A 72,089-nucleotide genomic window follows, 5' to 3' on the forward strand; every position below is an offset into this window, starting at 1 on the left:
AGTATGTCTCCAAGTGCTACTATATTAAAGAGGGCCTAACAAGTAACATAGATTAATTTCAAATCTTTTATTGCAACAATATTTTGGAAAGATTAGTAAGTTAGACAATGATAATGAGATAAGGTGCAATATTGTGTCCTTCATTCAATCGACACTATGGCCATTGTAATGTATATCTGCTTGAAATGAAATAGGTATACATACATGTATCTGTATACAATACACATATAAAACTTATGAAGAGGTGTCGAGCATATCAATTAGTCTACTTTGTGTAGAAATAGTATTGTGCATGGATGATATATATGATTTTCTATGTGCACAGTAGTCCTTGCACTTAAAGTGATAGTGACAATACACCTTGTGAATATTAGTGGTGGACCGATTAAAAACATCCAAAGTTTAGTTATAATTCACAAGGCCTCCAAATTGTTATGAAAGGCTTGTGTGTCACTTTGAATTGTATGGGGCATAGGTTCAAATCTATATTTTAAATGGCATTGCAATGTCTATTTCCACTTTGTCCAATGAGTTGAAATGAGTTGAGCTTGTGTGCTTCTAGCATCAGAATCTACCATTGCAAGAGACGATTTGTTTTATTAGCTCTAAGTGAAGTCTTCATGTGCTCCATAGCATTGAGTTTTGCGAGTACTTATGTTAAGAGATCAATATGCATTTCCTTAGGTGTTCTACAAGTAGCCCTCTTACCCTATTGTGCACTTGCTTTGATGTTATGTAATGAAATGAGAATTGAGAAAATAGCTCAAGAGAAATAAAGTACTATACAGTAACTTTAGATGTGACTAGATTGTTACAAGCCCATGCCTGTTTAGAAACATCCCCACTATAATCACAAAAGTTTTGGTTGAAGTTATTACATGCAAACTATTCGAGTTGATGACTTATTACAAGAGACTTTTTTTAGGCTATATAGTTTGGCTAACAATGCTAAAAACCATTGACTTTTGAAGACAACTTTTTACCACTTTGGAGCTCCTATGGGGGCTACAAGGGATTTGTTACATCTTGCTTCCCAATTGGCTTAAGAGTCAACAATTGATATACTTGAAACTAGCTTCCATGCATCTAGTCATTGGGCTTGTGAAGACCCAAGATGTAGGCCTCTCTTAGCTCTCAAGCATCACTTGTGAACTTGAAATACCTAATGAATTGTTGCTAGATGGATCTAGAAAAGTAGCCATCCTACAAGAGTTATCAAAGTTTTTCTTCTTCCTTGCATGGCAACACATGACATTCAACCCCCTCTTTTTGAGTTTTTCTCTTGTGAGTAGAGCCCCCATTAAGACTTGCCAAAAAAGGCACAAATCTTGAGTGGTACGGAGACGTTCCAATTGTTTTAGATAGATTGCTCTATCTTGGGTACATTTGTAGATCTTCCCCAGGTTCTTTTGAGTTGGCTACTAGTCATGCCTCGAGGATTTTCCTTATCAATGCACTATGCAAATTTGAAGTTACATTTTTCTTCTTTTGAGTTGGCTACTAGTCATGCCTCGAGGATTTTCCTTATCAATGCACTATGCAAATTTGAAGTAACATTTTTCTTCTTACATTACCAAAATGGAAAATGAGGGCTAGTGTTCTTATCACTCGAGACAAGCTTGTAGCCCCTTAGGTTTTGAGCTACCACATCCCAACCTATTTGGCTCGGGATAGGTTTTTATCCTCCTTCGCATCTTCAAAATTGAGCAACGTGCCTTCATCATTCACCTAATGTGAGGCCTTGTAGCATTTGTGTTTGCTAATGAAGACTCCTCCTTTACTTATGAATTTTGCTAAGGGTGGGGAGAAGGCCCAAGACCGTGAGACATTGTCATCCATTTCTATTTCCTTGATCCCTATTTGCGATGGAATATCATTCAACAACTCCACCTAGGAAGTCACAATATTTGAGATGATGTTGTGACCCTTGAGGCTATTAATTACTTGAGTGGTTGACCAAATTGATGGTGGTGAGATTCCAAGAATTGTTGAGCTTCTTGAGTGGAGTTCAAGTAACCCAATCAACATGTGGGCCCATGGGGTTTCTTGTTGCTAGCATCTTGGAGCAATTTGGCTCTAGGAATCTTGCTCTCTTTATGAATGTCCAACAAATTGAGACCTGTAGGTTGCAATTCCTTTTTTTAAATACATGTATAATGGCGCTAAGTATTTGGACATGTTAGGTTTTCCCTAGAAGAACCTCCAGATTAAGGAATCTTAAAGATTTAGGGATTTGCCATTCCATTGAGTGAGATGTAAGTAAAATGGCAATATTGGGAATATGAAGGGCTTCAAAATTTTGAGCTTAACATGGATGGTGGACCAGGTCATGTAGTTCTGATAGCTTGGCCTTTTGGGTAGCTTCTCACTTTAACATTCTATTCCACGCCAATTGGGAACCCTAAATACCTTTAAACTTCAACATTGAGGTCTGGGAACTTGGAAGCATCTAGGTGCGAAGCGCCTTATATATTTATTACAAGGCGAGGGAGCCAATATGTGGTAGCTTCCCACAATGCTGCATAATGACCTAGGGATCCTTGCGCCACAGACGACCAATACATAGCTGGTATTAATCTAGGTGCGAAGCGCCTTATATTTGTTACAACTTACACGGCGAGCAAGCCGCTATCTGGTAGCTTCCCACGATGCTGCATAATGACCTAGGGATCTTTGCGCCAGACGACCACTACATAGTTGGTATTCATTGTAACGGTAACGCCGTAAGTTTCGTAGAAGAGGGAAAAGGGTTCGAGTTTCAAGGGCCGCCAACCGGGTACCAAGGCAAGAATCAATGGGCTTATCGGACGAGCAACAGGGAGGGGAGGAGGAGGAGGAGGAGGAAGACGAGGCAGCAATGGAGAAGGAGATGGATGTGAAGAAGGAGGACGAGGAGGAGGTGGAAGAGAAAGTTGGAGTTGGAGTCTTGGATGAAGCAGACATTTTGGACCCTAACCCGGATATCCGTGCATTGTTCTGCCACTACAATCAGCTCTACTTCGAGGACAAGCTCCAAGCCTGCACCGTTGATTGGAGCACCAGCCGAATGACCTTGTAAGGAAATGCGCTTCTTCTTCTAAATGATCACACAACCTTCTTCTAAGGGTGCTTTGTTTGCCACAGATCTTGGCTTCATAAGAGTTTTATGGAGGACGAAGCTGATCGTGATGATGCTTACCATTGTTGTTAAGATGTTTGAGCCCCTTTGTGAACGTTTTGCCAAATATATTTGATTCAATTCTAGCCTCTAGGTATGCTTAGCAAAGTATGCCATCAAAACATTGGGAGCTTGACCACACTCAAACTCCCCTGCCTTTGCCTCAATACTAGGTCCTTAGCACACTATACCATCCTAACATTAGGAGCTTGTCCACACTGTAGTGTTCTATCTTTGTTGTGATTTGGTTTCCATATACAAATGGGATTGCTCTCCTGCAGGCCTACAGTGCTAGATACCTGCTGCTTTGCTGTGATCGTGAACAGCACCAATTCGTCCTCTCCATCAACCTGTTCATCGGATCTCAGTCCTCTGATTGCGTGGTCTGCTGCAGTGAACCTGTTGCAGTATTCTAAGTACAAGCCTCTCAATTGCCCCCAATCCTGCCTCTGATTGTGTCCCCAACCTCTTGAAATGTGAGCCTTTTATAGGCAGGCTAGGAATTTGCGGACTGTCAGGTCCGACTAGGATGGTTAACAGCATGGGCAGCTTGACATTTCCCTTCTCGACCAATGACGCCACTGTGCGCCTATTCACTATTTTTGCACCTGACCACCCCCGCCCCCCCCCCCCCCCCCCCCCCCCCCCCCCTCTTCCCGTTATGGCTGCCCTTTTTGGCCCACCATTGTACATGCTGTATTCAGTTGTGACCGGTAAATACCAAGTCTAGCACAATTAAACTATAGGCTAGTTTCAAGTTTTGTTAGAGCCCGTTTGTACTTGAGTTTCACTTCCAACCCAAATTAGGCTTGAGCTTGAGTGTTTGTCTATTTCAATTATGAGTGAAACTAGCAATTTTCCAGCTTGAGTGTAAAATAAGAGCTGCCATAATGTGGAAGAAAAAGTAGGCAGATCACACTAAGGCAGACTTGCAAAAATAATTAGCACAAAGAAAAGTGCTTGACTAATCAAGATAGAGAAGATGCTACACAGGCTCTTCCATAGGCTCCGCAAGTGTGAGGTGACTTACTTGAGCCAAGGCAACATTAGCGTTGAAGTGTCTTATGGGTACAGGTGCCCTATATAGGATGTGTGTGTATTGTCCTAGATGGACTTTGGCGGCCCTTTTCTTGGCAACATGGTTCTTTATTTGGTGCATTTTGATGGCTGATTGGCATATGCTGGCTGACTTGCTCCTCTTTTTAATGCTATTCATATGGCCTCTCTTCCACGCTCTCATTTACTGAGTTGCTGGATATGTGTAAAAACATGGATCTAGAACATGGCTTGAGACGGAAGCTATGGAGGTTGGAAGAGAGAGCGAGTTCATGAAGACAATGCCATGGCTGACTGTTACACAAGTGAATTAGATTCCAAGATGGAAGCTTGGACTCATAAACATAGTGGACATCGAGAGGCTGTAACAGGGGCCTCACAAAGTGTACAGAGGCTGTAGTACAGGGCTACATGAGGAGTTTACAAGTTTATGTCCAAAGCATTAAGGCTAGGCAATACAAGGCTAAAAAAGTCTATCCAAATAAAAGGACTGATGAGGTTTGTCCTTCTCTTGGTGGTCTTCTTCTTTTTCTTCTTTTGCTCCATGTTCTTCTTTTTCTTTAACAACAATTAGATAGGTCTTTTGGGACCTCTTTTTGGCGTGACAGAACTTCTCGGTGTGTCTGATCCTTTTGCAAAAGGCACAGAAAAGTTGGTACTTGTTGCCAACATATACATCAATGGAGAGCCCGCAATGCCACCACCAATGTTGAGTTGATGCAAGGATTGCTTCTTGAGTTTCACTCTCAGTTATAGCACTTTCCACTTACGTCAGAGCGTTGGAGTCATCTTCTTGACTGCTATGTGACCTGAGATCGTACTCGGCGCATAAATCTGGACTTTGAGCTTCAAGAGTTCTCTATTAAGGAAGGGGATGATATGAAAGTCAAGCTGACTGAATATAGGCAGTTGCTTGTTGAGTTTGCTACTATTGGCTCTCCAAAGTCAGACGATGATCAGGTTACGTTTTTCTTGAATAAGTTGCCTGCAAAATCATCGCCTCTGTAGTCTTGGTAGGCCATTGGGCAATCGCCGTGTACCCTTTGTCCATTGCCCTGGTTGCTTTGGGGTGGGATGCTTTGGGGTAAGTAGAAATCAAAGTGGCTGGCTTAACCTTTTGGCTCAGTTTTGGGCTTGAGAGGGGGTGTTGAGCTAAAACATGCTTTCTAGCTGATTAGCATTCTTAAATAGTCCCAAAACACACTTAATTAATGAAAAACCCTAAAACAGGGAGCTGTTCGAGAGAGTTTCAGTGGTCTCCCAAAAACCCTAATTTTTGGGACACCCTTCAACATCTATAAATAGACAGGCTGCCTCCATTCAGCCTTATCCCTCCCGTGTAGGTTTCTCACCTTTGTGTGTAGATCTCAGCCATCAGTCTCCCACCACGTGGTGGTCCACCTTCGCGACTACTGCCATCACCTTGTTCTACTACGGCGTTTTATTGTTGTGTTGTACTAGGGTGTTTTGCTGCGGCGTTCTATTGCTGCATTTTATTGCCGCGTTTTATTGCGACGTTCTATTGCGGCATTCTACTGCTATGTTTTGTTGCTTCGTCCCTATCATCAGGCATCATCCTTTGTAGTCGTCTCAATCTCCTCACACTTTGGTGATCAGCGTTTGGTGTTTCTCTTGTTCGGTATTTAAGAATTCCATGGAGTTCAAGTTAATTAGTTGGTACATGGTAGGTGATAAGTAGTGGTCAGCTAGTGAAACTCTTGGTCATCATGTAGAGAGGCATTGATGGTGTGGCATCTTGGGTAACTTAGATGTACTGTGTTGGGTTTACTAGGTGCTTTTATAGCTTTGCCTATAGTCGTTCTCATCATCTAAGAATGGCAATTCAATGGTTGCCAATACATGCATACAATCATGCTCATCCTCAAGGCAAGGAATATACTTAGTCAAGGGTTTATGGTCGCACTTTCATTGTAAGTCACCCTTTAGCATTGCAGAGATAGCATCAAGGTCAACTGGTGAGGTTTTCCAAGTATCCATCTCTACTCAAACAACTTTTGTCCTACTGCTCAAGAATATCAGACCATTACTCCAATTCTTTATCACTCAGGCACTTCTCATCCATGGCCTTTCTAACAGAATACCGTAGTAGTTCACTTCCTTCATAACTATGAAGTTAATTGAGAATTGGATGCTCTGCCCTTGAGTATGTGTACACTCTTACATTCATTTGCAATATTCATTCACTTTAGAGTTGTGTTCTTCTCTCCCTTCTTTTGTTTGTGTTTGAGTTTCTGTGTTTGAGTTTTGAGTTTTGTGCTTAGGGTTTGAGTTTTGTCTTCTGTGTCTGTGTTTGTCTCTTTGTGTTTCTGTCGTGGTCGTACATTCTGTGTTTCCTCAGTGCAAACCCTAGCAGTTTTCTTCACAACCCATATTTGACATAGCAAATGCATGTTTTAATTCAGCTTTGAAATTTGCAATTTTTGCTTTTGAAGGTCGAGTGAGTAGCATGTCATCTACATAAAGAATGATAAATAGCAAGTTCTCCCCTTCATTCTTAATGTATAGAGTGGGAACAGTTGGATTGGTTTTGAAACCTTTGCTGGCCAAATATGCATCAATTTCAGAGTACCATGCACGAGAAGCCTGTCTGAGACCATAAAGAGCTTTGTTTAGCTTGCATACCATGTGCTCTTTTCCTTTAACCACAAACCTTGGAGGTTGTGACACAAACATCCTCGTGCAAATCCCCATTCGAGAATGCTATCTTAATGTCCAACTGATGTACCTTCAAATCATAATTTGCAACCATAGCAATTACACATCTCATTGTATTCATACGGGATGTAGGAGCAAAAGTCTCTTCATAATCCATGCCCTTCTTCTGTGCATAGCCTTTTACTACCAACCATGCTTTGTACTTGTTAATGGTACCATCAACCTTGAATTTTAAAAACCCATTTTGTGCCAATAGACTTCTTGCCAAGTGGTAAATGCACAAGATCCCATGTAGAGTTAGTGGCAATAGAGACTCATCTTGCATGGCTTGCATCTAATGTACATCTTGCTGAGCTTCGTCCAAGGAAGTAGGCTCATCATCATCCAACAGTGAGCTCACAAATACATGCTCATCACAATCGTCTACTTCTGTAAAATCAGTCAAATGGGCTTCCCTTGCATCATGTGCTGCATGTCTAGCAGCCCTTTTGGTGCGCTCAAGGAAAGGAACATTCATTTTACTCTCCTAGAGAGTTCGTAACAGCCATTTCAGGACTGTTTTTGCAGCCCTTTCGTGCTGTACTGCATCTTCCATTGCATGTGGTAAACTATAATCAATATCTTGCTATTCATACACACGTAGTGCAGCAACAGCTTGCTGTATTATGTCTGTCGGGCCATTTACAACGGGCAAGGACTCCAAAGAAAGTGGCAAGAGACCCTCAAAGACATCACCAATGTCATGGGTGGCTGGCATTTGAAAGTGATCATGTGAAAATACAGCATTTTCATCAAATATGACATTCCTATTGACAAAAACTTTCTTTGTGCATGGGTCATACAAGCGATAGCCCTTGCTTTCCGAAGTATAGCTAGTAAATATGTATTTTAGAGCCTTGTCATCAAGCTTCCCACGAAGCTCTTTCGGAACATATGCATAGTCTATGCAACCAAATACCGGAAAGTAGTCAACCTTGGGCTTCTTGCCATTCCAAGCTTAACAAGGTGATCTCGTCTTTAGTGCCTTAGTAGGTGCACGATTCAACACATGATTTGCACACTGAAGGCCTTCTAGCCAAAATTTATGAGCTAGTCCCTTGCTTTTGAGCATACGAGTCATCTCCATAAGAGTGCCATTCTTCCTTTTAGCAATACCATTTTGTTGAGAAGTCATTCTAACAGTGGCTTGATACGTAATGCCATGATTAAGCAAATATGTCTTAAAAGCACGAGACATAAATGAAAGGTAGAAGATAGTTTTAAGATAGACCTAGCTCTAACACAACTAGAGTAATTGTCTCTAACTCTAAGAGTGGTGACACAACTTATAACTTTAGTTGTATTCACACCAAGAACTGAAAAAGAACTAAAGACTAAAACATTGGGCACTGCCCATAGAATTGGCAAATTCTAACAATGTATATATTTTCAAATGATATTTATGTATGTTGTTCCCTCCCCCATTCCACCCCTCGTCCTCGTTTCTTGCTTGTAGTCGTCTCCCGTTCTTGACCTTGTCCTTGTCCCCGTTTTCATTCCTGTCCTCGTCCTTGTTTCTCTTTCCCATTTCATTTTACTATGTTGGATGCCTACTCTCAAGAACTCAAAGATTTATTGCATAAGATGAATGTCTTGGATTGCTTGATGGTCATTTCCATGTAATTGAGGATCGTTTATTCTATTGGATCACATAAAATAATTTACATGTGATTTCAGCAATGGAGTTTAGTCAATGTTTTTTAGATCCAATTGTTACTACTTGTTGAGCCGTGCTTGGCACCATCAGCCATTGCCAGCTATTAGACTACCTCCTCCTGCTTGGGTTTGATCCTCATCAATGAAGTGATAGTTGGCAGTGTATCTCCACTCCTTTAGGCGGCCTTTTGGAGCTTGCGTTTGATTCTCATCAGTGAGGTGACAGTTGGCAGTGCACCTCCACTCCTTTAGGTGACCTTCTGGAGCTTGTGCTTGGTCCTCCCTTTTGCAGGTGATAGTTGGTTGTGATCCTTCTCCTCCACTAGTGCATTTGCAGCTCTCTAGTGTTGCCACCTTTCTCAAGCATCATCCTTTGTAGTTGCCTCAGTCTTCTCACGCTCTGGTGATCAGTGTTTGCTGTTTCCCATACTCTGTCACTTCGACTGGTGGTGACAACACTTGGGATCCATCTCTGGTGGATGTCACTCTCCGACACTCCATTGCTCTGTTCATGGGTATTCTGTACACTCTCACATTCATTTATAGCATTCATTCACTTCAGAGTTTTTTCTCTATGTAGTTGTCTCTATGTTTGAGTTTTAAGTTTTGCCTGGTGTTTTGCATTAAGGGTTTGAGTTTCACTTGTCATTGTCAATGAGTCTTTGTGTTTCAGTTATGGTCATACATGCCATGTTTCCTCAATGTAAACCCTAGCTTGTGGAGGCTATCAAAGCCGGTGCTCTTCTAAAGAGTATTCTATGGTGATTGTGGAGGCTAGTCTTTTTGCGGGACTCACACACGACTCAATTCTAACTCATAATGTCTCAGGCACCTTCTTCTAGGGATCCTATGTGTCAAAAGTGGATGTAGTGATGGAAGTGTAGAAAACTGCTATAGTAGATTGTTGAACACGAGACTAAGGAAAGAGAAACATTGCAAAAGAAAAGAATACTACAAAGAGAACTCAGAAGCAAAGAGATTCTTGGGAAATGGAATCCATATACCAAGATATGAGACAATACAGATCCAATATGAGTCATTGGTTGTCAAGGCACTAACATTGGCTCTCTCTCCACCAAAATTTGAGGAGGTGAATGATACAATGTGGAGAAGGGAGTGGCCATAATATATAGACCAAATCTAAGTCATAAATGATGTTAGGTTGACCAACAATAAATGCCTCAAACACCATAAAAATGACAAATATTCTTCTAGGGATCCTATGTGTCAAAAGTGGATGTAGTGATGGAAGCGTAGAAAACTGCTATAGTAGATTGTTGAACACGAGACTAAGGAAAGAGAAATATTGCAAAAGAAAAGAATACTACAAAGAGAACTCAGAAGCAAAGAGATTCTTGGGAAATGGAATCCCTATACCAAGATATGAGACAATACAGATCCAATATGAGTCATTGGTTGTCAAGGCACTAACACTGGCTTTCTCTCTCCACCAAAATTTGAGGAGATGAATGATACAATGTGGAGAAGGGAGTGGCCATAATATATAGACCAAATCTAAGTCATAAATGATGTTAGGTTGGCCAACAATAAATGCCTCAAATACTATAAAAATGACAAATATAAAATGCATGAAATATCTAGAATGTGCATAGCCCTCTCTAACATGCATAGTCTCATATATGAATTGATATATCCACTAACACCTTCTCGGAGATCATGGGTGATGTGTTATAATATAATGATGCAATGATAAGAACCCATCAAAGAACCATTGATAGCCAAGTAGTGAGTAACTAGATTGTTGAGAAAATACTCCTTTAGTTTACACACTTTATTTAGGGTTTTGCATTGAAAGTTCCAAAAAAGTCCGGTGTCCATATTTTGGCTACTTTTTCAATGGGTGTCCACATAGTGATGTGGCACCCTAGATAGCTTATGCCTATAAATAGGTAGTCACTTTGTTCATTCGAACCTCTCTTCTTAGTCATTCTTGACCACCTTCTTCAATCACCACTACCACTTTCCTTCTCACTGGCCCCTTCCAGTGCCCTCACACCCCTTTAAGAGGATATCGTGGTTCGAGGCTTGTGATTCCCTTCACCCTTCCTCTTTTGCTTTAGGCTCCTTGTTCTGGATTTAGGCCTTGCGTTTGGAGCATCTTCCACCTAGTGTCACCATCATTTGCTTGGCATCAATATCCTTTTCCATTGGACTCCTTCACTTCTGTTTTTTAGTGTGGAGATCTTCTTCTTACCTGGCGTCATCGTCTCCAGCTTGGCATCAACATCTTAGCCTTTGGCGATAGTCTACATCACCAAGCGCTAGTGATTTCATCGCTCATCTATCATAGGATTGTTTGGATCCTTCTTTTTGTAGCTTGGCTTCTCCTCCATCATCTGGCGTCACTCGTCCATTATAGGGGCTGTTGGGACTTGCGTTTTTACAACATGGCTCCTCCTTCATCACCTGGTATCATTCGTTTGTCATAGGGGCTGTTGGGACTTGCATTTTTGTAGCATGGCTTCTCCTCCATCACTTGGCATCACTTGTATGTCACAAAGGTTGTTGGGACTTGCGTTTTTGCAATCTGGCTCATCCTTCATTATCTGGCGTCATCATTATCCACTTGGCGTCAACATTTGGATTGCTCTCCCTTCGTTTGACAAGTTCGACATTCTAGGATTTGCGTTTTGTTGCCGAGGTCACTCTTTGGCATCAGAGGAGTGCGGATCGCTCCCTTGATAGCTGGTGATTATCTTCCACGTCTCTGACGGCATTAGAGGACTGTGGTCCACTCCCTCAACAACTGCCCTTCACCTTCCAGTGATTACTTTGATAGCTCATTGCTAGAGGATTGTGTTTTGTTCCCTTCTCTGTGTAGATTCCCATAGGTGTTGCCGCATGATTCATACAAGACAATGTAGTTATCTTTTGAGCTTTAGCTCCACTATATCAACTTTTCTTCTCATAGCATGATTTACTGCATCATCACCTTGTTCTTCTCGTGTCTTTGAGTTTCTCTTCTCTCTTAATGTTAACATGGTATCAGAATATACCTGCTATTCTTGACACAGCCCACCGCTAAGATGCCTCGTAGAGAATCTGATATCAATGTTGATTGTGCTAGCTGTTGAAAAAAAAGGAAAATCATAGCAGCTCTCAATACCTGCCAACAATGTCTCGCAATAGTATACAAGACTATCCTGTCAGAAATGCCTCTGAATATATGTGAACATGGATTCTCCAAACGGCCAAAGTGTGCCCTCATGTGAGCACAAGACTAGGAGCCAATGTTGCTGTCTGTCAAATAACCAGCTCATCATGAACTTGAATGTCAATCCCATCTTTGAGATTTGAACTTGTTAGACTTTGGTCAATGCATTAGGGAAATTTCTCTCTGGAACTTTTGAGTTTTAAGTTTTGCATTTAAGGTTTGAGTTTTTCTTGTTATTGTTTGAGGTATTTCAGAAGTGGTTATATATGTCGTGTTTTCTTAGTGCAAACCCTAGTATATCTTCATACTACTTATATTTGTTTTCTTGAAAAATTTCAATTGTTTGATTATCAATGTAATTCACTTTTTAAAACAATAATCTTAATATAATTTTAAATGTAAGTGAGTATTTGGATTCTATATTACATGAGTATGCTGATGTTTTTCCGTTTGAGCTACCTAGCAGACTTTCGCCGTCTCCCGAAACCTTAGACCACAAGATTGAAACCTTGCTTGATAGCCATTCCGTTGTCTCTCGGCAACCTCATAGGTTATGCTCAAAAGGGAGAGACAAGATAGCCAGGCAACTTTAGGACTATTTGACTAAGGGTTATATTGAGCCAAGTAAATCCTTAGGGGGTGTCCCTGTTTTTCTTGTAAAAAAAAAGGATGACATGATATGCTTTTGTGTCGATTACAAAGGTCTCAATAAGGCGATGATCAAGAATAAATATCTGTTGTTGTGGATGGATGACCTTATAGATCGACTTTGTGGTGTGCGTTATTTCATTAGAATCCATCTAAAATTTGGATACCATTAAATATGAATAGCTTCAGAGGATGTCCCGAAAACTGGGTTTGGAACACGGTATGGACATTATCAGTTTTTGGTCCTATCTTTTGGATGGACCAGTGTTCCCACAACTTCCAATAGATGATGAACGATCTATTTTGTTTGTAGCTCGAAAAGTAAATAGTCATATTTCTCTGCGACATTCTTATTTATAGTAAATCGTTGGAGGAGGATGCCAAATACTTGCATATCGTCTTACATCTCTTAAGATAAGTGCTTGACCAATGCTATAACTTTCCAATAGATGATGAGTAATCTATTTTGTTTGTAGCTAGAAAAGTAAATAGTCATTTTTCTTTGTGACATTCTTGTTTATTGTAAATCGTTGGAAAAGGATGTCAAATACTTATATATCGTCTTACGTCTCTTAAGATAAGTGCAATTGTTTGCTAAATTGTCCAAGTGCGAATTCTTTCGCATGGAGTTGCTATACCTTGGTCACATCATCTCGATTGATGGTATGTGGATTGATCCTGAAAAGCTACTAGTAGTGCTTGATTGGTCTATTCTGGGGACCATAAGGCAAGTAAAATATTTTTTAGGTTTTATTGGATTTTTTGGAAAATTCATTTAGAACTATGCTCATATTGTTGAATCCTTAATATGTTTGCTTAAGGGTATTCGAAGCAAAAAAAAAAACACGTTAGTTCACTTGGCGAGCCTATCTTTTGGATTTACCAACACTCCTGCAACTTTCCAATAGATGACGAATGATCTATTTCGTCTATATCTAGAAAAGTGAATAGTTGTTTTCCTTGACGACATCCTTATTTATTGTAAATTGTTGGAGGAGCATGTCAAACACTTCCGTATCGTTTTACATTTCTTAAGACGAGAGCAATTGTTTGCTAAATTGTCCAAGTGCGAATTCTTTTGCATGGAGTTATTATACCTTGGTCACATAATCTCGATTGATGGCATTTAGATTAATCCCAAAAAGATACAAGTAGTGCTTGATTGGCCTATTTGGGGGACCATAAGGCAAGTAAAATCTTTTTTAGCTTTATTGGAATTTTTGGAAAATTCATTAAGGACTATGCTTATATTGTTGAATCCTTAACATGTTGCTTAAGGATATCCAAAGTAAAAAGAAGCACGTTAGTCCGCTCGTTGTTTGGACCAGTGAGCTCAATTAATGTTTTCAAACATTGAAACTACTTGTTACCACTACATCGATGTTTCAGATTATCGATCCGAATAAACCTTTTGAGGTTCATATGGATATGAGCTATTATGTTTTAGGTGTTGTCCTTTATCAGGATGATTGGCCTATTGCATTCGAGAACCGCAAGCTCGCCAATGCCCAAATATGTTATACCATCCAAGAGAAGAAATTGGTGTTGGTCGTCCATGTGCTTAAAGTATGGGGTCATTATTTGTACGACGCTTGATTTATTATTTGGATGGACTACCTACTCATTGAAATCTATGTAATTAGCTTGATCTCCATGGTTACAAAGCAAGATGGGTGGAGCTTTTGCAAGAATTTAACTTCGAAATTCATTATAGGAAGGGCGCAACTAATATGGTTGCGGATGCTCTTAGTTGAGTTGAAGTTAATGCCTTGTTGTTCTCCTAAGTTTCGACAGATTTCTTTCTCTGAGTGTCACCAAAGTAATCTTTACTTTGGTAAGATCTGGAAACTAGTTCATGAGGGACCTAGTAGCCTAAGAAGCTTAGGCAATTCGGATGTCGAAGATTGGCTACTGAGAGGAAGATGTCGGAAAAGTATTCCATTTGGAATGGATTGCCTTTTAAATAAGGCAAATGATGTATGCCTAATGATTAAGATATTGCAAGAAAGTTCTATACGAGTGTCATGATCCGCCAAGCATTGGACACCTTGGCATACATCAAACTTTGGCCTTGGTTATCCATTATTTCTATTGGCTGCATATTAAGACTATGGTTGAGTCTTATTTGTGCAGTGCTTGTTGCAATGTTAGCTTAACAAAGTTGAACGATACAAACAGGTAGGGATGTTGCATCCTTTACAAATCCTTCATAAGAAATAGAGTAGTATTTCTATGGATTTTGTGGTGGGATTGCCCTATATGAATCGAGGTCAAGATGCAATTTGGTTGCTGTTGGCCGATTGACGAAAATGGCTCGATTCATTTCTAGAGAGAGAACTATGAAAAGCCATGAGTTGGTTGGTCTCTTTGTCGAACAACTTTATAGACTTTATTGTTTGCTCGATGAAATAGTTAGTGATCGGGATCCTAAGTTTACTAGCCATTTCTAGCAAATGGTCTTGGTCTTTCAAAATTTGGAAGCCTGATTGTCCTTGTCATTTTTTGGAACATCCAAAAATTGATGGGCAGACCGAAGGGACAAATCAAACCATGGAGGAAATGCTTTGTGCATATGTCTCCCCCAGACAATCTAATTGGGAGTATTATCTTCCTTAGATTGAGTTTGCTTATAATAGCGCTAAGCATTTAGCTACTAGATATAGCCCACCATTTATGCTTATGTATGCTTATGAGTCGAAATCACTGATTGCCACAAAGCTCAAGGGGGTGAAAATGTGGTCCTTTCTAGATTACGGAGAAGATTAGTAGCGTATCCTACGAGTTGAATTTTTACCTTTGGAAATCCAAGTTACCTTTTGTTCCATGTGAGTTGTTTAAAACAATGACTAGGACAAGGCGAATAGATTGTCCCAATTGAGGAAGTCCAATTGGGAAGTCTCGTAACTCGAGGATATTGCTTGTTATGTTCCACTTGAACGCAAATTGGTTCTTGACCTTAGGACTGACTTGAGTACTTGGTCAAGTGGAAAAACTACTTGGAGGTCGAGACTACTTGGGAGTTGGTACGTTCATTGAAGAGTTGTTTTCCTCACTTTATTCCTGAGGATATTGTTGAGGATAGCAATCAATCACAAGGGGGGAAATGTTATGTCCCTAGATATCTAGATGGGTGCTAGTAGTATTGGTCACGGTGGTTGTGCTAATGCATTTGCTTTTATGCTCCTCTCATTGATGGAACTTTGGTTGTGCTATGATTTTAAGGATTGTTTGCCTTGCTTCTACTCGAGGATGTGTGTTTTGCAAGTTATTCCAGCCTTGTATTCTCATTGGATCTTAGGGGATTCTATGCTACATATAGGTTATATGCCATAGTGGACATCTATTTTGTGGTGACGAGATGACCATCTTGATGCTTGTTTTCATGTTTTGACTTGCTAAGGTAGTGGCATTTGTGGTTCCACATGATCTTCTCGTTACTGATTGTTCTTGCACATGTTCTCTTTACTGATTGTTCTTGCACATGGCTATGTGGCTGTGGATAAGCCATGTGATATCTTCCACATTGTTACAAACAATGCCTACACTTGCTTTAGTTGAGAGAAGGCATGCATATGCTGCATATAAAGTGATAGTGAGCATTGGCGATGATCACAAAGAATGTTGTTGAATGTTCATGTTTGTTAGTTGTGATTCTCAAACCTTTCATATGTGTTTTACACGAGGGAACCATCAAGCATGTTGGAGCTCATTAGAGGGGTCCACACATGTTATACCAGGAGCTAAGGACAATTCATGTGACTTTGGTGTGTGACAAGTTGACAAGTTCCTCTGTATCTTTGCACATTAGTTGTACATCACTTTATTGACACTTGGATTCATGGTGCAACTTACGGACAAGTTAATATCTTGATGCATGGTTAGCCAAAGAGTCCCATTTTTAACTGAACCATAAGGCAGATTGGAATCGACTAATACTTTGTTGGGGAGCAGAACCCCATTCTGGTTAGAGATCTAGATCTAGAGTGCTGTATTGTAAGCCAAGGAATTCCATTTTTAACTGAAGCAGAATGCATATCGGAGTGGACCAAACATTCTTTAGAGCATCCGGCAACTGGAGGTGGGAATAAGTTTTACAGCAAAGGGTGGTGGTATTCACCATGGCAGAGGAGGAGGGATTGGATCAACTTCTTTTCTTGGTTGATTTTGGCAAGTTGAAGAGGGGATATCGAGGAGTCATCTCCATTTCTAGTGCCAAGATAGTGAAGATCCCTTTTCACTCAGTGTTTTTAACTTATTTTTGTGTGTGATTTGTATCTTCGTGCTTTCTGAAAATGGCTTCCTTAGATAGAGCATCTGTAAGCATCTTCCCAGATTTCAGAGACAAAACTCAGTTTCTTGTAGCTTACAGGTTGTCTCTGCAGGTTCTTGGAGGGATCAAGTTAATATCTTGATGCATGGTTAGCCAAGGAGTCCCATTTTTAACTGAACCGTAAGGCAGATTGGAATCGACTAATACTTTGTTGGGGAGCAGAACCCCATTCTGGTTAGAGATCTAGATCTAGAGTGCTGTATTGTAAGCCAAGGAACTCCATTTTTAACTGAAGCAGAATGCATATTGGAGTGGACCAAACATTCTTTAAAGCATCTGGCAACTGGAGGTGGGAATAAGTTTTACAGCAAAGGGTGGTGGTATTCACCATGGCAGAGGAGGAGGGATTGGATCAACTTCTTTTCTTGGTTGATTTTGGCAAGTTGAAGAGGGGATATTGAGGAGTCATCTCCATTTTATTGTCTGGACACATGATTGAAGGCCTTGAAATATACAGAAATTGTTTATGCATCGTGCCACACACACAACTTTGACATTGCATAGATATTCTAGTGCCAAGATAGTGAAGATCCCTTTTCACTCTGTGTTTTTAACTTATTTTTGTGTGTGATTTGATTCTTTTTGCTTTCTGAAAATGGCTTCCTTAGATAGAGCATCTGTACGCATCTTCCCAGATTTCAGAGACGAAACTCAGTTTCTCGTAGCTTATAGGTTGTCTCTGCAGGTTCTTGGAGGGTGTATTATCCATTCAACAGTGTTCATACAGATTTCATGGTTCCTTTTCAGCATAAGTGTATGGTGCTCTTAATTTCTTATAGAAAGAAGATATGTTCAATCCTTGGAATAAACTTATCGCTACTGGTAAGCCACGTTGTAAAGACGATTTTGAGCTCAATGGTCACATCACTTGATCCATCTGGCTGTTGGCACAATTTAATCCATTTTAAATGCATGTACCAAGGGCTGTTTGAATATAGCTTCTGTAAGCTCCCAAGACCAATGCTTTTTCATGTATGATCAGATGCGCTGGAATTTGTAAGTTCAATCCAATGGGCGGTTGTGCCATTCGCCTTTCAGAACCATTACTGAAATACCGCTCTACTGCTGAATTAAAGGAGACACTGCTCCACGAAATGATACATGCTTACCTTTGGTTGACCAATAAAAACAAGGATCATGAGTAATGTGCCTTTCACTTTATTGCTTTTGGATTTTTAAAGCCTTACCATTTTTAGCAAGTACAGGATAATTTTAAAGCTTGTTTGTATGGTCTTTTTCATGGATGGAATTGTTATTACAGTGATCATGGTCCATGTTTTCAAAAGCTGATGAATGGCATCAATTGCAGCACTGTTCTGGATTATCAGGTCAAAAGTGAATTGCAGCAATGTGCTTGGGATTGCTTTTTGGGATTACAACTTAGCAATAGCTAGACATTCTTGACCTATCAATGAGTTGGCTGTTATCTGAAGCAGAGAATTGCTGTGTAGAGGCCAGAGGGAGGTTATCATATTGGAATTTATCACAATTTCAAGTCAGAAGTAGAAAATTACCGCCGACACCATTGGAAGGTTTGTGATTAGTAGGCCGAATCCACTGTACTAAACAGGTCAATTTGAATGAGATCCCTTCAACTCATTGACCTTGTATTTTCAGTGCATACGTTGTGGCGATTTCATAAGGAGGTCAGTAAACAGGCCTCCTTCACGATCTGATTGTTTTTGGAAGCCTAATGGAAATGGTCCTTGTCAGCTTGATCATTGCCATTGGCACAGGTATATCAAAGTTAATTGCTGCTAAATTTCTCATTTATTCAAAATTCTGAATCTGTCCTCTTTGCAGCCATGAGAAGATTTGTGGGGGAGAATACGAGAAGGTTGCAGAGCCTGAAGGATATATAGACCGGCGGAGAAAACTTGGGCTCCCTGGTAAGCATTTTAGTGATTTTGGATGTCATGACATTGTCAAACCCTTTAACTTCCATTGAACTCCACACATTCAGTCAGTAGAGTTTTCAATTGGCAGGGAAGCAGGGTGCAAAATCCATTAGGCAGCCATTGGGGAATCAAGTAAGTAAAGTGACTGGAAAAAAGAGCGATAGTCTGAACAAAGCTGATCAAGAAGAGTCAAACGTTCAGACTTCTAAACCAACTGCACTGGATAAGTTCGTTAAGAAGGGGTTCCATAGCATCGAAGAGACAGTGCATGCAATGCAAGGTAATAGTTCAGATAGCTCGAGTGAAGAAATCAGAGGAAGAAAGAGGAAAAAGAGAACAAATGGGGACATGAGTGAAAGAGTATTAGTTGAAGAGTCATGTGGCAATCAACTGGGTGATGACTGTACAGTGATTATAGGCTGGAAAGGTTGGTGTGGCTTTGAAGGTAGGGAAGATGAAGAAAGTGTAAAAGCTTTAAATAACAAAAGGAGCAAAAGAAGGATGCTTGAGAAGGTGATTCAAATTCAAAGTGCTTGTAAAGTTGAGTTTCATTTAGACTTGTCAAACAAGGCTGTTGCTGAGCAGGGAGGTTACATAACAGAATTAGCATGCACTAAGGGCAACAGCATGATGAGCATTTCTAAAGAATCATTGAAAGATGCCAGAGGGCTACAAGATGAAGAAGATACAGAAAGACAAATTTTTGTACCTCACCCAAGAGAGACTACAGTTCTTGTTGACCCAGGGGGCCTGGAAATGAAGACAGCGGATCCAAGTGTTGTCTGCTGTTGTTTAGAAACATTCACCATTGCACCCACTCAAGATGCTTATCATGCTTCCATGCTAGTGCGGTGCCCTACAATAGAAAGTGGAGCTCATGACAAGGAAATAAAAGATGTAAGAATGGGCAGCAGTCCAGTTGATGCTGCCCAACCTGATTATGAAATGCCTGATGAGCAAATACAGGATTTGTCAGAGGTAGATATGCATGATGATGTTACAGGAGACAATAAGGCATTTGGGGTGAACAGGATGTTACACAGGCGGGCTAATAAACAACCTCGAGAAAGAGGAACTCAATCAGATGCCCCTGCAGTTGAAGGTGATGAGCTTATTCTTGTCTTGATACACCCTCTTATTATCTTGTCTAGCTTTTGATGTGTGGGCACATGTTTTAGGACATTATTCACATTGGCATTGAAATTAGGTTGAGATCATGTTTCAGCTTGTCTGTGGAAGTGAATGCTAGAAAAGGTACGAAAAAAAAGCCACACATAAAGGAAATTGAGCTGTTAAGTCCGATTAGGGAACTGTACTGATGTCGATAGGGCTTCAGCCCAAAGGGAATGGATTACCCTTGGTGGCCAAGCATAGATCAGGCCGTCTCCGACATAATCTTGTTTTGTCGCTCAACTACACCTTCTTTGATGGTGTATTTTGTTGGCAAACTCCATGCGAATGCCATGCTCCCTATAAAACCTGTCAAACTCATGAGAAGTGAATTCTCCTCCAAGATTAGCTCAAACTCCTTGAATCTTGAAAGCAGACTGATTTTCCACAAAGGTCTTCCACTCACAAAATCAGTAATAAGCCTCGAATTTGAGCTCCAAGAAATAGGTCCAAACATATCTTGAGAAATCATCAACAGGAGCATAAGGTATTTGGCCTTGCCCAATGATGTTGTACGCATGGGGCCACACAAATCTGTTTGGACAAGCTCCAAAGATTTAGAAGCTCTACAAGCAGACACCTTGGCCATAGGTGCCCAAGGCTATTTGCCCCTGGAATAGCTAGGACATAGAGATGGAACCTTAGAAGGGAAATCTGGTAGTTCCTGTACCATACTTCCTCTACCATACAGAGCATGCCATATAAGCCCAAGCTCTAAAGAAGAACAGTCAGCAAGGGCAGTGATCTTGTAAAGCCCACCCCCTCCTAAGAATTGGACCACAAAATGATGTGTGTAGAAGCATTCTCCAGTGTGACTGCCTCTTGTCACCATGCAGGTACCTAACCGAGGCCATGAATGGAAAGAAGACTGAAGCCCAAGTCTGACAATGGGCCTCAAACCTGCGTGTCTTGGGGGACCGGGAATGAGGTGAACTGGAAGAAGAGTTGGAGACACCAATGACAGCTCCAAGTGTGTCGTACACAGAATGGATCTGGAAATGCAGCAATGGCAGACTGAATCTGTCTTGAGATGTTAGAGTGAAGGCAACAGCAGCATAATCAGCCTAGACAGTTGAAAACGTAGGTCTGGCTGAGAGAATGATGACATCAGATGACCAGTGCAGCAGATGATGATTGAACGACAATAGGGCAGCCTGTCTAGCAGCAAAACACAGGGACAGCAGGTGTTAAACAACCTTCAGAGCAAAACCCAGGGCTGGAACAGTAGGGACTGCTGTAGGAGTGTTGACAGATGCTGGGCGGCCTGGAAGAACAGCAAACACAGGTGTCTCTGATATTTTCAGGTTTTTGGAGATGGATTACTACCTGTTTGATGCTTTTGACGATTGCGAAGAGGAGCTTCCACACCAGTCAAACCGTCATGAAGAGTGATGCGAAGGTTGACATTCAAAACCTTGTTCTCGCTCTATTAGGTCAAGAAGATTCAAAGCCCCCTTCACTTCCCCTACCTTCTCTCCATATTTCATGCAAGCCTCATACCTTCGCCCTTTGCCATGATGCCACCCCCTATTCAAGTGCTTGCACTTCCTTCCCTTCCAAAAGAAGATCGACTTGATGGATTGAAGTACTCCCTTTGGTCATGTAAGGTGGAGTGCATCCTCGACACCTTTGAGCTTTGGGATTTTGTTACAACCCTTGTTCCCCATCCATTGGAGGATTCCCGCATTGGTTTACTCCATGGGATCGGCTCAGCTCTAGAGCCTTGCCATTCCTTTTCTTGAGCATACAGGATTTTGTCCTTGTTGATGTATGCAAACTTCAGACCGAATCGGAATTGTGGACAAGGTTAGCTTTCCTCTATTATCAAAAGATCTTTGCCTACTGCATTACCGCATCACTCTAGAAAAGGAACCTCAAATGCTCTCAATTGATGATTTCCCCTCTATACGGAAGCACATCAACCAAATGGAGAAGTTGTGCAAATTGGGATGAGCTTGCATCCCTCGATCGTATGATATCTTTAGAGGATATGGCGATGATTCTTCTTACTCATCTCCCAAGTATGATGTTTTCTACACCAGTCTATTGACCCCTAGGGTTTGAGAGACTCTTCTGTGGGAGGAGTTAGCACTGCTTGTTTTGGAGCATGAAGAGCGCCTGAAGGAGATTGGAGCCAATGGATCCGGCTCTACAAAAGCTTTTATTGCAGGTTTGGGAGGGGCAACAAGAAGGACAAGAAGGCGAAGATGAGGAAGAAGAGGCAAGTTCACAATTCTGAGACTTCTTTAGGCTTTGGCATGGATTTAGAGAAACCCAAATGCCCATACTGTGGAAGGGCACTCATCCCAAGGAAAAGTGTTGGAAGAAATACTCTCACCTTCCTTCGAGAGCAAAAGATGGCACTAAATCGTCCTAGCCTTTCTCTTCCTCTACACACTTGTTACCCATAAGTTCGTTTTCGTTTTATATCCATGAGATGGAGGAGCCTTCTTTAATGGCCGTCTCATGTTCTGAGGGGCCTTGACTCATTGATAGCTGCACTTTGAGTCATGATAGCTCAAGGAGATTTGCTAAAGGATCTTCATTCATTTGAGCGTCTAGTCAATGTTGGTGGCATTTGTTCGATATCTATTTGTCACGAGGACGTGACATTTTGAGATGTGTTAATCTTGTTGATAACATTTGATTAAGTTATTAATCAAATGTACAAGGTTGTTTAAGCACATGTGATGCACATCATACATGGCATATATTCCATAGTAACAGGCCAAGGACCTTGAGGATGTAGTGGGTGTCAAAGGCAAAAGTTGTAATAAGTTATGCCGACTAGGTTCTATTGGTCAGCTGGTATTAGATTGGACCCTAGGGCAGTGGTTTGGCTAATAAGTATTGGTGGTGACTCTAGGGACTAGCATTAATTAATTAATTAATGCCAGTGTAAGGGTCAATAAAGGTTGGGGACCACTCCAAGTTGCAAATGGCCTAGCCAATTTAATTTTGGATGGGTACATTTAATTTTGGGTAGGGTTAGAAGGTCTGAAACTAATTTTCAGGATTATTTAATTTTGAAAATTAATTAAATGGGTTGATAATATTGAAAAATGGGTTTAGAAGGCAGCCACTTGGCAAAAAATGCCCATGCAAACTAAAAAAACGCTTTTGGGGGTTGGGTCTTAGTCATTCAGTCAGTTTACAGCTTGGGGAGAGAGAGAGAGAGAGAGAGAGAGAGAGAGAGAGAGAGAGAGAGAGAGAGAGAGAGAGAGAGAGAGAGAGTTGTTGGTCCATTTTGTGATTAGAGAACAATAATTTACTGTAGAACACAACCACTTGGGGGCTTCACCTTCAAGAAGAGGCTGGCAACAACATTGTTGATTAGGTGACATTTTGGAGGTGTCTGGCAGTAGGTGACTACATTAAATACAGGTAGCATTGCTGATTAGGTGACAGCATTTTGGAGGTGTTTGGCAGTAGGTGACTACATTAAATGCAGGTTGGAGCAGGTAGCAAGTAGAACTTAGGATTTTCTCACAAAGAAAATCAGATGTGCTCCACTTTTGACTCGCACTCCCATTGTGAGTTGGGGCCTATTTTGTGACTAGGCACATTAAAATAGGCCCCAACTCACACATGGAAGCAGAATTAAACTTTTTCAACAATCTCGTGGCAAAAATTTGGGGTTTTTTCCAAATTTGATGTTGTTCATGCACAACAATGACATTTGACCCAAAAATTGCAAACATTGTGCACATTGGCCTCATCTTGACTTTCTCTCACCTTTCCAACCCATTCTCAAGAGATTTCAACATTTCTCAGCCATTTTGAGTAGATCTTAGTCAAATTTGGTGGACAGGTCAAACCTCCTTAGGGATGCCATTATTTAGGGACCTGTTTGGAGAGTGGTTGCAAATGTGAACCACGATTTTAAGTGTCTCTCCCCAAAATTCATGAGGGAGATGAGCAATGGACAACATGCACCGCACTCTTTCACATAAAGTCTTATTGTATCTTTCAGCCATCCCATTTGAAGAAGGGCTATAAGGAGTTGAAAGCTCTCTCTTAATTCCATGCAAGTCACAAAAAGACTTAAAACTCGGTAGATGTGAACTCACCCCCATTATCAATTCTCAAGCATTTCAACTTTTTACCTGATAGAGTGGTCATAAATGCATGAAAAGTTTTAAAATCAGCAAACACTTCACTTTTCTTTTTCAACAGATAAATCTAAATCTTCGTGGAACAATCATCAATAAAAGAGAAAATATGCAACACCACCCAATGATTTCACAGGCATACTACATACATCAGAATGCACTAAGTCCAAGGGACTTACGAGAGACACCACAATAAAAGAAATTTTTCATTTGCTTTTCAAATTGACACTCGTTACAAAAGTCAAGTTTAGAGCCTTTTCCATCAATCCTCTTCAAAGAGGTAAGGACATCAAGTCCTTTTTGGCTTATATGGCCTAATTTGCAAATGACAACCAATTTCAGCAATTGCAAGAAACTTGCCATTCAAAGCTTTACAGTGCAAACAATACAAAGCATGGTTATTTCCAAGGTATACTTTTTCATAACTACTAGCATTGAACATAGTGAAACACTCCAAGCAAGGAGTTACATAGAAAGAGGCACCAGAGTCTACAATCCAAGTCTGAGCGACACCACTATCAAGTGACAAAAGTGCATCAATCACATCAGCCTTAGTAATCTGCATATCTTGCATGTGACATACAAGGGCATCATAATCAATTGCACATAATACATCAGCCTCTGTATCTGAGAGCTCCTCTATGACTACATTGGAGGCCACATTGACCTTTTCCTTGCCGTTGGTTGCCTTAGATACATTTGTCTTATCCTCTTTCATATTTTTGTCTCTTGCATTTTTCTTTCTCTCTCGTTCCTTCTTGTTGTATATGCAATCAGGCTTCTTGTGGCCCTTTCAACCACACCAATAGCAAGTAATATCACTCTTTCCTTTGCTTTCTTCACAATCCTTTAAGAACAATATGCCCTACATACAGTCTTTCCATAGGCCAAAGCCGTGACCGTCAAACCGTTTGATTTCCATCAAACTCTTAATGTCAAAATTGGAAAAAGTTGCAACCATTTTTATCACAAACACCAGAGTAAATGCACTGAACTGTAAGAGCACAAGCTGAACCAACAAATACATTGTTGTTCTTGCCCAACCAAAAATAAATCTCTGCTATTTTACATAAACCAGCCACCACATGGGTAAATACTGCAGAAATTTATCAAACTCTGCATAAGATCCCAAAATTCCAATAGTGCATAAATGTCAACCAATCTGACTCAACCGAGCAAAATTCCACCAATATATGAAAAGCCCCAATTTTGTCGGATCCAATGTCAGGAAATTTTACTCGAATGAGCAAATTATTCTGGCCAATTTGGCAAAATCCCCAATTTAATTGAGGTCAACACGCACAATGTCTACAATTTCTAACACGAATGTCATTGCCAAGCACAGACAGAATCAAATCTAGAAAAAGTCCCAAATTTATGGGCTACATTTGCATAGATCTAGAACTTGCGCTTCCACGTGTGAACCCCTGTTAGAGAGAGGGATAGAAGAGATTTGAAATTTTATGTTTAAAAAAAAAAAAGATCGAGAGGGGGGGGGGGGGGGGGTCCCGTTGACCATGTCCCGTCGCATGACGTGAAAGGCGCCTGTCACGCCTGGTTGTCGCTTGTCGGCAGATGGTCCCCATCGTCATGCTAGGAACTCTCCACGTCTATTGGTCGGCAGTTCACCATGATGGTTCCCACTGCGTGCATTGTTTGTCCGCTCTCCCCTAGACACGAACTCCAACTGCGTGCATGCCTTGAACGCTGGTTCCTTGCCTGGTCGCATCTCGTTGCAGCCGTCTAGTCCCTTGCTGCCCACGTGTGCTCGCTAGGACTTGACGCTGGTCACCCCTGTCGCCACCGCTCAGCACTTCCTCATTGGTCACTCGCTAACTTGTTGCAAGCTGCTTGTGTGTCGCCTAAGCTGAGAGCTGAAGACTCTCTTCAACATGACCTATTCGCGAGCTGCTTACACTATCAGCTGTCCTTGGTATCGGGAAACGTGTAGAACCTTGAGCTTTGATACCAATTGTTGAGTGTACAACAACGAGAGAGAGAGAGAGAGAGAGAGAGAGAGAGAGAGAGGAGAGAGTATGATACAATTTGGGTGTACCAACAATGTGTTGGTACACAAAGAATAAAATGTATTTATACTTAGGGCAGGTAAGGGTGCATTCACATGTACAACTAAATAATACATGTGTACAATACACGGAGGTGAATAAAGGGCCTTTATCCCAATAGGCCTTTAGGGCATAAAGAGGCTGATGACCAGCAAAGTGAAGAGGAATTTGATGTCTGGTTTAAGAATTGGATGAGGACAATAGCAAATCTCTTTGCTGAATTGGTAAAGGGTCCTCGGTTTACCCTATTTTTGAATGCTTCGAAGAAGGACAAGGGCAGGAAGAAAAATAAATCTTCTACACCTTTTAGACAGTAGGGTGCACCAAAGGTAATGTCAAAGTTTTCATTTGAAGCTTCGAAAGATGCTAATGAAGCAAAACAATTGGTACCTATGGAGCAAGGAATGGAAATGCAAGGCCATCATGGAAATGCTAATCCAATGGATTTTCAACAGCCGAGAATGTATGCTATGATGGCGTAGCCAAGATACTTTGGTGGAAGTATGATTTTTCATGCTATCATTGGATAGGGACCGTGGACCGTATACGAAAATAAATGGCACAAATCCCTATGGTATGTAGCGACCAATGCAAGGCCCAATGTATTGGAGTATGGTTAGAAATATGCAAAACCCTATGTATGGCAGCATTGGCATGTTTGGTAATGTATCTGGACCCTCGACTGCTTATGGGCTCAAGGAATGAGAGCTGGTCATGCAAATGCTTCGTTTGGTGTTGGTTTTCATGTAAATTTAGTAAATGCATCCTTTTTGCAGCAGCCAGTGTATGGCAACTTGACACTCAAAGGGGTAGCAAATGGCTATGATAAGGCTGGAAAAGTAGTGAAGTTTGAGTCCTTTAGTAGTGCACAAGATAGGTTGAAAGCTTTGACTTTCATTCAGTAGTTTGATGTAGCCTATTCAAGGGGGAACTTCATCAAGTCCTCGAAGATTCGAAAGGCAGCCACTTTCTTAAAAGGAAATGCATTGCAATGGTGGTCCATTCTTTCGATGCAAGGTAGAGTACTATCAACGTGGATACAATTCAAGCAAATGTTTGCATCGAATTTGTTGACAAGTACAAAGTTTTGGGATATGCATTGCTGCTTATTACTTCTTATCGCATTGTATTCCCTTCATGAGCAAGTGGAAAAATATGTTCAGGAAATAACTTCACCAAGTTCTTGAAGATTTGAAAGACAACCATTCTCTTGAAAGGGAATGCATTGTAGTGGTCGTTCACTCTTTTGATACAAGGTAGAGTACCGTCAATGTGGATACAATTCAAGCAAATGTTTGCATCAAATTTGTTGACAAGTACTAAGTTTTGGGATGCATTGCTGCCTGTTACTTCTTATCGCCTTGTATCCTTCATGAGCAAGTAGACAAATATGTTTGTGAGCTGTCCAAAAGAATCAAGGATTTTTGCATTAAATCCACTGTGTCTAGCATGTCTCAACTCATAGGGATTGTTGCTACAACTGATGCTTTGCTACGTGGAAAGGATTTAGGCTTCCTAGTTAGTGGGAAGAAGTCGAATAAAAAGTTTTTAAAACTGAGAAAAGAGGCAGATCTCAAAATCAGCCTGAAAAAATGCCAGAACAACAACGAAAGGGCTCTAAAAGATTGGCATAATGTAGAGAATTGGTGGTTGCAAATAATAAATGTTTTATTTGTGAATAGGGTCACATTGCAAGGCATTGTTCCAATAGGCAACAAGCTGAAAAATTAGAAATCAAGGAGATTCTAAAGGAAAGAAGCCCAAAATATCAGTGGGATTGGTGTCTGATGATGTTAGTGATCAGCCCGATGATGATGCTACTAAGTTGTGTAGAGCATGGGGTAAAACTAGGAATCAATATGCATTGATTTTTTTAAAATAATGATGCACTCTTGAGTCAACTTAATCTTTGTAGATATGGTAGCCTATCTAGGCGTCAGAGACGATGAGATGGGACCCATGGGGAAAGTTGGAATGTCATGTAAAGGCCATGCAAAGCCCGTTATACTACTCATTGGAAAGCTTCAATTGCATATACAAGAATATGTGGATAACGAAGAGTTTTTCATTGCTTCACTTGAGGGTTGTGATGTATTGCTTGGTATACCATGGTGTCACCGTATGCATGTAGTGGTTGACTCTCTTGCAAAAAAGATCACTATTGAGCATAAGGAAAAGACACTCACACTTGATGTAAAGTTAAAAGGTGAATCTGTCCCTGTTGTATTTGCAGCTGCCATTTTTTAAGTAATGAAAAATCATCTTTTAGTATACTTGGTTTTTACTAAGGGTAAAGATAATAGTGAGAATGTTGGGAACATGTCTAAGTTAGAGAAGGATCGTATGTTATTTTTGAAAACGCATGCTAATTATTTCTCTCAGTGACTTTCAAAGCAGCTACGGCTTGAAAGACCAAAAGAGCATGGCATATCTTATCCTTGAAAGTAATCCACCTAATAAGCTACCCTACAGAGTCAATGCAGCCCAACAAGAGGAGATTATGAGTTAGGTGAATGAGCTGTTAGAAAAATAGCTGATTCAGTCGAGCTCGTCTCCTTTTTGCTCTCTAGTGCTTTTGGTGTAGAAAAAGAATAGTTCATTGGCGTATATGCATTGATTATTATGCTCTGAACAAGACCATGATAAAGAAATGCTTTCCAATTCCTTGGATCGATGATGTTATGGATAGATTGCAAGAGACAGTCATATTCAACTATATAGATTTGAAAAGTGGATATCATAAAAAACACATTAGATCGAAAGATGTGCCTAAGACAACTTTTAGGACATCTTTTGGGTTGTATGAGTTTCTTGTTATCCCTTTTGGACTTACGAATGTTTTTGCCACTTTTAATCAGCTGATGGATTGCATCTTCAGACCACATTGAGAATTTGTGGACACTTTTGTTGATGATATCATTGTGTATTCAAAGAATGAGACAGAGCATAGAAGACACTTGGACATTGTGTTCAATGAATTGCGTGAGCGTAGGTTAGTTATCAATGACAAGAAAAGTGAATTCTTTTTACATGAAATTCACTTTTTGGGACATATTGTATCTATTGCTGGTATTCACATGGACCTTGCAAAGGTTGAGGCAATACGATCATGGCTACCTTGAGAAATGTGCACGAGATCCGCAGTTTCTTGGATTTATGTTATTACTACCTAAAGTATGTACGTGGGTTTGCTGAAATTGTATTTCCATTGCATGCGTTGTAAAATAAGAATGTGCCATTTAGATGGACAATAGTGGAAGTTTCAGCATTTGAAAAGTTGAAGGAAAAGATGACTTTAGATCTTGTGCTTGTGCTACCCGATCTGAGGAAATAATTCATGGTTCAATGTGATGCATGTGGCGACAACATTCGGGCTGTTCTTATGTAGGACGGCTTAGTTGTGGCTTATGAGAGCGGAATTCTTCACAGTGTAGAAAAGAATTTGCAGGTGTATGAGAAAGAGCTCTTGGTTGTAATTCATGCACTATTTATGTGGAAACACTATTTGTTGGGGGCTGAATTTACAATGCAAACAAACCATCAAACTTTGAGGTACTTTTGACATAGATAAAGTTGTTAGAGAAGCATATGAGATGGGCAAATTATCTCTCTATGTTGCATTTTCAGATTGTACATATTGATGGTAAAAAGAATATTGTGGTTGATGCACTGTTACATAAACCACAAATTTTAGCCGTTAGTATGGTTTATCACACCAAGTTGGATGCCATGAAAGAGCAATATGTTGCTGATTTGGACTTTGCTAATGTTTATGATTAGCTTTGCAATGGCCAAAGATATGAATACTTTGTGCTAAGAGATGAATTTTTGATGATGCATGTACGACTGTGTGTCACAAAGCAGTTTAGGCCTGGAGTTATCACTAAAAGTTATGCTCCTCCGTATGCATGACATAGAGGTATTTATACCATGTTCACGGCAATGGAGCATTTTTTTAATTGGTTAGCTTTAAGGCATGGTTAGAGCAGTTTGTTAGGATATGTATCGTATGTCAAAAGGTAAAGCGTGATAGGGAAAAGGTGTTGAGTTTATTGCAGCCCTTGCCTATTCCAAATAGACCTTGGTAGAGCTTTGTAACAGACTTTATTTTTTAGCTTCCTAGGACAAATATAGGGAATGATGGGATATGGACTATCACTTGCAGGACATGATTGTTTTTGCTGCACATATTTAAGTATCATGGTATGCCAAAGTCGATTGTTAGTGATCGAGACCCTCAGATGACCAGTTTATTTTGGAAGGGGTTGTTTGAGAATATGGGTATCACACTAAAATTCTCATCATCCTTCCCACGGTAGACAGATGGTCGGTCTGAGGAAGCCAATTCTACTATGTTAGATCTTTTGAGGTGCTGTGTTGGGCCCTTCCGCGTGTTGGAGAAGATTAGCGATGTGGTATATCGGTTGAAACTATCTCCACATTGGTGGATACACAATGCCTTTCATATCAGTTTGTTAAGGCCTTTTTATGGTTATGTGCTAGAGGATATATATGCTGATATTCATCTTGAGGTTGAGAAGCTGGATGAGATTTTGGTACCCGAGCAGATTTTGGCACATGAGGAAAAAAATGTCAAAGGTAAAGTTTCTAAGAGATACTTGGTGAAATTTTAGAATTATTCACCAATGGATGCTAAATTAACGGAAGATGATGACTTGGCAGACTATCCTCAATTGTTGCAGCTTTATCTAGATGCCTTTTAGTTAGAGCCGACTTTGGTTCAACAAAGCAGGGGTTTGGAGTATTGCCTAATGCTCAAGGGGAAGGTAGCACTTCCACTCTACCAGTTGTGGATAGCTCTCGCATGTAGTGGATCTCGAACTTATTTAGGATGCATCCAAGGTAGAAATGTTGTATGAGACAAGTATAGAAGAAAGAGAGAAGTATGCAAGGCATTGTGGTATATTTGCACATTGATGTAACTTTGTCAACAAGATACTTAGATAGATGGCCTTGCTGGTAGCATCATAGAGAGCTAGGTACTCCACCTTACTAGAAGATGTAGGAGAGATGTAGTAACTATGTCCTGTTTTTGACTGTGATCAAATGATCACAGATGAGCCTAGGAAGAACACGCAGTCGCTATGGGAACTCTTAATTATGCAAGACTTCGACCTAGTTAGAATTAGCGTATCCTTGCAAGGTTAGTCCCCCATTAAAATGCAAAGACTTCAACCTAGGAACTTTTAAGTATGCAAGACGTCGACCTAGTTATAATTAGTGTATCCTTGCAAGGTTAGTCCTTCATTGAAATGCAAACCATAAGCATAAGTGCACTTGACATGCCTTAGCACACCATAACACAAGATCTAGTAAGAGGTTTTTGGGCATTAAAGTAGTGACTGATAATGGAAACCGAGTATGCAATATCTGGCCTAGTATGAATGAGCCATAATATCTTCCTCACTACTGATAGGTAGGTATGCTTGTCAAAGGACTGTGCATAGGAGTCCTTTGTGAGCTTCATAGTAGGATTTAGGGTGGTGGCCACTGTCTGTGTCTCATGTAAACAATACAGATCTACAATCTGAACCATACTTTTGTTGGGGTACAAAGATAACTGTCTTCATGGTGTGCAACTTCCATGCCCAGAATATGCGATAACAGACCAAGATCAGTCATCTCAAAGGTAGAATAGGATTGTGCCTTAAGATGTGCAATAGTGGCAGTATCAAAACCTGTGATCAAGATCATCAATATATAAGAGAACGTAAATAACCCCCTCTAAAGTATTTCAGATAACATTTGGGCTGTGTGGGAGGTTTAGGAAGTTGTAAGCTTGAAGGAAATTATCCATCCTATTGAATTGTGAGCATGGTGCTTGAAGGAAATTATCCGTCCTATTGAATCGTGAGCATGGTGCTTGTTCAGCCCATAAAGAACTTTCTGCGATGAAAGACCTTAGCTGCATGGCTTGAAGAATGAATTCACGTCTCATCCAAATATCCATTTAGAAAAGCTCCTTAGATGTCCTTCTTATAGATTGGCCCTGATTGGTAATGGCACCTCTGTCCTCCTTGTATCTCAGTCCTTGAGCCAAGTAGATACTGCACATGCTCTGTCAATTACTGAGAAACCTGCTCCAGTTTTCATGGAGTTTCCAACTCTGACTACTTGCCTCTGCAACATGTGTTCTAGCTGGCATTGGCAGGTCCCGGTGTATCCCTATCTGGATGTGACTAGGTAAGATGGAGACTCCAGAGATTGAGTGGCCATTTCTGCTCCACAAACATCGACTCATAAACCAGAGTGTAGTCTGGTAGCCTGCTGCCCTGCTGAAATCTCAGTGGCATTGATGTGGGAACTGTCCCTAGCGATGCGATCAGGCTCTAGGAATGCTACATGTAAGACATGCCATGAGAGTAGGCTCTCAATAGCTTTAGGGCATACAATGAGGTGTAAAGTTTTCCTTTTGTCTTATTAACACTAAGAAAAAAAGACTCATTTTTCACAAAATCTGTGGATTTGCAAGCCTTTTGTTGCTTTGTGAGGCTTTCAGTTGAATATCACCAGTGTTGTATTTTGTCTCACTACATGTTACACTGTCTGAATCTGTAATTTGGGGCATTCTGCTTTAGTTGAAGGATGTAAATCAGCTGGAAACCAGCCTGCAAGCAAAAATGTCATGGTTTTGTTTTGGGATTTCTTTCAGGCAATATGACCGCTGAAAATCTCATGTTCTTGTTTTTCTTTTAGGGCCTTTTGTGAATTGTCCTCTCTGTGGGATGAGTTTCAATGGGGATTATGAAGATGCAGCTTTCAATGCAAGGGTCAATCAGCACATTGACACTTGCTTTCAGATTTAAAGTGAGCTGGCATTTCATCGTTTTCCCTGTGCAACAACTGCACCTTTCAATGTGAGAAATCTGTTTTTGTATCACGATAGGGAAGAAGGAAATTTCAGTGTGTAGTTCAAAACAGTCAGTGAATGGATAACTTTGTCTTTTATATGTCACATCCAAATTTAGCTCCTCTCTCTCTCTTTCTCTCTTTTTCATGAAGATAATTGAATTATGTAGTAAATATTTACATCAGACCATCAGGTCAAAGAAACAGACGAAAGTCTCCAAGACTTTAATACAAAGAAATCACATAGAAAGGATAGCTGGAGTAGAGCGAACAATAGCCAGCCATGGAGTAGCAATGTCAGGAAGAACCAGGTCAGTTGATATAATAGAAGAGCTACCATAACACTAAGCCACGAACTTGGGCCATATGACCATGGATGCCCGATACTGAATCAAAAATAAAGGCATTCTGAGTATGCCAAATATGCCACAGGGCTGTCCATCTAAGGAAATGGAAAATATAGGAATAATCTGAATGCAAAGAAGACATAGAGTGCATTTTTCCCATAATCCACGAATGAGCTGTTATCTGGTGCTGAGCTCCTCTTTCTCTTTCTCTCTCTCTCTCTCTCTCTCTCTCTCCCCCCATATCAGCTGTGGAAAGAGTGGATTTTAGCTGTGCTATATTCTTGGAGCTCCTTGACTCACAGACGGAGCACACTTCCTTTGCTTTCATTGTTTACCTATCTATCACAGCCATTGTCTTGGACTCTTCCTTTACAAATGGCTTCTCTACCCCCACTTGCCCACGTCACCTAGTATAGAATGCCCATGGCCATCCAAGATTCCCTGTGGAGACATAAGTAGCTCCATTGAGCAAATGTTTCAGGCACTACGCATTCTCATGCTCTGCAAATGAATCACACAATCAAAGCTTGATGATATACTCTCATCATTGGTCTGATCCGAGTTTCTTGTCCAAAGTCACTCATAGTGGTGGGTCTATACTTCTAAAATGTGACTCTTTATAACGGTTGAAAAAAATCTCAGACAGGCCGAAAGTGACTCAATCGCTCTCTTTGATGGTCGTTGGGGGACTTGGCGTGCTCTCTCTTGACCTTCGTATCCGATCAGCCTTGTGCAACACCATGAGTTTCATAGCTAGAATTTGGCATATCAGTTAAACTTTTCTCTCAAGTGGGCCCAACCCTCTTTGGTGAACAAATAGACGTCTAATCAGACTTTCAATCATGAATTCTGTGTTAGGCCTCATATGCGTTGATAAGCATTTGCACCCGCTTACATACTCCCAAAGGGATTGCTAAAATTGCTGCAAGGATGGATGTATTCACAAACAAGATCTTGGATGGAACAAAAAAGGATCTAGTTCAGTATATTCCATATGGAAGAAGATGCCAGTTTCCTATCTAGATGACATTCCAACTCCTACCATATTTTGCCTTACAGTAGATGAGGATGGTCCCTTTGTTCAAAAAGTTGGCATTGAACTCGCACACTCTTGTTCATAGCCACAAGCTTCAACCAACTAGGCTATGTCAACAAACGGCTATTGTTGCAAGAAGTTTTATGTAATTCGATTTTCTCCCCCAAAGAAAAGAAAATTCTGCTAAATGACATCATAAATACAATGGTGGAGTGATCAACAGGTTATTGGGATATAATGCTAGGCCGTATATGGTGCTAGGCATCCTATGTTCACATGAAAGTAAGTTCACCTACTTTGAATCACAACAATGGATGTAACTAAGGCTATGAAAGTATTGTTTGACATGGATAGAGCTATGCTATAACACTATCATATGGTGATCTTGAATCTTTATGGAAGTTCTTTGGCCAAAAATTTAGTATGTTATATTTGTTGCCATCAATAACATCAAAATGTATGGTAACTTTTTTGAATACTATCATAACGTTGGCACTAATTTGATAACTTGGTGTGGGCTTCTTTTCCATTTTGGGTTGAGGGGAATTGGCACAAGCCCAAAGTCAAACTCATATATCTTACATATCAAAGAATGAAAGTTTATTGAATGCTAAAATTTTATAATGCACTTTGAAACATCATATATTGAGATAAAAATTATTTTCTATTCCTGAAAAAAGTGTGTAATGTCTCAAATATATTTGGTGGTTTTTGCATGTGCGTCTTGCGCTTCACGCAAATTCATTCTCAACTCTTTGAGAAAAAGACCGAAAATAACAAAATAATGCTCCTTAGAACTACTAAATGCTGATCATGGTTTACCTAGATTTGCTCAAGGTAAATAGCATTGTGTTAAGTATCATTAAACCTCTTTGGGACACTAAATTGCCATACAAGTGTTGAAACGTATCTTACACCTTGGATCTTGACTAGCCATGATATATTTGTAAGGATTCTCATTCATGTTTTGTCAATCATCTCAATGATACTTGTTCTCTACATTTAGCTTGACCATTTCATGTCTCCTAAACCTCCTTGACTTAAATTGTGAGATTATGTGCCATGCATGCATGCATACATGTGTGCGTGCACACAACTACGTAGACATTATAGCTTAATTCTCACACAGTTGTCCACATGCATGCACACACAAACATATCTATATCTTCTTCTTTATCTTTATCTATATTCTCTATATTCTATTTATTATTTAGACTGCGTTCAGTAGTTTACCGAACCACTCAGAGGCCTCCGAAACCTCTCCTAGACATCTCCAAATTTGACAAATTTTCAAATTCAAATTTACACATCCTTACAGGACTGCTCTCTCTTAATTATGGTTCTCTCTCTCTCTCTCTAACTAAGTGCGCGTTCTCGTTCTAGCTCCAAGCTCCCCTCGCTCTCTCCCTCCATCTCTTCCGTGTAGAGCGAGCGAGAGCGCGCGCACACACACACACACACACACACTCTCTCTCTCTCTCTCTCTCTCTCTCTCTCTCTCTCGGCGGGCTGTGGGGTGCTGCTATAGACCTGCCCCTAACAGTGTGGAGGCTTTAGAGCTGCACGTGTGTAGGTAGGCACAGGGGCGCAAGGAAGGTGGCGTAGAAGGCAAAGCCAGGAGGAGGTAGGTCAATGGGGAGGGCCAGGGCCAACGGCAAGCAATTGGGTCAATGGCTGGCAGACATGCCGAGTCTCTCTCTCTCTCGGTCATTTGGCCTCTCCCCCCTTCGTCGTGTGAAACGGGACCTCGGGCGGCGGCGGCAGGAGCTCTCTCTCTCTCTCTCTCTCTCTCTCTCTCTCTGCGTTTAACATCTAACTAGCCAAGCAAGCATATACCCCCAACACACACATTACTATTTGGCCTTGTTTTATGGACCACTACATGTACACATACATAATACACACCCACATTTTTAGATTAGTATTGCGTTCTCCTAGATACAACACCATTGTACTTGCATTGTCATATCGTGTACTTGCTTAGCTTTCATTAATTACCTTACTTTTGAAGGAACATATAGCATTCTACACATGGGCGGTGCATACACACACGCAAGCATGCACTCACACATAAGTACACAAGTGGTATTGGTTTCCCCCAACTAACTTGGGGGTAAACTTTCTCTCTACTTCACCTTGATTGTGTGATCATACTACTCATCCCTTTCTCTAGCAAATTTTTTTAAAAAAATCATGTCATATGAAATGTTAAAACTTTTTTTTTTTGTGGTCTGAGGCATCATGAACTCATTGTTATATCTAAAGGTCTTCAATGGTAATAGTAAATATTAATTATTCAAGAAGTAAATCAAATATACACTCACACTAATTCACATACATTCACTCACATGCACTCAATCACATACACTAGGTTACACTCTGGCACCGCCCCACCCACAAAACACTCATGCACATATGCTAACATTAGATCACACACATACACCTACTTACACACCTAACCCTTAGAGGACACACATTCACATAACTCCTTATCTCCATACAAGCACCATTGGATTAAAGTTGACCAACTTCACTTAATAGGCATCCCACAAAACACTCATGCACCTAACCTTTAGAGCATTTGCATAACTCCTTATCCCTACATAAGCACCATCCAATTAAAGTTAATTAACTTCATAGCATTTTGATGTGGCAAGCAAACGATGTATTAAATCTCACAAGGAATGCGCATCAAATGTGTAGAACTGAGTAAGTAAAAGATTGAAACAATGCAAGTGCATGCACTTGTGAGATAGCTAGAAGACCTTGACCGTTGACAAGAACTAGCCAACCTCCTCAACATAGTTTGAAAGAAGCAAGGCTCACATTCAAACCTCGTATCCATTCTAATCAAGAGAGTATTCCAACTCGTAGAACAAGAATGGCACAAGTACACAACTCTCAACATGGAAAAGGAACCGCTTTTGCAAAACATGCCCAAGGAGTTTCACGTCTTTGAGAAGTTTTTGTGCTATGACAGAAATGGGCCCTCTTCAAGTAATTGAGCCAGATTTAGGACAACAATACAAGATACAAATCGATCAAAGCAAGGACACACTCAATAAACTTATGGATCTAATCGTATTTGCTCAAGAGGAGAGAGAGAACATACATTGTGACATGGGACTTGCATGATCATTGAATGTCTTGGCCGTTGACCTTGTTCAAATTACTCGACAACTCTTAACACCTTACAAGTTGGAACTCATGTTGCCAATGCGTTTCTTTTACGGGAATGGATGTCATACCCAAATCAAGGGCAAGTTAAGATCTCCTTGATAGCCAAATAATTAGACAACTATAGAGCAAGGGAAAACCTTTACAGCTTCTTGTAGTAATTTGAGTAGGTGTGTGAGGTTAACAACCTCACTGATGACTCAAAATAGGCACAACCTTGGAGGCAATGTCTTCCAAACAAAAAGGGACACACATGGTTTACAGGGTTAGACGCGAGCAAGGAGTCACAATTTTCCACTTTGAAAGCCCTCTTTATAATGTGATTCAATGAAGTTGGATATTGGGATAGCCTCGTCATAAAGGTTCGAAATCTTTGCAAGAGGATCCTTGCTAGAGAAAGAACCAACACGAAAGCCATTGCCAAAACCTTTGTTAAGGGTATGCATGTAGGAACGAGATATCCCAAACCACAAGCAAGGTAAAGAATGAGCGACATCAACTCTTTCAAAGGACAACTTTCAATGAGACCTAAATACAATGTGTTTTCAAGTTTAATTCTACCCATAAGTCTTATTCATAAGTATTTCTACTCACAACATGATCACTTAAAGCACACACGCCTAACTCATAGTTACTTATACTCGCAACTCTCAAAGACCTAAATACGAGATAAAAAGTCTAAAGAGTCATCCATTGCTATCTAAATGAGACTTGCATAATACCAAAATGAAATAGTTAGTCTCAAGAATTCAAGAGTTGTAGCAAGGAAAAGAACAAGCGACATTAGTTCTTTCAAAGGACAACTTTCAATGAGACCTGAATACAACGTGCTTTCAAGTCTAATTCTACTCATAAGTCTTATTCATAAGTATTTCCACTAACAACATGATCACTTAGCACACAAGCCTAACTCATAATTACTTACAACTCTCAAAGACCTAGATATGAGAGAAAAAGTCTAAAGAGTCATCCATCGCTATCTAAATGAAACTTGCATAATACCAACATGAAATAGTTAGTTTCAACAATTCAAGAGTTGTAGCCCTAATTGGTATCACTACTAAAACTAGCCACAACCAAATAATCTTTATCTTTGAAGGTATCTAAAGATAGATGATAATCAAATTCATCTTTTGCAAATGTTACATAGCTCTCAAAATTCCAATTTTGTGATAAAACTTTTCTACACACCAAGGCTCAGATAAACAATGTTCAAGATCTTGAATGAGAAACTAAGAAAATGTTAAGGGCAACATAAAAAGTAAACTAAAATACTATACTTGCAAACTTAAAATCAAGATTATTTCATTGAAGGAGGTGAATGAATCATCTCACATTTCCAATTTTGTTACTATACTTTTGGGTCATTTCTTCCATCTCTTTTGCTTCCATCCTTTGAAATTCAATAGGTATAATAGAAGAATGTATACGATCAAGCCTATTCTAAATATCACTATTCATTTGAGCATGAACAAGCAAACAAGAACATGCCTTCATTATAGTTGGCACCCAAAAAACCAAACACAATATTAAAGTGTGGAGTAATAAATCTCACATTATTAACTAATCTAGCAAACTATTTCCTTGTCAAAGGAAGCCATATCTCAGCACCTTTTGTATGATTCTTTCTTACCCTACCAATCAATGCTACATCCTCATGAGATAGCTCCTTAAGGTAATCACCTACATTAGTCGTGCATATATTGTATGTATTTGCAAGCTTGTCCCTCAATGAGAGGTGACAAGTACGTGTGTTAATGCCAAATAATGAAAAAATGACACAATACTACTAACAAGAGAAAGTTTTACTAATTCAAATATATGTCTTCTAATACCAACAGATCACTTGCAAGTTCATCCATCGAAAGCATGAAAGGACAATTTCACTGACTCTTTGAGGATCAATTATTGTAGATAATGCATGTACATGTTTCTCTAGTCACAAAAGAAATCACTCAAAGATGGCCTCTATCCATGCAATAGTGTGATGATTCCCCTCCCATATATAAAACATGTGATAAAAAATCCATTTCAAGTGTGAAAGTGTTGAAATCTCTTCTTCAAACTCCCTATCAACTTCTCTCCACATTGGATCCCATTCCTCCATAATCCCACTAGTGTCTCCTCACTAGAATGGGAACAAATAGAGATAATAAACACCCCCTTCTATGGGACATAACCCTCCTCCCAAAGGTAATCTTCAATCCCAATATATCATCCCTAAGCTGATTAACCTTGGCATATAGAAGAACATGACACAAGGGTATAACAGGGCACTCATGAAAACTAACAATCCTTGTTCTTTTTAAAATGTCCTCGCCCTCAAACATCCTCTTACCCTCTTCATTCTTTGTATTGTCTTCAATTAGTATCTCTAGCCACACCACATATGAAACTTTTTGCAATTGTGACTCCAAATCATTAACACTAAGGTCCAAGTTAGCTTGCCCTTCCTTAAGATCGACTTGTTCCTCCACAACATTTTTTGAACCCACATCTTCAACTATTGTCTCAAGGGTGGATTGCCCACCCTTTCTTCTTTTTCTACCCTCTCCCTTTGTGGAGCGACATTGGGATTGTGAAAACCAAAACCCAAACACATATATTTACTTTTAAAAATCCTTCATAGTGTTTGAATAAAAAGTAAAATATTCATAGTCATCATGGAATACCTCTTGTGTGGAGGCATTGCAAGCAATGAATCTCTCTCAACCTACAATCCTTCATAGTGTTTAAATACAATGTGAAATATCCATAATCATCATGGACTACCTCTTGCATGGAGGCATTGCAACCAATGAAGCTCTCTCGACCTACACGTGAAGTGCAAAAGTTTCTCTTTAGGGTCTTTCACTTTTAAAAAGATACATGTCAATGCCAACTAACAAGGATACCAAATCCACAACCATGTTATTAGATTTTCCACACAATCTATATCATGCCGACTTTATATCTTACCAAAAGGATGGTCTTAGAGGAAGAAAGAACCATTGTAGACTTTTAAATCTAACTTTTAAAAGTTAGAAGAATCATCCATGAGGAAAACTAGTTAACGTGAAAGTGTTTCATTGAACCATGGCATATAATCCATTAGTCATGAGTAAATTACCAAAACTTATAAGAGATCCATGACTCAATGACTTAGCCAGTCATGACTCTAGCTCATAAGCGGATGCAAACAACTAATGCCCATGTCAAAGTCTCATAATCATTATAATCTCAACAAAAAAAAGTAAATGCCTACAAATTTAAAAAATTACCCAATAGAATGTACGCTGAATCAAATGTAAAAAGAATAGCCATAAGTTTTTCTTATCATGTTCAATACCAAGTGAAATTTATTTGTGTGATGCATGCACAAGTGTTTGTAATCAACCTTTCAAGCTTGGTAACTAAATTTATTAACAACCCTACGAATGTAAAGCAACTCCTAACAATTATAAAGAGAGTATAGCTTCAACCATTTTTCCAAGCTAATCATGATATGTAATACTATTGAATGTGAATGCTCATATCATTCAAAAATCGCATGTGTACTGATGATGTATCACAACTTCTAAAATGTGTCATAGCATACATAGACTATTGAATATGTATGCTAACCATGTATTACAGCAATACCATAGCCCTTCATACTGTCATGATAAGGCATACTCCTATACTTGCAGGAAAATAGAGTCAAGTACAAGCTTTGTCTCCTATCGCAACCTTACAATTATCCAAGCTAGTAGCAACACATATTGCGCCCTTGTGTGGGTCAACTAGGTAAAGTAAAAACACCCTTGTGTGGGTCATAGGGCTCATTATCCAAGCTAGTAACTAGTTTGAACGAAGCTTCTAGAGTAGCCCACGTTGTTATGGGCTATTATAGTCAATAGGGACCTATGCAAAACCATGGCTAACTAGCTTTAACCAATTCAAGATTTATTTGAATCTAATATTGTAATTGATCTTGCTCTAAGGCACTATAGCTGGTTTATATCTAACAAAGATGACCCCCTTCATTCACAAGCAATATGGTATAGCTGTCCCTTCTCTCTTCTAGCAACTACTCTTACATATAGTTATGGTGCCCCTTTAAACTAGATTGAAGTAGATTAGGATGATGACATCTCTAAGCTTCCCCAAATAGCCCACTCATTGTTGTTATTGCACATAATTTTGACCTATTTGAAGCTCTAATATTCCATTCCTATCATATTTTCATGTATTCTTTCAATTTTTGCTCCAAATGAGTGGCAGGCCTCTTGACTAATGTGCCTTGCTCCTTAGCATCAAACTATGGATTAACATAAGGTGACAATGCACTGGGAGACTTGCACCATCCAAAAAGAGCATCTTAAAAAGCACATAAGAACCCTCAATCTCCTCTTTTGATAGGAGGGTGGCCTTCACCTTCTTTTGTTTTTGCACTAAGCTAGCACGAGGCCTTAATCTTGCTCTCCACTCATCATATTAAAAACGATAGGGACAACTACAACCATAAGTCGTGGGTGTGATTAGAGAGGGCACTACTTTCTAACTATAGGCCATCAACCATGAAGTGTGATTGCTCAACCTTGTGGGAGCAAGGTAAGCATCGTGCCAATGAGTGGTAGAAGATGCATTTCTTTTTCTTCATTTAGAAGCTCTATGTTCAATTGGATCTTTGCAAATAAATGTGTAATTGAAGCTCTCTTTAACAGACACTAGGCGCTTCGTGCTTAGACTTGCCGGCGTGTGCGATTTTCGCGGTGAGGGTGGGTACTGAACGCGTGGCACCCGCCCCCACGTTTCTTTGTGAGGAGGTTGGGGGCTGCCACGTGGCACCCGCCCCCACCTTCCCTTAACTAATAGTAAAGATGGTAAAGGACCTACGATGGATAAGGACTAGCCCAAAATTGAGTTAATATAACCATTAGAGTAGCCGGCGCCGGCACGGGCTACTATAGCCAATGTAGACGAAAGGAGTTGCGAGTACTGCGACTGATGCAAAGCGATGAATGGGAGCTACACGATTGATGCAAAGCCGCAAATTGGAGCTGCTATTGATTGAGGTCTTGCTAAAGCTGAGGACATGATCAATCGATACTTGGAGCTTCAATGGGGCAAAACAGTACGAAAGCCTTTGCGCTTATACTGGGTGGCCTTACGTGCAAATGGAAGTTCTATCGTATGAAAGCAATTATAGTGAATTGTCTTTTGACGTGTCCGTAGTAGGTAAGCACTAGAGCTGACTATGATGATTTGTAGACACAAGCTTTTGACAATTCGCGGACTGAAACTTGGACTGTCTCAAATTATATCTAAAATCGCCTAAATTAGCTGAGTGCAAGCCTAGTATGCATTTACTGGCGTTTTTGTTTCATTGGGTCTCGGAGGATTGGATTGGGATATTTGATAGCTTCCTTAAGGTTTTCTCCCAACTCTTCTACTTGCTACTCAATGGCTACTTTACATATCTCAACTCCAACTTAGGTCAATTAACCTTCTAGTTTTGCTTTGGTAAGAATCTCGAGCAAGAGACAATGTCTTCCATCTTAGATAAGAGTATTGGTTTCAATTGGGTATATTCCATGTAGTCCTAAATTACCTACTCTAAAGTACAAATATATATTGTAAAGAATTGAGGCCTTGTATCTCCTCCTACAAGGGAAGAAGCCTTCAAGGTGTTCCTGGATTTTTGCTTTGAGGGGTAAAGTATCACGCTCTTTTTCTCTAATAATTGCTTACTTGAAACTCAAGATCCTCCATTATGATGCCCATGTCAATTACCTAGTCAAAGTGTGTCTATTGAGGCAATCCATGCATTAGAGCTTCTTCTAGATGTCTTCTACAAGATGGTACGGTTAGGCTCCATGTAGTAGAGCTTCTTCTAGATGTCTTCCGCTCACACTCAAGGTATTATTCCTTGGCTTTACTTTGAGGGTTATGGTAGGTACCTCGCTCTATGGTGAGTGCAAGCCTAAGAGCTATTGCTAAAGATGATCCTAAGTGTACAAGTTAAATCTCAAGTAGAGAGGTATTCTTGGCTTGGATACTTTATTGTGAGGGACGTAGAATTGCATGCCTTGGTTCAAGAAGATACCACAAGTAGTCACATGCCCTAAAAACAATATCCCAAGTCTAATCAAGAGTCTTATGAAGCCCCACATGTGCTGTAAGTCATTCTGAACAATCATCTGAGTGCAAACCTAAAAGGACCTTCTAGGCTTGTAGAGTAACACATGGAGCAAAGGAAAGGTGGTTATGAGAGTGCTACTTGGCACTACTAGAGTAGCCTACACTAGCTCTCTTAGAGTAGCATGCATCAACACCGGCTATTGTAGTTGGTATGGAATGAAGCCTTACAATTGTTGCAGGTAATGCAAGTACCACTACCACCACCCATTGTTTTTGTATGCAAGGTCGTGCGAGTAGGAAGATTGATTAAGCTTTCTTTAAGCTTAGCCTGAAAAATCATCTTGTTATTTTGTATGGTCGCTTGAAATTCTTGGATGGTATTTTTCTATTAACACATGCGCATGCAAGTAGATGTCACACAAACTATTAGGATTAGAACATAGGTAGATTCACCCATAAACTATTGTTGTCCTACTAGGTTGAGGAGTACTTATAATCCCCTAGAGTAGCCCACACCAGTGCGGGCTACTTTAGCCATCACACAGCATAAACAAATTCATACAAACTGTTAGGAGGAGAGTGCATGTATATTTCCCCATAAACAACTATTGCCATGCTAGATTGAGGAGTACCTATAAAGTGGTAGTTAATGAAGGGTATTGATAAGGATGGTATGCGCTTATAAAGCCTATTTTGCCCACAATATTGTTTGAATGGAGGAAGTTGATGAAGGATGTCAATGAAGGACGTGGGCACTAATAACTCGAATACAACACTAACAAATGTGGAAACAACTTAGGGAGGGTGAGGTCTCTCTCTCTCTCTCTCTCTCTCTCTCTCTCTCTCTCTCTCTCTGTGCGTGCGTGCGTGTGTGGGTGTGTGGGGTAGTGAATAGACAAGAATGAAGAGTACATGATTGTGGCCATGATACGTCATAAAATTACTAAAGCACCCTTCCAACAAAGAGCTTGCATTTACATTTCCAAGAAAATAATATGCATGCGTGCGTGCGTGCGTGCGTGCGTGGGTGGGTGGGTGTGTGTGTGTGTGTGTGTGTGTGTGTGTGTGTGTGTGTGTGTGTGTGTGTGTGTGTGTGTGTGTGTGTGTGTGTGTGTGTGTGTGTGTGTGTGTGTGTGTGTGTGTGAATAGACAAGAATGAAGAGTACACGATTGTGGCCATGATACGTCATAGAATTACTAAAGCACCCTTCCAACAAAGAGCCTGCATTTACATTTCCAAGAAAATAAGTATCATTAATTGTAAATTAACTGCTTTGGATTTATGATACCATGAGGTGCCTAAGAGATTTTTTTAAAAAACCATCATAATGCTTTTTGGTTGTATATACAGTACATTATAATCATAATTCTTTGTGGTTGTATCTTATTTTGGAGCTTAATGCAAGTGAAGTTTTGTTATTGATTGTACCTCTCTTTGTACATGACTTTTTTTCCTATCTTCCTTGCTCTTTGTATAAATTTTTCTTAGTTGCTTCATTATACAATCTTTCCAGCATGCTTTCACTATTCTCTAGCCTATCCTATCTCTTCCAATCTCACATTATCTTCTCCATAACTTTACAATCTATTTATTAGCATATATCTATGGCCTGCATTGCATTCAAAATATCTAGACTAGGTATGAAGTACATATGGCCCCTCTCTTGGTACTAAGCTTGTCATCCATTCTTTTAGCATATTTTTCAAAGTTGGGAGACATGAAATCCTTGAAGTCTTTGAGATTTCTAGAGTCCCACTTTCTTTGCATCTTGCCATAATAAAAGCTCTGTGTGAAGCTAGAACCAATGCTTCTGGAGCATGATTTTGAAGGATTTGTTCTCTCAATGTAGAAAGTATATCTTTCTACAATATACAATTGGATCCTATCAATGTTTGGTCATGGAGGATGAGGTTGTTGGGTAAAACTAAAAGGATGTTCCACAAGGAGAGACCTCCTTGGTGCCTTCATTGAGTGTGAAGGAGGTCCCTTTATTGAGTGTCTTTGATCTAAACCCATTGCAACCAAAAGAAAGTAACCTTCATGTTGCATTTCAAAGTGCACAAAAAATATTATTTGTTGATGAACAACCTTCAATCTATGAAGGTTACATTTTTGAGTTGCCATCTACTAGAAACTTCTCTCCAATGATTGGTATGGATGATACATATGATGGGCATGTTTGGGCAAACTATGTAACTTATATGTGTGATTGCTTTCTAGGTACAGTCCAACTAAGTCTCTGTATGTTGTTATAATTTAAATTGTCCACACATAGTGGCTTCATCAATTGTTAATGAAACTCATTAGGTTTAGAAGTTGAGAAAGTGTCCCTCAGTTGGAAATGTTGGGGAAAATTGTGGTCCTCTTGTTTATATCCACTACAAGATCCCTCCTAAGTATGTACAAAAATGTCCTTAAGGGATATATTATTGTGTTCCTAGAGATCATGAGCAATATATGAGATGTGCAACACACATGGGGTTTCATGACCATCCTTATGCAAATGGAGTGCATTGTGGAAGGAAAAACCTTGTTTAAGGAAGAGTATGCAAATATGTTTGGTCTTACAATTGCTCATTCTTTGGTTATGCTCATTCTCTCTTGCTTCTGGAATGAGAATCCTCCCATATGCATTGATGATTTGCATGGGAAAAGGATTAGAGATAAAGAGGAGTAATAAGCCACCAATGTTGTATCAATGAAGAGTAGCTTGGAGATTAGTGCAACATAGGATTTGCTAGTAGCCTTAAAAAAATAACAGATTGGAGTTTCCAAGCTTGATGAAGCCCATAAGCAATTGTGGGCTTTTCATCTACCTTCTAAATGTTCACGAACTCCTCAACTATACACAAATTGTAGATGCTTTGAACATCAGGATACGTATTGCAAAGCTCACAAGAAACTACACTCGTTATGCAAGCAATGGATGCCAATAGTGAAACCAGAATCCCTACTATCCAAGGCATCGCCAATTGGCCCTACTAGCACTTAATGAGTAGAAACTAGTTGTACAATGTGCCAAAATTAATCCATCTAGCATTACAAGATCCCAAGGCTGATCATTACTTATCCTCCTAGTGATGCACTATTGCATTATGTAGACAAGCAATTGAAGAGGAGTACATTAGTCCCTATGTCATGTTCAACAAAGAGGGCAATGTTGCCCTTATGGACCATTGCCCTTTTCTAGTCATGATATTGGGAGAAGGTTGAGAAAGAGGAACAACATAGCCAAAGGATAGCTTTGAGTGTTGGAACTATGGATAGCCTAGACACATGTCCATTTATTGTTTGTAGAAGCTAGACCCTCCTAAGGCAGATTAAGCAAACCAACAATGCCTGAATGTAGCATTAAACATATGTACTCTAATTTCCCCACACAAAAAGTGATTACTAGCAAAGTGATTGTCCTTTCAATACCTCTAAGACTCTCTAGAGTGGAAGTGATTAATGATGAGGACACCATAAAAATCTAGGGAAGGGTAAGAAGCAAACTTTTTGAGCGAGCTTTTTTGGGCAACCTCCATTTCTTTTTCTACATAGTCCACTTATTCCACCCCTAGATTTTTTTGACCTCCACCACCATCGCCGCCACCACCACCACCACCACCACCACCATCTCTAGTGTGGACACCGTCGCCACCTCCACCACTACTACCATTATCCCCACCACCTCCACGATTGCCACCACTACCTTCACTCTGTGTACCTCTCTCTCTCTCTCTCTCAATTTCTTAGTTTCTCTCTCTACATGTATTTTCTCTTTTTCTCTTTGTAGCACATTCGATCAAATAGCACTCCATCCCATGTAAATGATTTCTCTCTCTCTAGCATATAACATGGATTCATTCATGTGATCACCCCAGAACAGAACACCATGGCCTACACCTCTCTCTCTCTCTCAAAACTTATTCCATGTCTTTACTCTCTCTCAATTTAGGGTTGTACATGCAATTTCTCACTCTCCATTCTCTCTCTCTCTCTCTCTCTCTCTCTCTCTCTCTCTCTCTCTCTTTCTCTCTCTCATTAGTCACTCACTCAGTGTTTATCTCCCTCTCTCTCTCACTTTCTCTCTCTCATGCATGTGATCGGTCCACATTGTATAATAATGTCTCACATCAAACTATGGCACATGTTGTAACAAACACTTCTCTAAAATCCTAAATACCTCTCTCTCTCTCTCTCTCTCTCTCTCTCTCTCTCTCTCTCTCTCTCTCATTAGTCACTCACTCAGTGTTTATCTCCCTCTCTCTCTCACTTTCTCTCTCTCATGCATGTGATCGGTCCACATTGTATAATAATGTCTCACATCAAACTATGGCACATGTTGTAACAAACACTTCTCTAAAATCCTAAATACCTCTCTCTCTCTCTCTCTCTCTCTCTCTCTCTCTCTCTCTCTCTCTCTCTCTCTCTCTCTCTCTCTCTCTCTCTCTCTCTCTCTCTCTCTCTCTCTCTCTCTCTCTCTCTCTCATAATGTGAATGCTTGGGTATGCCACTCTGTGTTTTTAAAACTTTAATTGCAATGGATTGATAGCTTCATTCCCTCCTCCCTCTCTCCCTTCCCCCCTCCCCCCAACAAATTTGATACAAGACAATTCATACAAGCAATCCAAATGTACATTAATATTGTCTTAACTCTGGAAAAAGTGATTTTCCTTGACAAGTTAAGAGAGACAAGGTCACCAAAGGCTTGTTAAAATTCTAACACAAGCCATCCAATTGGATTGTATGAATGTACTTTCTCGGCAAAATAAAATGCGATTGTGCTAAGAGGTAGCATTGGCATTGCATTGCTGGTCACAATATAGGTGGTGTTGGAAAAGTTTTCTTGCTTCAAAATACAATGTGCAAGTTTTCTTCAGTGAGTGTGGATTGGTGTATAAACATGTTCACATTTGCATCCATTCCAAACTCTCAAAGGTACACGTAGTATAGGTGCTTGCATGCCAAATACACTTTTCCTTCTGCGGCACAGTCCATGAAATTCTGGCAATTACATGTTGGATTCTTTGCAATGTGCACATCATGCTACTCATGCATGACACTTGAGTTAGGTGTCTCTAGTTTGAAAACCTCATGCTTCAAGGTGTGGCCCTTCATAGTTGCATCTAGAGCCAATGTTGAGTCTATCCTTTTCCTTGCAGCAGCCTATGAAATACCTCTTTGATATCTACATGAGCCCTCATTAGCATCCACCGCTTGTGTCGCCTTTTGTAAAGCAAATCCACGACTCTCCAACATGCAGATTTTTTTTGCAGTCAAATTTGTGCCTCATGCCACTGGCCATACATGTGGAACCTTGGGTGGTGCATGATGAATGGAAGAGAAAATGTTCCATGTATGACCCACACTATCATTACAAAACCACATGAATTGGCGCTGCATTCCATGTTGATTGCTAGCTTCTCCTCTTGAGCTGGACCACTCCATGATGCCCCAAAATGAATGTGCGAGCACCCGATGTGTCGTATTTTTGATAGATTTTTTGCATTTTCCCTCTCTAGCTCCCAACCATCCTTGACATTATACACAACTGAGCTGGAATCCTTCTTATAGCCCAAATGGTGTCATAAAGGACTGTCTCCACTACCATTTCCTCCAAATAATTTGGTGATATTGCCCTTGATTGGTTGGAAGGCAAAGGGTCCTCAAAGTTTAGTTTTCATGTACACTTTCTTCTAGGTGTGTTTTCAGTCACATACTCAAGCTTGTGAGAGGTGTTGGCTTCCTCGGGCCCAATTTTTCCATCAACCTTGTGTTTTCTTACTGCAATCACATTGTCCCCTCTAAAATCAAGGCGTTGATGCAATTCAGTTCCTCCTGTCACCTCCTCAACCATCCTTGCTGGTACTCGAGGTATGGGGCTAATTCCTTATTGTAGTCGACTCAAAAGCTTTTCTACACTGGGTCCTACACCTTAAAAATTTCCACCAATGAATGCATGTCGTTTTGTGCTCTATGTAGTAGAGCATTGGTCAAATCACTGACACATGCATCGTACAAGCTGATAGATCCCTTGAATTCCTCCCCTACCAACCAACTTGTATACATTAGCTCTTCTAGGTTCATGGTTGGCATATGGGCAATGTCCTCCACTACTTGGACAAAAATACAGCACGAGAAGATATTGTTCTTCATATACATGGCATTTTAATGATATTTTTGAATGTGTTGTGAATGGAATAATATGTTACATGTTCCCCTGAATGAGTGGTAAGAGTTCCTCGAGCATCATCAAGAGTTCAGTGTCAAACATGGGGGCACCTTGCTCACAAACCAAGGTATTCATCACTAGCCTTCTAGCCACAGTCATTTGTAGGTGTTGAGGTCCAACTACACTAAAGTCTCTTACCATTTCCTCTATGGTCTTTTGCACCTCTTTGACATTAGCTCTACACATGCCTCTTTGCACCTCATGGTTATGTGCGCCTTGATGGATGAATAGTCTTGACATTGGCCTTGCCGCTCCAAGGCTTCTGAGACCATCAATTGACATTCTGACAGTCATTATGGTGGTATTGAGTTTACGTGCATGGCATGTATTGGGATTTCATTAGTATGATTTACTTGCAATAGGGTACTAGAACTATGTCATGCAACTTTGCAATCATTCTAATGATAGTGGAGCAAATGAAGAATCTTAAACCTATCCATGCCACCTTGTTTGGGGAGCCAAAAATCAACCTACCAACATAATTTCTATTGGGACGCTCTAGTTCTCCGACGCATTTGTTTCAATGAACAATACCATGGAATGTCATTGATGTTAATGCATGCTTTGTCTAGCAATGTCCATCGTACTTTTGCTCCATACCCTCCATTAGACACATATTGTGTGCCTATTAGTAGAAGTTCGTACACCACATTGCCATCATACAAAACTAGGATCTCCTCTACTATCTCTATAGCACTTGTATTCTGAAGAAAATGACATAATACTCGGTGTCGGCCCCCTAAGGACATTATATAATCAACCACACTTACAACATAAGAGGATTGTCGCATCCCCTTCTCTTCCACATCAATCGTGATAGGGATGGTTTTGTTTTTCTCAGTGTCCAAGGGGGGTGGTGAGGCTTCCATAGTGATTGTTGTTTTCTCAATGCTGCAAGGACTTTGGGTGAGGTCTATGGTGGAGGAAGGCTGTAATGTAGGCCCATTCCTTGTTTGACAAGATAGTCATGCGAGACCAAGATATCCAGAACATAGACCTGGCCAACCTCATGGTCGTTGTTATAATGGATTGGCATGCTTTGTATTTGACCATTCGCATGGGTGATAGCAAGAACCCGGTAGCCATTGCGATTGCAAATTTTTTCCTTCTTCAACATCAGGAATCGACTACTTGTGTAGTGCATAATAGGTTTGGTAGAGAGGGAGGATACATATATGCGGATCTCGGTGTGTTTGGTGTAGCACTTGATGTTGGATCCATTTCCAAAGCTATCTACACACGTGCGAATACGCATGTCAGATACAGATGTCGTTGAAAGACTTAATATGGGGGTGTATATAATATATAAGAGAGGAAGAGAGAAAGGAGGATATATAAAGTGTGTGCATGAGAGAGAGAGGGAGAGAGAGAGAGAGAGTGTGTGTGTGTGTGTGTGTGTGTGTGTGTGTGTGGTGCGAGTATCAAATATATAAAGTGTTTGGCATGAGAGAGAGAGAGAGAGAGAGAGAGAGAGAGGATATATAGATTTGTGTGGGAGGGAGAGAGCAAAAGAGGAAGATAGAGAGAGTGTGTGTGTGTGGTTGTGAATGCCATAGAGAGAGAGAGGGGGGGTTGGAGACTAGCAAGAGGGAGCCAAGGAGAGAGACGGGGGGGTGATGGATAGAGAGAGAGAGAGAGAGATGTACATACCTATGAGATTAAGAAAATATTCCACAACTTGAGGGAGAGGGAGGCGTTGTGTCATAGGGGATGTGTGGCCTTATATAACCACTTTGAGATAGTGGGGCATTAAATGCATGTCAAAGAGAGAGAGAGAGAGAGAGAGAGAGAGAGAGAGAGAGAGAGAGAGAGAGAGAGAGATGGAGAGAGGGAGATTGGGAGACATGTGATGTACGAAGAGAGAGAGAGAGAGAGATGGAGAGAGGGAGATTGGGAGACATGTGATGTACGAAGAGAGAGATGCGAGAGGGGGGGAGGGTGCTTGCCATATTTTTCTACACCAAATATTGGGGCATCAGCTACCCCTTCTTTGGTGACAAAATAATCCCAGTCCACATGTGCTCTCTCTTCAACCATCTTGGCCCACACACACTCTCTCTCGCATACCTTAGATCCTAAACCCAAATAATTAGCATAGATGCAGGCGTCGATGACACCTTTCTCACGCAGAACGATCCTAATCCACATGCACTTGCACTCTCTCTTCATCCCCTCCAAAAAAAATCCCATACAACTAACATATTAATATACTATCATATTAACTAATTAATTAGTATTACTCTCTCTTTATTTTCTCCCAAAAAAAATCCCATATAATTAACATATTAATATACTATCATATTAACTTATTAATTAGTATTACTATAGTAACACATTAATTTTTATGAAATGATTAATACTAACATATAAATTAATAGACAAGTTAAGTAATATTAATATACAAATGGTTTACTTCCTACTAATTGATCTCTATAATAGCTAATGAATTAATATACTAGTTGATATGCATAAACTAATAAACAGGCTAACTAACATCAATGAACAAATTAATTAATAATCTAATTGATATAATTTGATTGACACATTAATTAGCTAATTAATAAACTAATTGATATCACCTTAGTAAATATTAATTGATTTATATATATGTTAATTAATTTTTACACTAATAAAAAATAATTAATAATTTAAGTAATAGATTAATATTAATTAATTGAGTATTAAATAGTACTAATTACTATATAATTATATAATAAAATTATTTAATAATAATTTAATTAAATAAATACATAAAATTAAAATCAATAATTACTACTTAAATTAAAGATATGTATTGGTTGTTAATAGTTATTTCAATTGATTTTAATTTAAGTAATTTATAACTAATAAATAAATAATCTATTAGCTAATAAATAATTTAATTTAATTAGTCTTTAATTAGTTAATTAATTATTAATTTATTGGTTTATTAGTTACTTAATTAATTGGTTAATTAGTTAATTAAGTAATTAACTAGTTAATTTATTATTAATAAGTTACTTAATTATTAATTAATTGGTAAACTAGTTACTTAATTATTTATTTATTTATTAATTTTTAAAAGTCATTAATTAAGTAGTTAATTTTAAGAAATTATTACTTAATTTTATAAATTAATTAATTAATAGGTTGATTAGTAAGTTAATTAATTAAATAGTTAATTAGTTAAGTAATGCATTAATTTAAGAAAAGCAAAAGTGTTTTTTCCTCTTGTATATAGATATAGATATAGATGTATATATGGATATACATGTGGAAAGAGAGACGCGGGGGCATGGGGGGTGGGCGGACGAGCGTGGGTAGGCGAACTTTGGTGGATGTGGCACGGGCAAGTGGGTCAGACAAGCACGAGACAATGTGGGTGTGCAAGCTCAGGTATGGTCGCCCCAACGAGGGGATGCCAGCGCCCCATTTCAAGGCTAAAATACCCACTCCTTGCCTCTTGCCCCAAAAGAAGGAGAACATGCGATATCTGTAATTTCTTATTGCCAAAAAGGGGTTGCCGACAGCCCTTTATCGAATGAAAAAAAAAATTGGAGACCCATTCCTAGTGAGAGTAATTTTCACCCAACTGGAATTGTGGGTTTTTTTCCACCCCCAATAAGGGGCTATTAGCAATCCCTTTTCGGCCAAAAAACAAATCACAGTTCTAAGAATATACAACATGGGGGAAAGAAGAAAGAGCAACAGAATGTGAGTTTTTTTCCACCCAAGAAGGGGCGAAGGGGTTACCGATGACCCCTTCTTGACGAAAAAACAAACCACAATTCTGAGAATAGACAACATGGAAGGAAGAGAGAGCAACAAAGTGTGGGTTTTTTTTCGCCCAAGAAGGGGCTGCTACGATGACTGCTTCTCGGTGGAAAAAAAATCCACATGTCCAAGAATGCATGGGGGGAAGAGAGAGTAACAAAGTGATGGGAGAGGGGATGAGAGAGAGAGAGAGCATGCAATATATAGTATTTTTTCTCGCCAAGAAGGCATTGCTAGCAGTCCCTTCCTGGATGAAAAAATATTGCATTCTCTCCCTCTCTCATCCCCCCCCTCATCATTCTGTTACTCTCTCTTTCCCCAATCTCTCTATTCTCGGAACTGTGGCTTTTTTTTTCAATGAGAAGGGGTCGTTGGTAGCCCCTTCTTGGGCGAAAAAAAAACCCACACTTTGTTGGTCTCTCTTCTCCCCATGCTATCTATTCTCGGAACTCTAGTCTGTTTTTTCACCAAAACACATTGTTGGCAACCCCTTATTAGGCAAAAAAACCCACAAATCTAGTCGCCAAAAAAAAATCATCCAATAAGGGGCTACTGATGACCCCTTTCTAGTGAGAAAAAATTACACATATTGCATGCTCTCTCTCTCCCCCTCTCTCTCATCACTCTTTCTCCCTCTCCCCCCATTTTCTCTCTCCTTCACCCTATAAAAGGACCCATCCCCCCTTTTCACATTGCCAATCATTCCCATGACTCTCGGTATGTGACTCTCTCTCTCTCTCTCTCTCTCTCTCTCTCTCTCTCTCTCTCTCTCTCTCTCTCTCTCCCCTTTGTCTTCAAAAAAACCCCACTCCCCTTGCAATTCAAGTTCGTGTTTTTTGTCCCTTACCCTCAACATAGTTCTCTCTCTCTTCCCCCCTCTCTCTCCCCACACCTCTGTCTCTCTCACACAGTCGTCACACATACTCTATCCCACCTTTCTATCCCAAGCTTTTTTCCTCTCTCTTTCCACCTCTCACTCACTCTCCCTCACACACACACACACACTCTCTCTCTCTCTCTCTCTCTCTCTCTCTCTCTCTCTCTCAAAATCTATCCCCACCTTCCTCTCTCTATCTCTCCTCCTTCCTCCCCCTCTCCCCCTCTCTCTCTCCCTCTCCCTCTCTCTCTATCTCTCACTCTTATCCCAATGTCATCTCTCTCTCTCTCTCTCTCTCTCTCTCTCTCTCTCTCTCTCTCTCTCTCTCTCTCTCTCAATTGGTATTTGAAGGCAGGAAACCGAGGATGAGTGGGAGTTCTTGTCACCATTGTTCATTGGAGGGGTGTGAAGGCCCGTGGCAAAGGCAATACTGAGATTGACATTGAGGAAAACACAATTGTGCAATGGCCAACGGAATAGATGGTAAGAAACCCCTCTCTTGATTTTTGTTATGGCCACTCTATCTCCCCCTCTTACCCTATTTTGAATCATTGTTTGAAGGAAAGAGAGTGATGACTAGATGGGTCTCTCGAGGACTTTGACTTGCCTCCATGACTTAGAGCAAGATAGGCTATTGTCATAAGCAACATGCAATCACAAGGGGGGAGTCGGCCCCCAAGAGTGAGGGGGAGAGCAATGCAAACACAATCATTGACTTCCATCAAGCTACAAGCAACCGTTGCAATTACATGTGGGGAAGGAGTGATATCATAAGAAGGTGGGTACACTTCGATGACACACACAAGGAAGGGCAAGAGAAAGCTCATAATATCAGAGTGATATGAAAGGTGAGAAGGATTGAGCAAGAGAGCATGGAGGTGAGAGCTATGGCGAATGGAGCAAGAGTAAGAAAGAGAGAGACTCCAAATGTGGGAACTCCAACAGTCACAATGTATGACTGGCCTTCCCTTTATTCAAATGTCACTAAAAGAATAAAGAATGAAGTGATAATGATGGGCGCTCGCCACCTGTAGTGTGTAGGTGCGGGTACTGCTAGTGTAGTAATACACAAGCGGCTTAGCGTAGGCACCTTTACCCCTAACAACCTCCCACTTAAAAGCGGATCTGCCTTAATAAGGAGTGTGGAGAAAATTTAAAAAAAGATAGTACAACATATACATAGATACAAGAGGATGAGGAAAGACATAATCTCATCCAATGCCTATCAACTTCCTAAGGAAGGCAAAGCACTCTGTAGAGAGGCTTTTTGTGAGCAAGTCTGCAAGATTCTGGTCAATAGAGATATTGACAAGATCAATAGACTTGTCCATAATGACCCCACAAATGAAGTGATACCTCACCTCAATGTGTTTTGTCTTCACATGGAAGACCAAATTTTTAGCTAACTAGATAGCACTCATAGAATCTGAATGCAGTGTAAGGATAACATCTACAATACCAAGGTCAATAACCAAATGGCCTCCTTGCAAGCCTCAGTGTAGCTGCAACATACTCAACCTCTGTAGTAGAAAAGGCCATGTATTTCTACACCTTGGACATCCATGAAATAGCACCTCCAACAAAAGTGAACACATAGTCATAGATGGACTTCATACTATTTGCATGTCCTGCATAGTCAAAGTCAATGTATCCCATGACTCATGTATCTTGGCTGCCATAATATATGCACATATCAACGGTGCCCTTCAAGTACCTCATGATACCCTTCACGACATCCCAATGCCTCTTGCCAGGTGTAGCCATATAATGTGCCACAACACCAACTGCAAAAGTGATATCTGGATGGGTGGCTATCATGACATACATAAGACTACCCACTGTTGATGCATAGGGAATCTTGGCCATCTGGTCCCTCTGCTCATCTGTTTGTGGACAATCAGCTTATGATACCTTCACATGAGAAGGCAATGGACAGCCAATAGGCTTTACATCCTGCATACAAAAGCACTCAAGGACTTTATGAATGTACTCTCTCTGTGATAGATAGAGTACTCCTTGATGTCTATCACGCTTAATGCACATACCAAGAATATGATAGGCATGTCCTAGATCTTTCATCTCAAAGCTCTTCTTTGTGACAAAACATGGATCTTGGACATGGCTATAGCTATGGAGGTTAAAAAGTGGTGACTAGAATCATTGCAACATGGACAAATGACACTAATTGTTACTTGAGTGAATTAGATTCCAAGATTGAATGCTTGGACTCATAAACACAATCTCAAGTAGGACATGACAATGACACAGAGTGTAGTACAAAGTATGATAGCATTCCATTGAAAAAGTGAATCAGTTACATGTCTTTATAGCATTCTAGCTTCTCCACTATCCTCACTATGCATATGGGATTTAGGATATCTCTTCCTGGAGTATACATCATTTGTTATTTTCAACACCCCCCCTCAAATGATGAGTCCCGACACTTGCTGGCTTTTGCTCCCCCTAGAGATAACATGGCCCGAGAGACTAGCTCATAGATAGCCTAGTCAAGTTAAAGCTTGAGACTTTACATCTTTGACAAGAGTTTTTACAAAGCAAATCCACTAAGGGAAACATAGAGATCCACTATGGGAACAAAATTCCTTAGAACAATCTATCAAAGTTGTTGATGGTAACGGAAGCATCTTCTTCTTCTTCTTTATTCATGAATTGACTTTGGTGGTGATCATTCTGCATCTGATGTGTTCTTTTCTTGTGAAAGCATTCACTAGCAATATGACCAGTCTTACCACAGTAATGGCATGTCATCCAACTTTTGTTGTCAATGTTGAATCCTCAACCTCTTCCTTTGGGTCCAATAGCTCCTTTGGTGTATAGGAGATTTTCCCTTGAGCTAGCCTTTTTTAGATCTTTGCTTTTAAATTTGCTTTCTCCATCTAGTGAGTGCTCAATGTCTCTGAGTGAGAGATTGGGAACATTACTTAGTGTTGAAACAAGGTTCTCATATGGTTGATGATTAACACTAGCAAGTAGCATTGCTATTGCCTCATCTTCATCAATGTTCTTTTTAAGAGTTGCTAGCTAAGTTTTTAAGGCTCTTGAACTTATTGATGTGTATAGTCATAGATGAATTGTCTTTTACATCTAACTTATAAAACTGCATAAGTAGTTTTACCTTTGAGTTCTTTGCTTGTGTACCAAAGATCTTGTCAAGTTTTTCCCATGCCTTCTTTGCATCCATGATGCCCGAGATGTGGTGTAATACATCATCTAATAGACCCCAGGCAATAATACCTAGAGCTTTTTTATTCATCTTCTTCCATGCCCTTGTTTTAGGCTGGTCTTCTGCAAAATCTTCCTCTTTCGCATTGTCATCAGCATCATCTTCCTCAAAGAGATCCCAAAGGTCTTTCCTCATGAGATGATACATGTTTTCTCCTTTCATGCATGAAAGCCCTCACCGTTGAAGTTTGTTATTTGCTCAAGCTTTGTCATGCTCATTAGCTTCAAATAACTAGCAAAAAGTTGTAGGTCAATATGTCAAGAGACACAAGAAGATCAGTGTCAAACGACACTAGTTGAGTACCAATGGATACTATTCTTGAGCTTAGTGATGGATGTCAATGCTTGATCTGCCTCTTGCTTGCTAATTTGATGTGATGATCTTGCTGGGAATTGGGTTCAGGCTCATATTAGAGTGGTAGTGAGTTCATTGTACTGAGGGGAGTGAGAAAATGAAGTGGGAAAGGAGCTTGATGTTGAAAGTTATGGCTTTTAGTTCTAAGGTTTCTACAATAGCCTAGTTTTTTGCTTACAGCAGATGGAGGGATCATTTGGCATGAAACTTCAGTGGAAGGTAGCTTGGTTAGTGGCCTTTGAAAGCCCTATGGTGGTTGCCATGATTGTGCATGTACCATGAGCACAGCTATACGAACTATCACACCATTGCAGACTGTGCTATTTCTAGAAATCACTCAATGCCGCCTTCTAGGAAGACCAATGTCGAGGTTCTATGTGCCAAGGAGAAGTTCACAGAGTTAGGGAAGCTAGGCAAAGAAGAAAGTTTGTGAAGATATGGCCTATAGTGTGACGTCCAGGAGCTCAAAAATGACAAGGTCCGGTAGGCTATGGCAAATAGAAGTAGAGAGTGTGAAGATGAAGTAGGAGATGAACTCAAATGCTTGAATTGAATTGACCAAAGATTGTGATGGACTGAGAGAGCAGTGAAGAAAGCCATGCCCACCATGGCTCTGATACCACGTGACAAAACATGGATCTTGGACATGGCTACAGCTATGAAGGTTGAAAAGTGGTGACTAGAATCATTGCAACATAGACAAATGACACTAACTGTTACTTGAGTGAATTAGGTTCCAAGATTGAATGCTTGGACTCATAAACACAATCTCAAGTAGGATGTGACAATGACACAGAGTGTAGTACAAAGTATGATAACATTCCATTGAAAAAATGAATCAAGTGCATGTCTTTATAGCATTCCATTTTCTCCACTATCCTCATTGTGCATATGCGATTTAGGACATCTCTTGCTGGAGTATACATCATTTGTTATTTCTCAATATTCTTGAGGTGAGCCTTAAGAGCATCTAGCTCCTCATGAGCTTTCCTTGCCAAAAGCATGTCATCCACATAGAGTACCAAAATCAATAAAGAATCCATCACGGGCTTTCTTCGTGTACAAGCACAGATCCATAGCACTACGGCTATAGCCCTGTGACTGCATAAATGCATCGAACTTATGATACCATTTCTTAGGTGCATGCTTCAAGCCTTAAAGTCTTTTCCTCAATCTGCACACTCGGTGTTCCCTGCCAGGCTCTGCAAAGCCCTTAGGCTGCTCCATGTAAATCTCATCATGCAAGTCCCCAGGTAAGAAAGCTATCTTGAGATCCCCCCAACTGAAACAAGTCCAAGTCAAGGTATGCAGCCAAAGTCAAGACTAAGCTTAGGGTGGTCATCTTAATCACAAGAGAGAAGACCTCATCAAAGTCAACACCATGCTCCTACTTAAAACCCTTTGCTACCAATCTAGCCTTGTATGCTAGCCTGGGGTGTCCAGGGGTGCTTTTCAACTTGTACACCCACTTGCAAGGCAAAGCCCTCTTGCCACTAGGCAAAGAAACCAAATGCCACGTATGATTCTTATGCAACAAGTCAATCCCAAACTATGTAGCCCTCTCCCAGGAGTGACTGTCACCCCTGCGCATAGCCTCATCATAGGTGAGAGGCTCTCCTACATCTGTAACCAAGACATAATTTATGGAGGGCTTATAGTGGTCAGGAGGTCGTCTAACTCTAGTAGAATGCATCAATGCAGGCTATGCTGCCTGTCCAATATCCTATCTAACATCTTATATAACATCATGTCTAATATCCTCTCTAACATCCTGGCCATGAGGATCAATTGGTGCAAGCTATCTAGCTAGCTGTGTGGGAGCAAGGAGCTCCTCGTGAAAGATAACCCTATGTATCTCAACAGCTTTCTCAGGCTACATATGCATTTTGTCCTAATGGAATACAACATCATGGCTGCGGATCACTTTCCGCACCTGTAGATCCCAAAGATGATATCCCATCTTACCTATATCTCCATAGCCAAGGAAAATACATTTCACACTTTTAGGATCCAGCTGATTGCATTTATCCTTGGGCACATGGCAAAAGGCCTCACATCCAAAGACACAAAAATGAGCATATGAGGGAGGCTTTCCTGTCCATACCTTCTCTGCAACTTGGAAGTCAATACCACTGCGAGGTGACCTATTAATGAGATACACAATAGTAGAGACTGTCTTGCCCCAAAAATGTTGTGGTAAGCCTACTTGGCTAAGCATACTGTGGACCGTCTCCTAGATAGTCCTATTCATATGCTCAACCATACAATTCTAGGGAGGGGTGCAAGGGGTAGTCAAGTAACGCTTAATATCTCACTCATCACAAAACTACTCAAAGGCATGCGAGATGTACTCAACCCCATTATCGTTCCTTAGGCATTTCACCCTATGCCCAGACTGATTCTCTGCTAAAGCAAGCCAATGTTGAAAGACGGCCAAGACATCAGATTTCTACTTTATGGGATAAGCCCAAACCTTACGTGAATAATCATCAATAAATGTGACAAAGTACTTCACACCCCCTAATGACTAATAGGGCATGGGTCCACATACATCTGGATGCACAAGAGCCAAAGGCTCACCCATGCATGGAATACCAAGACTTTTTATGCGAATTCCCATATAAACAATGATCACACTACTCAAAATTTGAGTAGTCAATAGGTGGAAGATATTGTAGAGCACTAAGCATTTTCATTCTCTTAACTGACATATGCATGAGATGAGCATGCCAGAGAGATACATGTGGGATAGAACCCACTGACAAAACATGGTCAATAGTACCAGATACGACCAAGGGGTAGAGGCCGCCAAACTTGGCACCTCTTGCAAGAACAAGCCTCCCACCACGAGTTATCTTCCATATAGAATCACCAAAGCATATATGATAACCTGCATCATCAAGCTACCCAATAGACATAAGGCTTTTAGTCAATGCAAGTACATGATGTACATTATGTAGAATAAAAATTCTACCAAAGGAAAACTGTAGAGTACCATCACCAATGCCAACAATAGCAAGAGATCGATCATCATCTAAGAGCACAGTACCAGATACACTGCAATAGGTATGAAACCACTCACATTAGGGGGTCACATGAAAAGACACACCCGAATCCAAGAGCCAACACTATGCTTGAATAGACTGAGCCTCGAACAACTGAGAGGCATCACATGAAGAGGTTACCAAGATGTAGTCACCATCGAACTCCTCAAGCTGCATGACATTTATCTCCTCAATCTTTACGCTAGACTTTGCAGGTATAATATTGTGATTATTGGATTTCTCCTACACTTTTTCTTTCCCCTTTTCTTTGCACTTGTCATCGCACATCTTATGGCACTACAGTCGTATGTATCCTACTTATCCGCAATAATGGCGTGTAAGATCAAACTTACATCCACGAGACTTGCTGCATCCACATGACTTAGACCGGGACTTCTGAGAGTCCTTCCCATGACGATCATTATCTTTATTGCCACCTCTAACGGATAAAGCATGTGAATTGCGAGAAGCATCATTGTTTTTCATGTTAATTTCTTCAGTCAAAAGAGCACTCTCTACATCTTGCAAGTTCAGCCCATCAAGTTTGTTGGTACTGATTGCAGTGTGAAATACATCCCAAGACTCAAGTAAAGTGCCAAGCAAAAACAAAGGATGCAGATTATCCTAAAACTCAGTACCCTGTTGAAGCAGATTCTTCATGATACAATGAACTTGGCTAAAGTGAGCAGACAATGGGGTCCCCTCCTTCGTGTGGAGATCTATCAACTGTTTAAGCCAATATATCTGTGAAGCTGGGCTCTGCTTTGCATAAAGTTCTTAAATCTTTTCCCGTAGATTTCATGCACTCTGATCTTCATCTTCAATGACATTATTATGGACCTTTTCAAAGAATGATAAAATGATAGTGGACTTGCATAGTCCATCTAAATCAACCCAATCGTCATCATCCATATTCTCGGGTTTAATACCTTTGTTTCTTAGTGGATTAATTTGCAATTTCTATACTAAAACCTGCCATATTTTAGATTTTCTGTAGCCATAGTTGGTGCCATCCAATTTGGCAATGTTAAACAAAGCCGTATCTTTGAGATGACCTGCCATAATGAGTCAAACAGAGGCAGACTATGCAGAAAATAGCCTGTTGTAATTAGCAGTAAACATGCCAAAACCACTGCCAAAACAAGCTGAAAATAAGAGAAACTGTTAGAATGACATAGTACCAAAAGTACATCAAAAGGACATGATTAAGCTCAATAAATACATCATCGTCCTCATAAAATAGCTTGCTGTAATAAATGACAGCATTGAGCAAAATGAGATCAAACACTGAGCTAACAAAAATCCAACGACAACAGTGACTGCCAAGTCTAATCTTGCATCAAGCGAGCATAACCAAGGCACTATGATAGCCAATGAACATGAGCCAAACATCCAAATGTGTCAAGAGAGTCTATCAGTACAACCGATACATCCCTTGAGTAATAAGAAAGATGTACACACCATTGGCAAGACCTGACAATGGTCAGTGTATATTCAATGAAGATAGATCAAATCAGCTCATAAGCATCCAAGAGCAAACATGGAAGTATCTACCAAGAAAATATCATAGTCAAGGACATGTAAGAGATCCCAGTCTCAAATCTCAAGTAATAGCTCAAATGCATAACCCACAAGCTCTACATAAACCCAAGATGATGGGCATAAAGCTCCCATTGGCACAAAATTCAATGGAAAATGAGCAACCAAGCTCAAAGATAGCATGTAAATGCATAAGACATCTCATAGCCAAGACAATACATCATGAGAGCACCAAGAGCATGTAAGCAGTCAAGCATTTGATAGCATTGAAGTACATCATGTACAAACCTAAGTCAATCTCTGACAAGCCAAGAAACATCTAAAAGAGGTTCCAAAGTATCCAAGGACAAGCCCAACTAAAGCTCCAAGTGGCAAAGAAGCTCAAACAATGTAGGTAGCATGCATCACTGACATATGCCCAACTAAAGCTCCAAGTGGCAAAGAAGCTCAAACAATGTAGGTAGCATGCATCACTGACATATGCTTCAAAGCATGTACCAATGGGTCATGCATAGACCATAGATATAACCTCTGTCACAAAGCATGCTAGTGTAAACAAATGTCAAGTAAGTACCAACCAATAGGGAGCTCAAACAAGGCTCAAAATATATTCTAGAACCATCCAAGACATTTGCCAACCTCCATTTGTATACAAATAGTCATAACAAGCATATGGGAAGCACCTGAGACCAATAGGCATAACATAACCCAAGTTGAATAGCTTCAGCCTTGCTCTATTACAGTAGTAAATTCACTGTCAAACTAAGCATAAATAGGGACAAAATCCCACCAAATCAATGGCATATCATTTGCATAGCTTCCCATAACATCGAGCATGATTCAGGTACCAAATGGCATCAATAGCTAGTACCAAGTAAGCATAAACATCAAATGTTAATGTAGCATTGTTTGGGGGCTGCCTATGGACTAGTATGACAGTCTCGCACTGAAGTATATCAAACCCAAATGTCAATACCAAGCTTAAGCCTTCAATGCCATGGTTGAAGCATGCTTCTATGCCTCAAATGAGACCTTTATGTAGTGCCAATGGCCTGAAGAGGTGCTGGAGATAAAGGCCACATTTTTTATAGGCTAAGAAAATGGCACAACCTACTGAAATCTCATTTTTGAAGTTGTTGAGGGGACTAGGCACTACTTGATGGTTAGGGAGCTTCTATGGCTCCCAAAGAGGCTTTCTAAGAGGCCTCAATAGGCATAGAAGAGAGAGAGCTCAGTTCCAAACCTTCATGGGCTGAGCCACGGCTTCCGTGTTCTTCATACCTTATGGACTAAAATAAAGAGTGGAATGAGAGCTCTAATACATGTAGATGAATGCCTTGAGGTTACCCAAGAAAGCCCAATGCTTGCTCGAGAAGGATGAGACCAATCGGAAGCTCGAAAGGTGTGACTATGGCTGCCAAGAGTGAAAACAAGAGTGTAGATATTCGAATGAATGCTGAAGGAGTGCCCAATCATGTTCAAGACCTCGAAGAGCCAAGCTTTGATAATAGTTGAAAGATGAGAAGGATCGAGTAAGAGAGCATGGAGGTGAGAGCTATGGCAGATGGAGTAAGAGCAAGAAAGAGAGAGACTCCAAATGTGAGAACTCTAACAGTCACAATGTGTGACTGGCCTTCCCTTTATTCAAATGTCAATAAAAGAATAAAAAATGAAGTGACAGTGATGGGCACCCACCACTTGCAGCATGCAAGTGTGTAGGTACTGTTAGTATAGTAATACACGGGTGGCTAGGTGAAGGGGCCTTTATCCCCAATATGATACTGACCCAAGAAAGCAACAACCATCAAAGCATCGAGTCCTTTAGTGCACAACATGGGTGTGGTTGCATGCAAAGCGATAAGAAGTGAACGCAAAGAGCTGAAAAGGAGTGCATGATAGAGGTTGGTAAAACGATTGGTGAGACCGCTCTCACAATCACTTGCAATAAACATGTTGTTCAAGCGTGCATAGAAGACTAGTTGGAAACATCGATTGTGAGTGCTTATAAGAGATGGTAGCATACTTTAGATTATGGTTATTATTTATTTATGTTGATGTGGACATTAATTACTTCATCATCTCATTTAAATGTTGACATACACCCCTTTGCCACCCATCCCATTATGTCATTTGATTTCCATGCCTACAATTAGACAAGTCACATCAAGGTACAACCAACTCTCAGAGACATTTTTCGACAACCGGTAAGTTAGAGGGATGGGTATATTCATAGTATCATTAGAGACTCCAACGCACCAATGCAAGGAGGTTGATGATATGATTAGAAATGAGTGGGACCCCATTGGCTAAGGAAGCATGAGGACTTTGAGGCAGAAATAAGTGGTACCAATTGGGCCTTTTTGTCAAATTGCATGTTTTATATTTGGGATGGTAACCATCGGCTCACAGCATGGATGAATGAGGTACGCACATGTGAGTGGCCCTAAACCATAGGACCTTAATATTTTGCAATGTGTTTGTTACTTACATCACCATTAACATAATTGATTGGTTGCAACAGCCTTTCTAGATAATGCGAGGCAGCATGTGCGCATTGATTGTCACCTTGTGCAAGTGACAAATGTGGCAGATGGGGAGATTTTGTTAGCTATTTCTCATACAAACATGTATGAAATGGACCATATTCTCATATGCTTGGATTACCTTTGTGCGGTAAAGGTCACATGGATGATGAAATATGCATGAGACCCTAATATAGAATGTATGTACATAGGCTGGCACAAAAGGGGGTTGTCCACGCCTCGTATCTAGACCTTGTTTGTGAAGCAAGGATGCTAGGGCAAGCTGACCACGCCATTATTTTTGACAAGTTCACTAATGAGGCAAAGGCATGGGTGGTGCAAGTGCATAGAAAGTCGTTACCCATTCTTGCATGGTACAAGGCACCATTGATTGCACTTTCCCATGTTATGTAAAAGGTAAGTAGTTCTTCAAGCTAACTTAATTATGTTTTTCCTTATGCATTTTTTCCTAATGCAATGGCATTATCCTTAATTACCAAGTGCAGGACGAGTATGATATGGTAGTGCGACCAATCGAACAAAAATAGACATAGCTCTCCAACTCTGAGTTTAGAACCAAGTGGGATGAGGCGTACTACAGTGTGAATGAAAAGCTCACCAAGGAAACTTGATGTTTGCTAAGAGTTGCAAACTCCATTCTCACAGAGAAGTGATATTAGTAAGTTGCTACCTCTTTGTACCTACCATTTATATGTACTCAAACTACATTGGTCCAAAGTAACAATGTTTTTGTCAATGCAAAATTGTCTCATGCTTGGAGTGGGGCTCTAAGATTGGGGGATGTATTGAATGAGGAGAGAGTATACACATTGGCATCCTCAAAGCTAAATGAGGTAGATCGCATAAGGATATTGAAGGCCATGGAGAGTTCTAATAGGAAAATTCAAACGTTGATGGGTGTGCCTGAACATAGGTTATTCTTATTCATCCTGAAGTTGGGTAAGACAAGAGTCCTTTTGGGCCATGTTGCAAGATAGTGGAAAGAGATTGATTTTGAGTTGGGAGGACTACTATAACATTCGAGTGGAATACGATTTGTTCTTCCAATACACCCAAGAGATAAAGAGAAAACATAGAGAGCAAATGTTTCACACTATCTTCCATGATTTCAAGCCAAATGAAGATATAGAGTCGCAAAAGTCAACAAAGTTAGCAGCATGGAGGCTTATGTACAGGTAGTTCACAATATCCTTCTTTAGTAGCATGTTTGCGGTGCTATCTTGCCAATCCATTCTAGAAACATAATGGTGACTTTGTAAGTTAGGTTCATGTATGGGCAGATGGAGAGGGGCTCTATACAAACTCTGCTGGGAGAATGTGAGGACTAGGCAAACCTATAGGACGATCAATGCATGTATGAGGATTACCAGATAGAGCAAGAGTGGGATGAGGAGGTATATCGAAGATGCCTTATTTTCCTGTATTATCCAAAAGGTGAATACCCCTCCAATGAGAAGTGTTTGTACCAAAAATACTTAAGGGAAAAACAAACATAAGAGACACAAGGATCTAGAGGGATGGTAAGTAAAATGGGTTACATTTTTAGGAGTATATTGCACTTTGTTGTCTCCTAATAAAGAGACTATGATGGGTTCACAGGAAAATGATACTAGTAGTGCATTTACTAAAACAAGAAAATAGAAGAGCAAATGCACATCTAATATCATTGAAGAGAGGCCAAGCAAAGATTTGCCCTCATCACCAATTAATTTGGTTTATCCACACCCAAAAGGTTTGATGTTTTGAAGTACTATAGCCAAGACATCTCTTGTGTCCTTGTAGTGAAAATATTTCTTTGAATACGAATCGTAACCACCAAACCATGTAGGCCCCTTGATTGATACCATTGAAGAGCAAATTGCAATGGAAGGCACCATTGAGGAGGTCTGTGTCATTGGCATGGATAGAAGGATACAACAAGTTCTTCCAGATCTTGCAGTGGAGAGTGTTACCTTACACATCGCTACAGAGAGATGCACGACAAAGATGAGAAGCAGTGAGGCATCACATTGAATTGACACCTTTATTATAGAGCACCAAGATGGTAAGCTTTCTTTTTCACAAAACTCATGATGTGAAGGCACATAATTCTTCTGCATCACCAAAGTAACAACAAGAACATTTTTTACCTTGCAGAGGGTGGAAGAACTGAGTGTCTTGGATTTGAGGTCACATCGGACATGGCTCATGCACAAAGAGGTAAAGACACAATGCTCGTGAATTCCACACATGCCGTGACTGAAAAAAGTCAGAGCATTAAAACATTCTATCATTATATGATGTTAATAGTAATGCATGTCCCTATGTAGGGAAGGAAAGACTGCAAGAACAAGGACAAGTAGTGCCAAGGGACATGGCAGCTAGTAAACAAACGTGACTCATGGTTTTTTTTCCCCACAATACAATGTCAATAAGAATGTTCTGTATTTTTGCAAAGGGGGATACAATTTTTGATTATCAACCTATAATGATGGAGGATGTGCCAGCCCACAAACACTGGTGAACTAATGTGCCTCAAGAATACTATCTACAATAACATTTTAAATGAAGAACATGTTGCTAATTATGAATTCATCATGTAGAGGGCCATACTGAAAGTCACGTGGAAGTCCCCTTCCAAGACATCGTCTCCCAAAAAACTATAATGGTGCAATATATGCCAACCACACACATAGGTAAACAAAAGTGTATCAAGAATATTAAGTATTATAACATTCAGTAAGAAGAATATGTTACTAATTGAGGAGTCAATGTATAGAGGCCCGCACTAAAAGCCCCATGGAAGACCCCTTGCAAGTCGTTGTCTCCCATGCCGCTATGATGGTGAAGGTGGAGTGACGTACTGTTCTGTGCTATCCATTCGAGACAGGAAATGCATTGCAAAATTATCAGCCAAGTGAGGCATTCTGTCAATTGGTAGAGGCATTAGAGGAGGTTGACCAACACAAGATGGTCGAGGTTGACAAAGAAACCACAAACACAACAAACGATATCATGGTGGTTTATCTCCTTAAAGATAGTGTCATGCATGGATTGGGGGATGGAATTCTGTCTCATGGAAGTCCCATACTGAGGCAGAGTCAATCGATGCCATGTATCTGGTTGATCATGTTCTCAAGGACATAGGGATGTTACTTTTCCTTGCCGCAACGCACTCTATGGTAGAGCTTGTCAAGCAAGTTGTGGAGGATAGACATCGACAGATGGAGTCAAGGCAAAAGTGTTGGGCCTTATGCATGGCACAGGTTGTTTATTGCGAGACACCTTTTTATGTCATTGGATGTAGAGAAGTGAGAGTTTTAAAATCATGATATGGTCATGCTAGATATTGTTTATGTATCACACTTGTTGGCTCCGTTTAGTGAGTGCAATTACTAAAATTAGTATTCCAAGATTTAAATACAGGTACATGTGATATATATTCTAGCATACATGCATTCAAATATCGTTTACAATGGAACCATTTCTCCAGAGTTCACTAAAGATGACATTTCTACGAATGAGTGGGTACGAGATACATCAGGATCCCCACTGAGAGGTCAGTATGAGATCCAATTTTGTGAAACTACTGCATAGCTATTTTGTAGACATTTAATAGATTCCTAATCCATTATATGAACACCACATAATAGGTGGCATGCAACGTGGCATGGCTTTTTGGAGCTCGTTCTTGCAAATGCACATAAAAGAAGGGCACACCATTTTAGATTGCAATGCGGGATGTGGTGACTTTGTATCAATAGCACTTAATTCCAATAAATAGATTACATGTTTATATATGTTTGTCGAAGATGGAAGATATGTAAGAGCAAAGGTAACATGTTTACATAAACTTGCACAATATTTGATTGTAACGTAGTGTTCTTTTCATCATACCGATACATGGGTGCTCACCCTTCCACGTGCACATGTACAGTTACCTCCCACAACCCAAAAATTAATTGTGTTCGATATGAATGGAGTGCTTCTACATAGACGGTCAAAGCAGAAGGGATCGTTACCGGTGAAGCGCATGGAAGCGGGTAAATTTTGGGTGATTTTGTGGCCACCAGGGCAACTCGCAAGGTTTTTGAAGGAAATATCTACATTGTTTGACATTGCCATCTGGAGCTCCATGAAGGAAGACAACTTAAGTGAGCTACTCCGATTGGTTAGAAGTGAATATGTGAAGTCATCAAAGCAAGCATCGACCTTTGTATTTCAATATGGACAAGGCAAGTGCAGAGTAACTCCCACAACAACTTCTGCCAGAAGGAGTTACACAAAGCCCCTTTTCATGAAATGTTTTGATGACATTAATTGGCCACACTTTAGCCCAACAATGACACTATTTGTGGATAATAGCATGGAGAAGATACAGATGAACCCACCCAACACCTTTATATGCCCACCCCCATTTGAGGGAAACCCCATGGGCATTGTCCTTTTGGAGCACATGCTTCCCTGCCTGACTGAGCTAGCATGCTTCCATGTTTTAGTCCTAAACTTTGTTAGGGATCACCAATTCCACCCCCCAAAAATGGAACTCGATTGATATTTGATGTGCATGATGAATCTGTACTTTCAAATTTACTAGATTGTGTTTATTTACAAGCACAATGAAATGAGGATGAGAGGGAAGAGGAGAAAGAGAGAGGAATGTGCAAGTGAAGGAGATTGTGCATATGCATTCGCTCAATTGCAATACTACAAGATGTTTAAATAAAGCACATGCAAAATATCTAGGGAAGGGTGGAGTGTAGAAACATGCATGCATGTGAATGTATATGTGCACAATGGATTGAGTAACAATGAGGTAATATTGTTGTCCTGATATTAACTATTCAAACAAAGTGAAAAACAATAGATATCGCACATTATTCCAATGAGTATAGCAAACTGTTTGATACCCTATCCTCTTATAGCAAGTCCACATAATAATACTCAATTAAAAGTAGTGAAAATATGTGCAATGTAGTTTCACTTGTGTGTGCACAATGGAAGTGATATATCAGGATATAATATCAGATCATGCACATAAAAGTGAGAGGTACTTGAATGTATATATGCATGTGAGAATAACAATGTCATATTCTCTTCATCCTAATATTAACAACTAAAAGTGTCTAAGACAATGGATCACATGCAAACCCTTGACCCTTTCAAAAATAAGAGGGTTGTGAAAAATGGATGGATGACCCTTGCAAAATTGAGAGAGAGAGAGAGAGAGAGAGAGAGAGAGAGAGAGAGAGAGAGAGAGAGAGAGAGAGAGAGAGAGAGAGAGAGAGAAGTTAATTTAGAGAGTGTATATGTGAGTGAGTGTGAGAGAGAGAGGGGGGAGGGAGAAAGAGAGGATTTGCTATTTTTGAGAGAGAGAGAGAGAGAGAGAGAGAGAGAGAGAGGGAGGGAGGGAGGGAGGGAGGGAGGGAGGGAGGGAGGGAGAGTGTGAGTGTAGGAGAGGGAGAAAGAGAAAAGTTATTGATTGAGAGAGAGAGAGAGAGAGAGAGAGAGAGAGAGAGAGAGAGAGAGAGAGAGTGTGTGTGTGTGTGTGTGTGTGTGTGTGTGTGTGTAAGAGGGGGAGAAAGAGAGGAGTAGCTATGTGAGAGAGAGAGAGAGAGTGCATGTGTGTGTGTATTTGTGAGTGACACAAGGAGAGAGAGAGAGAGAGAGAGAGAGAGAAAGTGAGAGAAAGTGAGTGTAAGAGAAGGAGAAAGTGAGAAGTTGCTAATAGAGAGAGAGATAGAGAGAGAGAGAGAGAGAGAGAGAGAGAGAGAGATAGAGAGAGAGAGAGAGAGGGAGACCTAAATTTGAGGTAATTAACATGGGGGGAGAAACATGGGAGGGGACGATGGTGGTGGAAGTGGTGGAGGTTGTAGTGATAGTGGTGGTGGTGGAGGCGATGACAATGGTGGTGGTGGTGGCGGCGACGACGATAGTGGTGGTGGTGGCAATAGGGGGTAGTAGTGGTGCTTGATATATACACAAGAGAAGAGGAGGAATAAATGGACTATGTGGAACAAGAAATGGAGGTTGCCCAGAAAAGCTTGCTCAAAAAGCTCGCTTCTCACACACACTCAACAATCTTAGTGATTGTATGAGTGTATATCAAAAAGACGAGATTGAGTATACTCAATGCCTCTATTATTGCAATAGGTTCTATTATAGGAAATAATAATTCTAAGAAGAGAAAGAAGTGTGTTGTAGCCAAAGCCACACTAAAGAATAAAGAGCTCATGATATCAGTTGCCACATCTAGTGTAGAGAGCATGATCACATCACCTCACATAGAGAATTAAACCTCAAAAGAGATAGAAAAATACCCAAACCAAGAGCATCAATTATTCAAGGTTTTACCATTCAGGTGTGCTAAAAGAATTGCTTATTAAGATTGCTAGAATTAACTTCTCGATAAACTTTATGATAAAATGAAAGGAGTGGACTACAATCTACTACTTAGCCATACCTAAATGAAAAATGCAAGAATAATCAAGATTGGGGCAATAATATTATTTTCCTAGGCAATAGGCATGAAGCAATTCAAATAGAAATGGAAAGCTAGAAGACTACACCTATTGACCTAGATACAATTTCGAACACACTCTAGGGAGAGACACAAATTGGTATTAGTACACATAATGAGCCCTAAACCATCATGACTCGAGTCTACCAAGCTTGATGTTTACACCAATCACCTTGAGCTTAGAAAGGACTCGCTTAATAATGGTGGTGTCACGAAAAAAATCCTAAGGTCAATTTGCTAATCTTTGAGGAATTACTCATACCTAACATTGTAATGCGAGTGCAAGATTCACAGGTGCAGCAATGCAAATGAGGACTCATCAAAAGAAGCAATGATAATTCCAAGCACAACTATTCAAATGGAAGAATGATAGAATAGTTCATAATAGACACCAAACCTCAAAAATTTAAAGGGCTGCTAGTTGATGCCGAAGTAATCAGAGTGAAATATGAAGTAGAACAACTAGAACATTTGGAGGTCCTAGAGCATGAAAGATCAGGCTG

General features: G+C 40.2%; 1 protein-coding gene across 2 annotated transcripts; it reads left to right on the forward strand.

Annotated features, from left to right (window-relative positions):
• Positions 1–2,495: 2,495 nt before the first annotated feature.
• Positions 2,496–33,460, forward strand: LOC148031752 (uncharacterized). 2 transcript variants are annotated; one of them, XM_087685399.1, is made up of 8 exons: positions 2,496–3,054; positions 17,720–17,878; positions 17,999–18,065; positions 18,189–18,269; positions 18,355–18,383; positions 18,541–18,626; positions 18,724–19,737; positions 32,701–33,460. In XM_087685399.1, the coding sequence occupies exons 1-8, from the start codon at positions 2,795–2,797 to the stop codon at positions 32,808–32,810; spliced, it is 1,806 nt and encodes a 601-aa protein (XP_087541525.1). In that variant the 5' UTR covers positions 2,496–2,794; the 3' UTR covers positions 32,811–33,460. The 2 variants fall into 2 exon arrangements, with proteins under 2 accessions (XP_087541525.1, XP_087541524.1); XM_087685398.1 differs by having other exon boundaries at positions 2,497–3,054; positions 18,355–18,473; positions 32,701–33,457.
• Positions 33,461–72,089: the final 38,629 nt, after the last annotated feature.

The sequence above is a fragment of the Lygodium microphyllum genome, chromosome 9 (genome assembly GCF_053477565.2).
Source record: "Lygodium microphyllum isolate KBCC chromosome 9, Lygodium_microphyllum_v1.1.10, whole genome shotgun sequence".
NCBI classification, from domain to species: Eukaryota; Viridiplantae; Streptophyta; class Polypodiopsida; order Schizaeales; family Lygodiaceae; genus Lygodium; species Lygodium microphyllum.

Bases quoted from the DNA above. Each gene is read 5' to 3' on its own strand.
- LOC148031752 (XM_087685398.1), top strand. From the start codon at position 2,795: ATGGGCTTATCGGACGAGCAACAGGGAGGGGAGGAGGAGGAGGAGGAG. The intron at 3,055-17,719 runs GTAAGGAAATGC...ATGTATGATCAG, and splicing joins AGCACCAGCCGAATGACCTT to ATGCGCTGGAATTTGTAAGT. The intron at 18,270-18,354 runs GTTTGTGATTAG...TTGTATTTTCAG, and splicing joins ACCGCCGACACCATTGGAAG to TGCATACGTTGTGGCGATTT.